Raw genomic sequence first — 72,089 nt, forward strand, 5'->3', positions numbered from 1 at the left:
CATCAATTTGTACATAAATTTGTTATTCCTACGTAAAGAAACGATGCCCTTTCATGTCTCCTGTAACTTTACTTTACCGAAAGCGCAACATAAAAGAGATGTATATGTGGTAAAATTTTACCTCCCAAATTGTCAGCACTGGATGAGTGACAAGCAGGTAACTCTGTATGCACGCTATAGAATGTAGTTCCTGGTGAGCAGACACATGTGATTGTTTCTACTGTCTTTGCAAAATATGTTGCACCATATGTCTTACAAATATCAGATTGGCTTGTTTTAAAGACGACTTTGTCAGGCTCAGATTGCTGTCGTATTATTTCGTAAGGTGGAGCAATTGACTTTTCTAAAAAGGTAAGGTAAGAAACAATAAAAATAATCTTGATTTTGTTTGGTCTTCTGTCTACATGATTTCTTAACTCTTTTTGCATTGTTTATTCCTTTTGGCAAAAGAAGTTTTGTGCCTAGATAGTGTAAATGACAAAAAAAAACTTATGTTCTTATAGTTAAACTTCCGTCATTACATCTTAGCGTTAATGGACATTAATTAATTGACAGTTTTAGTAATTAATTAATGATTAGTTTAATAGCTCAAACGTTACCGGTGTAAAAACAAGGAGGAATTAAGGTAAACAAGTTGGATCTGATCTAGAATAACATTAAAGAGTGAAAAAAAACGTTCTTACGTTTTGTTACACTAGGTGATTTTGCCAAAAAACAGTGCCTTTTCACTCCACAGAACGCAGTAATAAAAAATAGATTTCCACTGTAGCTTGATATAACACTAAAACCGTCGACTTTCCACTAAAATTCAAGGTAAAAATTTGTTGAGAAAATATACTCTCTTCAGAAGTTTTGTTAAATTGTTTTTAAGACGGGGAAGATAACATTTTGAAAAAAGAAAAATATAAATTAGTGTAATGACGGTTAAGATGGCTACATTTTTGCTTTGTTTTCTTACCAACAAAGTAGACGTTTTACATAACAACATGCAATATTTTCTCAACGTTATATTTTACTATAGCTTACTTACTCGAAACCTTAAAACTCCTTTATCATTCTCTACAGAATATGTGATCGACATATCATCAGCTCTTACAAAGTTCTTCCATCCACTATTTGTCCACTTTTTAATTGTATACCTTGGTTTAGTCTGATTACACCACACTACCGGCTTAGGGAATATTCTATTCATTGACAGTTCTGCTGTGATAAGAGACATACATTTTCCAACGCAACCACACCCTGAGAATATAAAATGAATAGTTTTAGCAAAAATGTGACAGGGAATATCTTATGTTTAACCGGAAGAAACAGAGGACATATTTTTACTACTATATACGCTACTACTGATTATATTTTGTATATTATAATCTCAATTCTCATCAGCTGGAAAAATAAAGTAACCTTAAGTTGTAAGAAATGCATTGAATTCGTGGAAAAAATTACTAAGAAAATATGGTAAGAAAAAAGAGCTACCAGTTAACATTGATCAATTTTAACTTGAATTTATGGATGTTACATAATAGTTTTTTACGACTACATTGAACAGTTACAGCTATCTATCCTTTTACAAAAGTAACACTTTCTTAAAGCTAAAACAACTAACAAACGCAGAAGTTATGTAAATTTTACCTAAGTTATTAGCACTGGATGAATGACAAGCAGGTAACTCAGAATGCACGCTATAAAATGTCGTTCCTGGTGAGCAGATGCATGTGGTTGTTTCTTCTGTCTTCGCAAAATATGTTGCACCGTATTTCGTGCAGATACCAGTTTTGTTTGTTTTAAAAATTATCTTATCAGATCCAGATCTAGTTCGTATTACTTCATACTTTAAACCAGCTGATAATTTTAGCATGGTAAACAACAAGAGAAGAACAGCAGCCATGATTAGCTTGGCTATGTGTTCTACATTCATACATAAAATAACAGTTTATGTCCGTGTCCAAAGCTTTCAGGGAAATCCTTATCGCTAGACTTCCTTCGTTGCATCATAGCAACGGGAATTTTTTTAAAATAAATAACGATATTAAAGAACCACAGTAACTAATTTAGTATTTACGATGTAATTCAAACTAATCTACCATCTTTTTTTGACGAAATATTTGTGGACAATGGACAAAATTTCCAAGTATGTCTCCATAAATATTTACACTTTGAATTATTATACACACATTTTAAACTGATTTTTATTATACATAATTTTCTCATCGCTGCCCTAGGAGTTTTTGGTTTCTTTAGATTAATTGTTTTTATCGATTTCGTAACCGAAATCAGCAAAAGCCCGAATTCTAAAAGCTTTTACAGTTTGTAATGAATGAATTTATTTTGTTTATTTGACGCGCCTTTAACATGTGTCCTAGTCTTTTTACCGGTGTATCGTCAATAGAATTAACCCTTCCCCCCCCCCTTAGATTTATATATTATTTGTAGGACATATATTGAGGAAAGAAATATATATTTTGTGTTAGTTATTTTATGACATTCGCTAAGTCCTTTCTAGACCGACTCTACTACAAGTGATAAAGAAGTAGAGATAATAATAAAAATATTTTTAGTATTGTAGCTATTGTTCCAATTCACATAATGCGTTTTAAATGCCATTTACTTTGATTACCTATCGGCAAAGCATTCCACTTACTGTATAATACCTGCTAGTGCATGCTTTCAATTTAATTTTATAATACTTGGTAAAACATGATTGTCAAAGTTCTGGTATTTTTCTGATAAAAAAATAGAGACTTGAAATCTCTAATTTTTCTTAGATATTGCAACATAATAGTAGATACTAAAATTGCGATCTAATAAAGCTACTACCATGTTGTTCCAACACAAGTGGTCTCTTTTACTGGTTACTGAAAGCTTTTCTGTAACAACTGAAAGTTGAAAGAATGAAAGAGCGTTTTTCATTTTCTTGAATTATTGAGGTATTGTGAAAACCAGGTGTTGCAGGGAAGGGGTTGGTGGATATAAATATCAGTTCGACGTTTAGTGTAAAAATTCTCGATTTGTGAAACATCTTTGATAAATGTTTTCAAAATATCGAAAAATCTGTCGCATGGACATTTTATTTCACTCCTTATTAAATTTCAGGTGGTGAAAAGGAAACAAATAGAATCTAAAATAAAATGAAAAATAAATTCACAATTTTCGATTTTTTTTTAAAAACGCATCCATCTAACAGATCTTTCCAAAGATTTATTTAGAAACCAACTTGTAAAAACTATTTTTAAGCAATGAAACCTTTCCCAAATTTCTCCCGTAGAGATCCTAAGAGAGTATTGACGTGCATTGTTTTATTCAACCAATTTATTATTGTTGACATAGCACTTAAAGTCCGTCCGAGAGGTCTATATTTCTTAAAAATATTCCTTAAAAAAAGTAGGACAATCCTATCCTTTATTTGTAACAGTGAAAAAAACATGGCAGAACGAGCTAAGGTTGTTGTCCTTTTTTTCTAGCATTGCTTCAAACTATCTATAAACCGTCAGAAAGATTGACTTTTTTAAAAAATAGGACCAACGTTACTTGGCCACAAATTACTCATCAAGATCTTTCTTTTCGATCTCTGAATTTATTTCAGGAATAGTTAAATAGCAATACACAACTGGAAGTACTGGCTAAGTGCCGGCCATTTTGTTGCAAACAAGATAATTTTGGAGAATCAGTGTTTAGGTATAAATAAACAGTAAAATTTGACCTTCAAACAGTAATGTATTTTTAAATTTTTTGGTTTTTCTAATGTGCGTTTAGCAGGCAGAAACTTTTATCTTGGGTTTATTAGGTCTTTTTCTGATTTTTTTTTTCTGTGGCACTCAACTAGTCTAAATTCCACAGCTCGCGATAGTTTTCTTGTATTTAAAATACTAAAGAGTAGTTCATATCCTGTGTTCTATTTACCAAGAAGCTTCTGCTGTTGGATCAAGCGTGTGGTGCGCAACTTCATCTAAAGGCTTCTTCCTTGCTAATTTAACACAAGCAAATTATATTTCTAACATATTTTCAACGGAAGTCCGATGTCTGATGTCTACAAGAACAGATCAGGTAATAAATAAGTAGCTGAATACCAAACTCAAGTTCGCATGCACATGATCTCCAGGGCATTGCTCGACATATCTGTCCATAAGCGCCGGTGGGAGTTAATAGGGACTGGGCATGCAGTGCAACACTGTTAAAGTTACCAGCATTACAGACATTTTCATGGTTGATGCATTTTCTACGCTCCTAGATGCAACCAAATAGGAAAAGGAAGTAAAATTGAACAAATAAGAACAAGAGCTTTGACGAAAAATCGGGAACATGCAACAAAAAAATTAAAACTAAACTCCTGTTTGTGATTGTAAGAGCGACAATATTTTTTTAACTTAAAATAGAAATAGTTGCAATCGATACAAACGGGGAAATATTAAATTGTTACGATAATTTTTTATTAACTCTTTTTTCGTGAATATATTTCCTTATAAAGAAATTTTTACGGTAAAATATAAAGAACACGCTCAATGTATTCTCGGACTTTGTTTTAAAAGTTGATCCTTTATTTTTTATTACAACAAAATCTTTCATCTTTCATTTATAAATTATAAATAACGAATAAAGAATAATACACAAGGACACATACTTCCATTATCATATTTAGCCTTGTTATCAGAAGTTGTCAGCTACTGCAAAAAACATTATTATACGATAAAAATTATTCAGCTTTGTATAATAAATCTTTCCTATAAGCATGGAGTATAAAAGCATATCTGTGCAATGTAGACGCAGTATAAGCAAAATGAAAATGAAAAAAAATGAAAATTATGTAAGAACTAGTAAAATTTAGAAGACGGTTAAGTAACATTCAAATTCAAATAATACGCCAACCTAAAGAAACTGAAATAAGAAGGGTATAGAATCAATAGCCGAAAAGAGACATCTTCCTGGCTAATGCACTTAATGAAACTTTTCTCATCTTTCATAGAAATCAACAATAATAATATGATGCCAAATGAAATCAAACAATTCTTGCTAGAAACAGTAAAAGTTAAGATTTCTTAAAATTTTACTTCAATTTGCTTCTACATATCTTTTCAATTCCATACAAAACGAAATAATTTAAGTAAAACATTGATAGTACAAATGCTGATCGCAAAAATCAATAACCTCTACCATTTTTGCACATTGCAATTCTGCATAAAAACTCCAAAAACGCCACTTCGAAACACGCTAATTGTCGCAACAGCAAGACTGAATTACTGATCTATCACCAATAACTCGGAATTTCTTAATTTTCCTATGCTAATGAAATGTCTATATCAAAAAAATAAGAAGTTTTGTGTCCTAATAGTGCTCAGCTCCGTCAAATTTGCGATAGCAGGTGGCTGGCGGCTTAATGACGAAAATTTGGCTCACAAATTTCCAGAAATCTGTTTATTGAAAAGTGTTGTGCAAAATGCAGCCCCGGTAAAATTAGTATTAAACATAACTAGTCGTCGGCCCTTATCCTTGGTCACACACGGAAAGTCATGTTTCACAATGTAGATTAAATAGTACAAGAGGTAATTACAAAAATTAAATGTCAAATTGTCATATTTATTTATAATTTCGTCATTGAGTTTTAAATGAGTCCCTCCTCTCAATGTCATACTTTCCCTTCACTTTGTTTGATCTGCTTCTGTCATTTCGTAATCATTGTATGTAAAATTTTGAAATGCAGGCGGATCTTTAACTGTTTCTTTACAGGGAGTATCTTTACGCTTCTTTTTCATCCTATGTAAATAAAAGAATATATAAATAATTTAAAAAAAAATTATTACAGCAACGTACTATAAACAAACATTTTTACACATTTTTGGCAACTGGTTGCTAATCAATAAATTCACAGTAATCTCTAAGAATTAAGAAAAATATTTGATAAGTTCTCACAACCTTAAAACGCTCACAATACATTGCGTATCATAAAATCTACAAAAGAAACTCTAATCGTGCTGGGGTGGGTTTGTTTAATTTTTTCTATGATATTTTATATGGTTATAGTGCTGTTATTTGGTGTTTGTATTTCTTAAAATTCCTGATTTGCTCTTAAGAATTTAGACTCAAAAGTTTCACTAATGATATCATGAACTAGCTTTGAGTGGGTGCTGTATTCAAAAGTTTCGACAAGTCATAAAAACGTTTTTTGGCGTTTTAAACATTTTACATTAATTTCAATATTTAGTTACGATATTTACGCCCAATTATAGCAATGTTTTTTAGTTCATGACGTCATAATGTCGCACAATTAGCGCAGATTTGAAGACAAACATCTCGAGAACCAACAACAAATAACAGAATTCTAGATAACTTTCAAAGATGTTTTATATGAGTCCAAATTGCTTCTTCGCAGGAGGTAAGCTTAGGAACTTTTTCGAATTTTTTTAACGTCTTTTATAAGCTTCAGGGCTCCTTCGTATATATTGCAAGCATTTTCCCCCGCCAATATGATGTCGTTAATAGTAGAGAAGGTTATCAGCAATTTTTTGACCTAGTTGTTGTTAAGGCCTAATTATGTTTTATGTCTATTGAACAACAACTTCAGAATTTACGGAAAAGGAATAGGGTTAACGTATTTGGTTTTTATAATAATACTTTTCCGCCACATTGACATAGAGTTATCCGTTCAAGTTTTTTGCAGTTTTTTTTTCGGATTTTGCGTCATTACATTTCAAGTTCATTTTAATTTTTGTACTCCAATTATTGTACACTCATTATTTCGTTTTATTTTGGTCAACAAATGGTAAACAGATTATATGGAAGGTTGACGAATTTGACATATGAATATATGAGAGTAAAATTGCAATCCCATGCGTATCATGTTAATTTCGGCAAATTTCGCGAGCTGTCAAATTTACTAAAATTGTTACATATAAAAATTATCTCAAATGTCGCTATATGTCGCAAAAACCAATTCTCGCGAAATTATTATTTTTTTTTTTTAAATGCAATTTGCATTAATTTTTCTGGTTGACGTAGCATTCGTAGTAGATATATCAGTCTTTTTATCAGTATTTGTTTTATGTCTTCTGCATATGAAAATAATTTCCTTCAATATACATATTAAAATAGATGATTCCTCCTTCCAAGGTGCAATCTGAAATTTTGATGACAATACAACAAGATCAAAGTATAAAAAGAAAACAATACCAGAAGTAAATTGCCACTGCAATAATTATAATAGCCAGTGGTACCAATGACGCAATCAACGCTATCTTCAATGTATTCGACGACTTGTTTTCGCCACCTATGTTAAAGAAAGTGGAGTAGTAAAGGATTTCATGTCCTAGACAAAAACGTTTTATGCTAATTTAAGAAATATATTTCTTAGTTGACAAACAGACATACTTGCTTTACAATCCTTCTTGCTAGGACTTCCTTCTTCGTCTGTTATTCCACTGTCGTCGCATGGTAAACAATGTTTTGAACCTTGTAAGGGTTGATAGTATCCTCGCATGCATTTCTTGCATTTGCCACCGGAATCACTGTACCAACCAGCTTGACATTGAACTAGATCGAGTGAAATCATTATTTACTAGGATTAATATTACAGATAAAAATACTTACCGTTACGAAACAATCATTAAAATTTGTGTTTTCATGCAACTTTACGAAGGTATTGAAGTTCTTGGATATGGTCATGTTGATGTCATTAAAAACTGGTACAATTTCGTTGTACAAATTCGAACAATAAATAGCCTATGTAACTTCTGGCAGCAAATATCGAAATTAGTTGTCTTGTTTTAATTTTTTTAGTCTAACTTGACATTACCTTATATACAAAGAATTGTAATAATAACGAGTTGCAGTAAAAAAAAAAACAGTAGTCTTACCACAAAGAAAACCATTTTTATGCAACTCATAACCTGATAAGCAAATGTTAAGTTTTATGTTGTATGTCAGACTATTATTGTCAAGCTTTAGAATGGTTTTATTCAGAGTTACTTCTGATTGGTTCTTCAACATCAGAATAACCAAGGATGCAGCTGAATTGGCCAGGTTCTGTCGAGACACAGATGACATCTGCAACAACTTTAAAAAGGAATAATTTTTCATGTCCATGATACTTTGAATTGTAAAGAGTACTTTTAAGTTTTCAATACCATGCTCTAATTTTGCATCAATTTGTTGCATTTCAGACATCCTGAGTTTCTCCATAAGTGGGTTGATATGTTGCATTTTAATATGCTTTAAAGAGTAGGCTACATTCTCAATTGTAGCATTTGTTATTTCAATGCTCATACTGAGAACATGTTTAGCAAAGATTGTTTTTAGCACATCTAGTCTTGCCTTTCGACTTATGGAATCTCCATACGTGTTATTAGCTTTGCAATAATAGTAGCCAGAGCGTGTTTCTGAAAGCTTTTCAACATATAAAGTAGAGCTATTATTTGGTAGAAGAACTTCTGAGCTCGCTGAATCATAACCGTGATAAAACCAATATATGTCAGCTTTAGGTGAACTTGTAACATTGCATATAAAAAATTCATCAGTAGTATTGCTTCGCGGAAGATAGATTACAACATCTTTCATCTCTGATGCAAATGTTGGGGGTTGATAAACATTAAGATGGATTCCTTTAGAGGATATTGAACCAGTCAAAGATGAAACAACACATGTGTAAACACCACTATCTCTCAATGATGTCGTCAGTTGCAAAGTGTTGTTTACTTCACCGTCAATAAATCGACCATGCAACTTCCAGTTATACTTTACAGGTAGAACACTTTTTACATCTTCACATGATAATGTAACAATTTCACCAGACTTTACACTAACTTTATTTTGGATTTTATCCGTGTTAATAAATTCAGGCTCCGGAGTACAGTGTAAACTCATCTTGCGAATAATTGTTAAGCTTTTTAACAAATATTGAGCACATGTTAATAAAGTATTTAAAGAGTTACTTGCATATACATCTGTGAACTTATAATTGAAGATAACCACCTCGTCCTGGTACATTGATCTTGGTGTACTTAAAATTGTAGGCAAAGCCAGCAAAGTTTCAGAAGCACTCTCTACACAGTCTAAAAAGTTAAAGCAGACCGAGAAGTTATTTTGTGAAGTGTAAATTTCGGATGACTCTTTCCATTGGCTAAGAACGTTAAATAAGGTTGTTTTGTTTAAATATGTTTCCACTTCAACTTGAAGAGATGAAAAAAGAGCATCTAACTCTGGGGAGACTCGGTTGGTCGTTTCACTTTTTTGATGAAGATTTGAAAAAGATCTGTTTATGTAAGAATTTAATTCCAAGGCATGCTTTGTTATATTGACTAAACTTTGAGTTGTATGTTCTAAAAACGAAGTTGTTCTTTTAAACGTCATGCAGGCTAGTTGAACTGTTGAGGCATTAAGATTTTCGTCAACATACCACGATTCAAATAAGTGATTTCCCTGTAAAACATGTCTGTCAACAGATCTTCGTCTCCTGTTTGTGTCACATAATGCGGAGTAAACGATTTTTTTTGCAGCAGCTTCGAAAGACAAATCTGGATCGTTAAAGTTGAAGACAAACGGTATAATTTTACTCCTTTTGTTGGAAAGAATGTAAATATTAGAATTGATTTGCACATTGTCAACAAAAGGTACAGTTCCTTCAAAATTCAAACTCTTAATTTGAAAGAAATTCTCAATTTTATTTTCCACATTGTACTTATTTAGTAAACAAATGTCTCTCGAAATAAGATCTTGAACGTTTTTATCGCTTTCGTTAGCAAAAAAAGATTCCTGTTCTGCATTTTTAAACAAGCCATGTATTCGATTGTATTCATGTTGCACAAACTCTTTTCGTTTCTTTAGTCTTTGCATATCTATAAAGGAGTTTGCAACATTTTCTTTTTGTATATTAATAAGTTCATAAAGATCTGTGAAGACTTTAGGTAGTGTTGCCACACTTTTCAAAAACAACGATCTTTTGTTTTGACAGTTAGAATTTTGGACTAAGCAACTTGCATTTTCCGTTTTAGCAGCACATTTATTTAACTTGCAAAGACATTCCTTTGGTTCACTGTATCCACTTTGAACGTTTCGTTCAAGATAGTAGCAGGTCGATACTGGGCGAAGAACTGTTTGTACTTGTAGTCGTTTTCGAGTACATGGGACTTGATGGGTTACTGATTTCTTGATGACTTCGTAGGATTCGTCGCATGATGAAAACAACCCTGCTATTGCTCCAATTATTCCTAGAAAATAAAACCACTTTACCTTTGTATATGTTTAACAGCTAACGTAACCTTCAAAATAAAAAAAAATGTGTTTTAATTGTTGCCGCCAAAGTTTAGAGTAATTTCTTTTTCTGAATATCAAGAATTAACCTAAAGATGTAAATGTAATGAAAGCTGTGTTGCTGTCATACATCTTTAGTAATTTCAGAAACAACCATGACTAAACATAAAAAATTCAAGTTAAAGGTATGCCAGTTTCTGGTCCTCACATTGCCTCGATTCAAAGAAAAAGATACGGAATTTTAAAAAAAGAAGTAAAATAATAACTTTCTTGTTCGTCCGTAAGTTAAAGGTTAGAAAAACAGAATTTAATAAGAAGTTACCTCCCACAAATGATCCAAGTGCTGTACCAATCCCTGGAATAAAGCTTCCAATGAGTGCGCCTACTGTGCTCGCTCTTTGGACAGTCCCCATATATTCTTTCATTTGCTGGCTGCGGTAATTGGTCATGGCTGGATCTTCCTCACAGTCACCAGTGTATACTGGTATAAAGAAATATTTTGTCAGGTCGCACATTGTGTCAAAAGGGACTAATAGGCTTGACTTGATTTCTTCTGTCCTCTGGTCACATTTCAATACCTTTATAGGCAGAGTTACTTCGTCTTGACAAACTTTACATTCTGGCATTGCTATGCAATCCATTTTACACGTTTTTAAGGTGCATACTGTACTTAGATTCTTTTCTATAAATGTTGCTCCCAATTCATAAGACTTCATCCTCATTTGATTGTTATTTAACTCAATAATATTTTGTTTATGTTTTGTTTCAGCTTCGCGAAAGTTGCTGCTAGCATTCTTCATTTCCTTACTGATAATTTGACGCTTCTTAGTCATGTCCTTATACTTCTTCAGCATTTCCTTTTTGTGATAATTCACTCTACTTAATCTAAGTTTTGTATTTGAAGATGTTGAGGTGTAAAAATATTGCATTTTATCACGTAAATTGTTTGAGTTAGCTTTTGAGAACCCACTTATTGTAGATATTAATTCATTCCATGACGTTTTTTTAATTTCTTTTTCGTTTTTAATCGTAAAGTTAAAATTTTTCGTGAGTGTAACTTCCAATTGAAAATAGATCTTGGACTCTGTCATATACATCTTCGTGAAATGCGTTTTGTCAAAAAGGGATATTAAAACATCCAATTCTCCTGAAATTTTATCTTCATTTTTGCTTATTTTCAAATTAAACCTTCCGCCTTTAAAGACATGAATTCTTTTTGAAAGACTATGATTTGTGGTAAATTTACCTTGTATGGTAATGTCATCACCAGATAAATCAGTTGGATAGCTTATGCTCAAATTTAGATTTTTCAAACATAGGGAATAGACACATATATTGCCTGCGTATGTCAACACCCAACCTTTATTATCAATCAAGGTTGATGGTTGCTTCTCTGGTATTACTCGTAACACTTCCTCTTTGTTTAATAATACCTCTAAAAGGCGACAACTACTGACGATACTTAACTCATTTTCATTGTTTTGGAAATATTCCGTCATCGATTGTATAAGAGATCTCATGTCATAAAATGCAAGTTTTAAATCTCTTATAATGATGGTTGCATTTTGAATATCAACAGAAACTTTGCTTAATACTTCCGTCGCCTCATCCATATGCATAAAAAGCTTTGACTGACGTTTACTCACTATTTCTCGCTCTTTTGGATAGCCACTCGCTAGTAAATTTTCAAGGTTACCAAATGCTCTTCTGATAAATGGCTTTGTGCGAAGAAGTAGTCGAATTTGGTTTAGATTTTTTATTCCTTTAAGGACACCTCCATGTGCATTTAATGGGACCTTAAAACGAGTGTTGGTTTTGGGTGTGAATCGAATAGCTGATGTGCTATATACAAAGTGTGTTTCTCTAATTTCCACATCAGAAGCTATTTCGCCAGCTAAAAAAACGCATAATAAAGAAACACTATATTATATTATGAATATATCAAATGTTTAATATAAACGATCAATTTAATATTTCAGCATAAACTAAGGTTTTGTAGTTAAAAACGTTTTTTTGCTAAGAAAAGGATTCTGCAACAGAAATATTTCTGCACCGATGATACAAATAAGATCATCTTACCCGTAAATGACAAATTTGCTTTGCTCCATATATTGTCACATTTGATGATCAAATTATTACTAAGAAACTTTGCATTTACTTCCAAACTGGTGTTACCAACAAACTCTACCTTAGAGCGTGATGAAAAGCCTTTAACCATAATCTAAGAAATACAAAAATTGTTTAGTAAAGCCCAAAATGTTTAACTCAAAGCTCCCAAACTCAAACTTACCTTAGTTGCATCCCCACTGTTATATTCTCCATTCAATGATAGACTTCCAGAGAATGATTTAAAATGATATTCTGTGTTTCCAATAACCTTAACCTGATGTCTTTCACAGGAACCTATATCAGTTGAGCAGTTGGTTAGGTTGAAAACAAATGAGGATATAGAGACTTTTTTTAGACCAATTCCAACAAAGTCTTTTGTGTAATCAATTTCTTCTTTAAATGTGATGTAAGATGCGTTGCTATTAAGGTCAAGCATAAAACAAGGTTTATTTCCATTATTGATGGTGTGCGTTGAGGCCATTATATTCAAATCAAATAATGTCGTAGGCGAATAGGAATAATATACGTGATTGTCAGTTGGTAATAAATCACTTGATACACACAATACGTTTTTGTTGGTTCCTTTGGTAATTTCTGCAAAAAAGTTAGTTTTTTTGTATGCCATGGCGTCTTTGTGAAGGGATGTACCAAACCAAAAAGGCAAAGATGTAGAAAATTGATGGGAAAAAATGATTGGAAAGTGTTTATGCTTTATCATGTAATCAATAGATTTTTTACTATAATCAAAGGAATCGCAATTGTTTGCACATTTTCCAAGCTCACGTGAATTGAAATATGCTGTTGTGATATTCGAGGTGCTAAACAATCCTTTTGCCTTATATCTTCGCAAAAAATCTTTGATTCCGACCATTGAGAAGGGTAATTTTAAATTCCCCCTAATCAATGAAACAAAACCATCCGTGCTGTCTGACTGCCAACTGCACGTCGATGACATCTCGATTGAACTAACCATAAAATTCTTGAAACAATCTCGTGTATATAAATCAATTGGATTATTGACAATTTTTCCTTTTTCTTTTTCAAACACACGTATTGTATTTGCTGGTGGAGTTTCATATTTGGCCGCACTTTCACCTTGGATGATGTATGATATCTTAAATATACCAACTCTAGAAGGCGTAACAATAAATTTGGAAGACGTCTCAGGGTATGTGATTTCTACGATATCTGGTGAGAACTTCAGAGCACCATCATTGTTGATTAATTTAATAGAGATACTTCTAGATGGGCTTGCAAATACGACAAATTCTTTTGATTTGACGTCTTTACTTAGTAAAGGAGATATGGATATCCTAACAACACCTACTGAGCATGTTCTTCCAATATATCCAGTACCAATGCAGTTACAAAAATAAGCTGATTTCGATGTTTCCGTACATAAACCACCATGTAAGCAGGGATTAGGCTGACATGCTGTGGTAGCTATAAAGTACATAATTAAAAATAACTAACTCGTGTGCTTATATAGATACTTGATAATGAATGATAATTGAAGTATCAAAGACAAGTCACACTTACGAGTACATGTAGAATTTGTGTTACTCCATGTCACGTTATCATTTTTTATCACGCATTTTGTTGCACGAGTTCCTTGCATTTGGTAACCTTTTGAACATTTTTGTAAACATACAGAGTCAAATACTTCATTACATGGTAGCAACACTGATCCGTATGTAGGTGGCTGTATTTTTGGACACTGTCTTCCTAAAATAACATTAACAAAAAATATGGCAGTTTTGAAATTTCCTTGACTATATCAGTTGGTACGATTTCTTAATCATTATAGTTTATAAATAAAAGGTTTTAGTATCGTACTTTTACATTCTGGTTGATCACCAGACCATGTGGACGATGATAGACAAGTTCTAGTTTGGGGTCCATTAAGCCTAAAACCAGTGTTGCAAGATATGTTGCATGTTTCATCTGTTACGTATCCAGAACATTTCATTCTTCCAAATGCAGGTGGCGATATTGTTTGGCATGGAAATGCTGTAAAAAAGAGCATAAACTTTCAAAACTGTGAATTTTCTACATAAAATAATCATGATCTCCATTAACGCTGCTAAAACTACCTAAAATATCAGAACGTAAAGTGCTTAAACCGATAGATGTTTTCTTCATTGTAACCAAAATAGAGAACACACTATATTTGCACAACCCACTTTTGATTAAATTCTAATTAGTTGTGTTTGCAGAATGATCTATGCTACAAAACATGCTACAGTACTTCCCAGTATTACCTTTGTGGGAACACATACTATTTATTCAGTCCAACAACATATTGTTAATATATTATTTTTTTCATTACATATAAACATAACTTAGGTGTATACGCAAAAAGCAATAAATAAATCTGTTCCTAATTCGCAGGATCCCTCTATCAACACTCTTAGCACAAGTCAATCTTAATAAACTTTCTCCACCATAGCTTTTTACAAGCATGACCAACTAGCCATAGCTATAAACCACCTCCAAATTTATAATGAAATTAAAACTCATACACATAGCGATGTACACAAACGATTTAACGTCAATTGGTTTGCATAAGAAGGGCGTTTAATCCGGTGATTCGTTCAATTTTCCTGATTGACTACCGCTTGTCCAATAAGATTTAAACAATAGAGGGACAAAACGTTTTGTTATATTTTCTTTGTATGTATGTTTATTTAACCTATAGTAATTTTATCATAAAAGTAGCATTACCATGACATGAAGTGTTGTCATCTTTTAATTTGTAACCAGCTCGACATGAACATGTATATGAACCAATGCTATTGTGACAATTTTGCTGACACTTGCTACTTTTCTCAGTACATTCATCGACATCTATAAAACAAACAATATAGAACATATTGTTCCTTAAGTTCTCCCACGTTTCCAATGCCGTAAAACATAAAGCATATAGATGTGTAGTTGTTACCGTCACATCTATGTTTATCTGCGTGCAACCGAAATCCCGTGACACAGCTACAGAGATAAGAACCATCTGTGTTTGTGCAGTTGTGTTGACACACACCTCCATTTGAACATTCGTTGACATCTAAAGACAATGTATATGTAAACAGTTGCAAATCAATATTTATACCTTTATTATAAGCAATAGAAAGAAAAACAGTGGTTTTGCGAATATTAGATATATTTTGACAATTCCATATCCGCACAACAACATACCTATGCATGTTTTTTTATCTGGCAACAATTTGTACCCGGCTTTGCACGAACATTGATAGCTTCCTGGAATATTCATGCATTTTCCATGCTTGTTATCGCATGGCTTTTGCTCCAAACATTCGTTTATATCAATACATGTTTTCTTATCGCTTGATAAGCGATAACCTCGCTTGCAAGAACATTGGTATGACCCAGGTTGGTTTGCACAAATTTGACTACATCCTCCATTGAGCGTTGCGCATTCATTTATATCTAAAAAGAATAAGCTTTGAGTAAATAATAATTTCGTAGTAATTTTCCAACGAGTTTTAGTTAGTGCAATCAAATCTACATATTCATTTGTATATCTCCTTAATTTTCTAAAATATTGTGTAAAAGTAGTTGTTCTTACCTTTGCAAGATCGTTTGTTTTCCGTCAAAAGATATCCCGGGTTACAAGCACAATTATAGGTTCCAGGTCTATTTATACATTTCTGTTGGCAGTTATTTGTACTTGTAGCGGCACATTCATTGATATCTGAAAATATGTTACTATTAAAATCTCCTCTTTTTTAAAAAAAATATTTTTCGGTAGTTTTTAAGGAACTCTTTTTTTCTAAAGATGCCTAATATGTAAGAGTGAACATTGATAATAAAGGGGGAAACATGTTTCTGGTTGTAAAAAGTATACTTGGACAATTAATCACCGTATTATATTTAAACCTTGATTGATTCGAAATCAGTTAAAATAGTAAATACTTTCTACAAAGTATTTCTTCGCAACAAAACTTTCCTGAAAATGTTAGGTTGTCTCTATACTTTTGCTTAGAAATTCAAAGTGTGTAAAACTTCTCTTACCGACACACAGTCGTGCTGAAGACGTTAATTGGAAACCAGAATTACAAGAACACGAAAAGCTTCCATCAGAATCAGCACAGGACGCTACGCAGCCAGGAGTATTCAACGCACATTTGCATGGAGATGTGTTGCATTCATCAACATCTGAGTAGCGATAATAAAGAAAACCAAGCAAAAATCAATAAAACTTGAAATGAACATTACTTTCTGAAGAAAAGAGTTTAAGCACATAAAAAAAACTAACTTTTACAACTCTTCGACTTGGGATCAGTTGGTACTGTTTTTACATAACCAGGTCTGCACGAACAGGAATATGTTCCAGGAAGGTTGGTACATATTTGATCACAAGGCTTTGAAGTACATTCATTGACATCTACGCAAATTATTAAAGATAAGTATAATATATTATTGACGGGGTAGTGGGGGAGGGAAATGTCAGAATGATTATCTTTTGTTAGCTAGGTAAACCCAATGCTTGTCAAAAGGCTAATACAGTCCTGCCACAGGACAACCCAACCATACAAAAAGATTTGTGAACAATGAAACTGATTTTGCATTTCTGTTACTTATATAACTATTAAGTATTCCGTAGCTAAAAAGATATACCCTTAGACTGTATTGAGATGAAAGACAGTTGTTGAAAGATATTTAAATTTAAACATAAAAAGATAAACATGTTGGTTCAAAAAAACATTTCAATAACTTTCAAAGTAAGCATCTGTACCTGTTTGGCATAAATTTCCAACAAATCCTGCTTTGCAGGAACAAACATTTGGATTTGTACATCTACCATTTTGGCATCCAGGATTGCAGATAGCTACGACAATAGCAAAGCTTAATTACATACGTAAAAGGATAGGATATGCATTTCATAGGATATGCAATTCTAGAAAAACTTTAAAGAAGGAAAGACAACAATGATCTTACGTAGTGGGCATTGATCCCCAGACCTGGCCCAACCTGAACAACAGAAATATTGAAGCCTTTGTTTTTGCACCAATACGCTGTTGGTGTAATGTACAATTTTGCTTCTATAACATAAAGACAATTCCTTCTGTTCATTTTCATTTCGCTGTTCGATGCAAGAAATATTTCCTGCGCTATTCTCAGGAACGCAAAAATTAGTCCGATTAATTGTGTGTTTTTCAAAAATTATTCTTAAATGTGATTAGTCATTTTATCTATAAATGAATACTTAGACGGTTTTACGAAAACATACTTTAGGAGCTAATATATTTTATACAGTTCTTTTTACAGTCTTTTCGGTAAAAACAATATGGCAAATTCAACATTTAGGTTTTTTTTTAATTAAAAACTGGTGCTTAACCCGTGTTGTCGTGCATGCATTTCCCGCGTCAATATTCAGTGCATCCTTGTTTGCCTTGTTAGCATAAAGTATTGAAAGAACTCTGCAAAGGGTTCGAAATACAAATGCATCAAGCTCAATTTAAACAGAAGGACGATTGCTAGTATTATATAGACTAGTCGTTAGCCATTGGGAAATTCACGGAAATTTCCCCGTTGTAGCAAAGTCGATAAAAAATATGGCAGCTGTTCTTTATAATTTGAAGATTTCATGTCTGGTTTAGCATGACTTAGTTTCGTCCGACAAACAGAATACGGGTTTTACTATAGAGATTCGGCACAGTAAATAATTAGAGAATGATAAAAAATAATAGTAGCATGAAAGTTTTTATTTGTTGACACATAACACCATGTCTGTCCTATGTATGTATGCACATGTCTAACAGTAAAGTCTACTTTGTTCGTGACAAATATAAACACAATTTACACAGAAAATGTGAAGCAAACACTACGGCTTTTTTTCTGAGTACATACATAAAATGCGTGAAGACAATAGTACGCACTATTATCAAGGCCTACACAATTTAAAAATTGAGTATGAACAGAATTTTTTGATGAACAAAAGAGTAGAAAATTTCTTATTGACAATGGTAATAAATGTATAAATCCAACCTGCTCCGTGTGCATCGACTCGTGCAAGCTCGCAAAAATCTTTTGCAACATGTACGATAGTTTTCGTATCCAACTCGTGTGAATGGTCTCGATTCGTAAGTATTATACGATACAGTTCTTTGGCAAACATGCAACCTAAAAATTATTTATGTGTAACTTTCTTCATTAAAAATACAATAACCATAATTATAAAAGACATTGCATGTTTTTTAAAATGAATTACCCTCCAGGCTTTAACTGTCCTTTGGATTTGCCTAACAATACTTCAAGTACAACGGCAAACAACAAAAGATGCATTACTGCAGCGATTCCACAATGTTCGACGATTCAAAACTTCTAGGACAGAAGTAATGTAAAACTTATTCAATGTTCTAAATGAGAAACAGTTATTAACCTTACTAGTGAACCATAACTTCCTCGTTAGCTGAAACAATTTTACAAAATTTTCTTTTATTAACCTCAAAAACGCAATAAAAGCGGAACCATAGCAACCAATACTCAAAGAATTCAGTTTTTTCTTAAAATTATTACAAACCAATGCAACAGGCTATTTCTAGAAAGAATGAAGAATTTTATTTTTTACTGAAGCAATGTATCAGCGTTAGCACAGAACATGGGCGCGGTGTTCCAGATTACTTTTACGCGATTTACGTAATAAATAATTTTCATAGGCAAGTTCTTTGTTCTTTATTTAAACAATTAAATACTTCCACAGGTTTTTGAAATTCTTGACCTTGACTTTGCTATTATCATCTAATGGTTTTAATAATAACAATAATCAGCGCAATCTTTATTTAGATACTTTACGATTAAAAAACATAGTATATCAACAAACCCACGTTGATTTGAACGATTCTTCTTTATTAAAAATTTTTTAGAGAAAATTCTTTGTGCGGTATAATGTTTCCGCATACATACCATTAAAATATATTTATCATACGTAAGACACTTCTGTAATAACAAGTGATGTAAAGCGTATGTTTCTGAAACGTCATATGATGTCCTCATGATTAACGTATTTACATTAACAACAGAGTGTTTTATTCACAAATAGAAATTTGATTACATAAACAGTGTCAATATCGGATTATTTATACGTAAATGTTTCTAAAGTTGTCGTGAGATTTTTAATGGATGTCAATTTAAGCATAGGGTGCATGAGCGTGCGGTATAGGGTTAGAGACAACAGGATGTTGTTTTACACATAAGAAAACTGAGATTGTTAAAGACAACTAGAGCAATTAGTGAAAGATTATTCGTGCAAGGGGAGGGTGGCTGTATCCATAACTTTATATGTATCACTTTATAGTTGCACTTATAATTTTTGTTAGATTTCCAAACCTATATTCAAATTTAATTGCCCTGTAAAAATATTGAAATATATGCAGCGCTGCCATACCAACCATTTCTTCAAGTTGGGTGAATATGAGCAAAATTAAGAGGTAAATTAAGGTCCATATTATACGTTTCGCCTAATAAAGATAAAAGGTTAGGAAGTTTAAAGAGGAACAAGTGAGAAGATGATCCTAGGTGGTGGTAATATAAGGTTTGAATAAAAAGAAAATATTTAAAATGTTTTTTGGCATATCACCTATCTCTCTGTATAGATCGGTAGGGTTAAAATTTCCCGGTAATTTGCATCAATACTACTAATTTCGCACTGATATTATTGGCACGTATGGAAAGAACATTGGCTTCATTTCAACCTTGAAAAATATGTTAGGGTAAATGTGACAGGATGGACAAATTCTTAAAGTCTCTTCTTTGCTGGTCCGCCTTTCTGGCAAAGTCAATTGCTGAAGGTTTTGATATGGGTTTTTCAGATGTACTATTTTCATATTCGTTTGTTGATTTTTTTTTAACATGTTTCGACGATAATATCACAATCTTTTTCTCTATCAATAAAAAAAACAAAAAAAGTTACCTGATAAATTTTATTTGTTTCCTTCTTGTGCTTCTACCAATATGCTCGAATAAACATATATTCCCTCGCCTCAAATTCTAGCCTTTCTAAATTATACTCTCCTTCTCGTTGCCTACAGGTTATAAAATGACTAAAAGGGATGCTTGAACGAACCATTTATTGCCAATAAAGAATCAGATATAATAACTTTGATCATCAAATGACTTTGTGAAAGAGGGTGATTTTTGTTAATTGTCAATGTCATTCTAATTATAATATTCATAATGAATGACGATTGACATCAGATTTCGTGTCAGCAGTTTGATATAACAGATTATCAAAAACAAAATAAGATCTTTAGTTTCGTATTTTTAATTTCAAAGCAATGGTTTTCAAAAAATGATGTCAACGGGAAGATTCTGGGAATTTCTGATAGCTAATTAAAAAAATAGATACTTGATTAGTCAACCACGATAAAGCAAAACTTGCGTAACCTAACAGACTCTTACTGAGAGGAACAGAGTTATTTAAAATTTATATAAAAATGAGCTTTGAACATTTAGAAAACATTAAAAGAATATAAAAAACCATGCGTAATTCCTTGTTGACAAAAAAAAATGGCTAAGAAAGGTCGATTTAAAACTTTTCGAGTAACAAATGCGCAAAATTTAGTCTTTTTTTATTGACTAACTGTGGTAGTTTTTCTAGAGTTTATAAATGTCAATGTACACAAGGCAATTTATTGTAAATTCATTTCACATTTGTCTTTTTGAGGCTTTCATAATATATAATGTATACTTTTCAGCAAAAGCAGTCAAAAAAAAACAGGCGGTGGGTAACAGAAGTTTGTTATTAATTTTCCGTTGGTATAAAACTGAGCAATTTGGTCACTTTTTACCAATAATATACATATATGATTGGTCAATTACTACCAAAATCGCTTGTCCAATTTAACGACAATGGTAAATGGATTGACATATATTGATGCGATAGTAGGAGTGCTACTTTATGCTGGTTGTTGGTGCAACCAGTTCCGCCATTTTTGTTAAACTGAAAGTCAGTTTTAAGACACCTAGAAAAAAGTTACAGAAGTTAATCAATCTTAGTCTATATTTCTTGTTTTTGAATTTTTTGTTAATTCGCTACCAGTCTCGTTTATATTCCAAGCTTTACATAATTGCACAAATAGTGACAGTGCTTAAATTTTTAAATTACTGACAATTTAAAAAATACCTGTGACTTTCATGACGATGTGTAATTTTGGAATAGCACACCACCAGGAACCAAAATGACATCAATTGTCAAAAGCTGAGTCAGCCCAGCCGCTTCGGTAGCAATGACGTCATTAAAAAAACCCTTTGTTCCACTTTCGTCAAAAATACACGATACTATGTGTTTTTTAGCCAGTGCTTCAAGGTTTACACAATAGAGTCAGCGGGTAAATAAATTTCTTAAAAAATTTTTTGTATATTAATTCGTGCTAGATGAATTCCCGTGGAAGAATCCACTGAATCTCTCATTAAACCGATTTAAAGGATACCAAACAAAACATACAACACAGTAATTTGAATTTTCAAAACTCACATTTCAACTACGACCCCGGGCTCTTTGTCTCATTTATAACGGGAGGGCAAAAAGAGAAAAAAGCTCTGGGATCGAAGTTGCTCCCAATCTGCATTATTCTATGTTTATAACCGCTGAAAAAAAAACATTCAAAAATATAAGCATGTGCAACAACAATAAAAGAATTGTAAAAAAATATAAAATAAAAATGGAAAATGTCCAAAAAAATCTAAGGCGTCTAACAACCGTTACCTAAAAAACGAAATACGCTAAAACTATGTACTTGTTTTGCAATTCCAGAAGTACAACAGGGAAAAAAAAAATACCAAACATTAAAAAACATTCCAACATTTTTCGTTAGGTCATACAAAATCAGCTATTCAGTCTATTGCATAGGGCAAACCTTCCAAAGTTAGACTCAAAACATAAGAAATTAATAGTTGAGACACACATAAAAAAGAAATACAACAAACTTGAATCATTTGGTATATTTTATATCTACTGAAATATTTCAATCCGAAATATTAAAAGAACAGTTTGCTTTAACAGACCCAAACTTATGATCAAGAAAATCACGCATAAAATCAAAGAAGATAACAATGCAGTGTTTTCGAATTTAAGAATCGAATATATTTCAAAACGATCGTAACGTAACAGATGTGAACATTGATATAACTTTGTTTACATTTAGGTTTATTATAACGACATCAACGCTTTAACAATTTAAGTTTAGGTCTTAGGTTTGTTACACAATGGGTAGTGTTAAAAACAGTAACAACGGAAAAATTACTTTTTACAGTTTTAGTTTCAGCCTCGATGTTCTTAACTTTTCTGACAAATGCTATCCTCATTATTCTCAATATGTTCTTAGTATGACTATGGCCTGAAAATACCTTTTAATGCATTAATAAAATAAAGTATGCTGTAAGTTACTATAGCCAGCTAATGGCAATTTTTACTACATGTAACAGTCCTTTGGATGGACACAAAAAAGTTCAGTTCGTTTGATATACAATAAAAAAAGTAAACTTTTAATTTTGTGCGTCATGCAAATGTTCATGTAAAACCATTCAGCCATTATTCAGAGTATAATCTTTACAAAATAAGTGCTTCAAGAAAATATTTTTCTCATGATGAGTAAACTTTTTTTGAAATAACTTTTTCAGGATTACTTTAAAAAAAGACAACCTTCTTCACTTCGATTTTTTTTGTCAGTTGATAAATAACTTGTTTCCATGAGATACTGCGCGCATATGGCAAACCGGGGGTAAAATTAAATTATTTTAACCGCAACAGCCGAAAACGACGCTGTATCATAAATGACAAATGGCCCCCTGTTTCTTATTTGACGGCTTATTTATTTTTTTAGTAAATTTTAGCGAACGGCCACGTCATAAAAAACTGACCCGTGATTTCCGTGTCGTGGATTCACAGTTTTACTCAAACAATTGAGTCAGCGGGTAAATAAATGTCTTAAAAATTTTTTTTGTATATTAACTCGTATATGGATGGGTCATAGCTGACGTCAACAAAATTCAAATGATTGTTCTTTGCCATTGTTGTTCTGCCTAAATATTTTTCCAAAAAATTAGCTTACTTTTTTGCTGTTTAGTCAGAATTCGTAATTTTCTGTAAAAAAATCTTATCGCCTCCTTTTAAAAAGACTACGTTCCGAAACTCGAAAAGTATAATACAAAATTATGTTAATTACTATTACTATGTTAATTATTTTAAATATGTCTAAGTCGGAGTCTTTTTCTTTACCAGTTATTTCACTTTGGAATTTCTCAAAATGAGCCTAAGAAAGGGAAACCATAGGTAAATAGTTGTCTCGGTTAAAACAATACACGCTTTCCGAATTCATTGTTTTTAATAAGCCGCAAATTGTTTTAAAACATTGAAATCAACACCGGAATTCTGTAACTCTGAACTTTTTAAAAGCATACTTCAAATATAAAGAATTATTTAACTATTATTTAACCACAACAGGACTTTCCTGACGGTCAAATGATTTAGAAATTTAGAATCGTATTAATTTAGGCCCACTGAACTTTTAATTACAACCTTCGAATAGGTGAGTAATGTCTAATGTACAACAAATTTAGGATAGACGATGGCGGGGGGGGGGGATAGAGCGGGGGGGAGTGGGCAGGAAAACCATTCTCCATTCTACTCCAAAATAAATATTTTAAGGTTGTGGCCAAAACATCAGATATGTTAACGAGGTAAAAAATATCATATCAAAATACTATTGATAATTTTTTTTTTCTAAAGTTGAGGATTGAACCTCTTTATATAAGTTTCTCTTTGTCACTTTCTTTATCAGTTTCGCATTTTAATTAATGCTTATCTTTAATTTCAAACAAAAAGCCGCAAAGAAAAAAAACAAATCATGTTTAGCTATTTCGTTTTGGGTAAAGTATCAGCTTTTTTATAAATTCTGATTGGCTAACTAATGAGACAAAAAAAATTGTAGAATTATTTATTTGATGACGTTTATTAGTTTGCCACATAATTAAAGGTAATGTTAAAATTTTGAAAAGGGTACGTACTAACTATAACACTATTAATACTCAAAATTTTATTTAAGGCGTTTGCATATCTGTATTCTATGGGTAAATAATTGTTATGCCAAATTGTGCTCGATCCTATGTCACTACTTCTTGGATTATTATATCGTACCAGTTTTGGCCAGGACGCGGAAAAGAGGCACTTCATTATCTTAGAAATCGTACAGTATTAACTTTATTGAAGGTAGGAGTGTGAAATGAAAATACTTTAAAATGAAAACTAATGAGGAGGCCTATGGTGGAAATTTTTGAAAATATTAGTTTACCTTGTCAATCCAATTCAAATGCGATTTGAGTTTCATTGTCTTAATCTTTCAAAGCAAAACATTCGAAAAACCATGTTTTTGGAACCCAAGTTAACTCTATTCAGTCCGGGGGGGGGGGGGGGGGGGGGGCGGCGGATTTCGCCCCCACTGACGGTTTTTTTAATAACTCCTTATTGCTATTTTATATGGCTATGAAACTTACTGAGTTTCAATATTTATCTATTGGACACCTGCATGCCAAATTTTTAGGTCCCATACCTTTCAGTGGCTTTGATATTGGCCATTACTCGAAACTACCCCTAAAAATCTCCACGAAATCCTTATATTGGGGAAACTTTAATAACTTCTGTTAGGATAATCCTTAGAACTTAAAATTTACAACACAACTTTGTTTTAATAAGAAGAATCATTTCGCATAATTTTGACATGTGATTAATCCGATTTCCCGATTTTGTCGGATTTTACCCGAAAATCGGAAAAAACCGGATTTTCGGGCAATTTTTGGCAATTTTTAATGCGATCTACGTAAAAACCGGAAAATATGTTAAGTAACTTTTATCTAGCTTTTAGAAATTTCAAACAGATAGAATTTTAAGCAGATAGTGACATTTTTAACAAATCTGAAGCTTCTGAAGACGTCACAGAAAATGTGCTGACGCAAGCAAAAATTTATTGCTGCCATTTTGTTCCTTTTATGAGGTACTATAAGCGTGACTAGTTTGATTCAATTTAAACAACCCTATAAAAAGTTATTGAGGGGGGCAGGTCATAATATATTCGAAAAACCCCGGACCGAATAGGGTTAATCTTCGTTAGAAGAAGAGTGTATCACATAAATGTGACGCCATTTTGCTTTTTGCTTATTGTGCAGATGAATGGTTATATTAAACAGGTAGTGAATTTAAAAATATCAACATTTCTTGCCGTTTCCCTTGTGCTATGTTTCGAGATTTTAGATTTATTGTAACTTGATTCTTAAGTCCGTATGTATGTAGCTTTACATTTATAGCTAGCATTTAATGTCGCTAATTTCCCCCTAATTCTATCTGTGCGTTTAGCTTCTTTAATGAAAAAAATATAAATTGTATTTTTGTTTTTGTTTTTTGCACTGTTACTTCACCAGGGAGAAAATTTTTACCGATCACGTCATTGAAATAAAAGTTTCTAGCCCTTTCACCTGCATAAAACAATTTCAACTACTTTTTCATTGGATATACAAAAAAGTAACATTACACTAAGTGACCACGAATACCCACTTCTCGTCAAGTGTAAACAATGACTCTCTGCGGCTGAGAGAAAAAACAAAGACGCGTGTGGAGTGATAATGTAGAAACAATTTCGAAACATGAGCCAAAGTAATGCGAAAAAAACAACACGCCAGTTTAAAGTCTTTGAGAATCTGATTTAAATTTTATTACCTTGAGACCAAAGCGAATCTAGAAATTAGTCTTCGTTTAATATGAAAAAAACTATTTGCATGGAAATTACATGGAAACAACAGAATTACTGTGTTTCCCTTGGTTTCTCTTTAATTTTTACAATTTTCTTTGGATAGAGTTATTTTAGAGTTATTTTATTTGGCACAGAAACATCTGCATCATTAAAAAAACCATAGAATAGTATTTCACAATGATGTGAAAAAAATAATTTAAGTATGATATTGAGGAACAACAATTTCATCATCGGTTTATAAACTAGGATATTTAATCTTCTTCATGCACCGCTAATGACATAAGTTCTTCCTAATTAGTTATTACGACATGCGTTATGGATATATATTATCGAGCAAGTCATTACATATACTGTTATTATTTTACAAATTTTGCTATCTACCGATAGCTCAGTTGGTAGAGCGGAGGACTGTAGTAGAAAGAGTAACAGATATCCTTAGGTCGCTGGTTCAGATCCGGCTCAGTTGAGACAGACCTTTTAAGACTTTAAAACCATTTTCCCTATCCAGTTTTTTTTTTTTTACATGTTACTTTTTTTCAATATATCTTAACTTTTATTATCATTTATATTTTTTGATGGTATAAGAAGAAAAAAATCATTTATTGCGATGTAATTCAGCTTCACAGTTAAAGCGCGAATATGGAGAACTTTTGCTACGCGTTAAGTATACCATGGAACTTAAATATTTCTACACCCCCTACCAAACCTTCGACGCCGATTCTGTAGCTACATGAAATAAATGCATGTGACCGTTTAATTAAACAAAAATAAATCGTGTATTTTCCAGACTTATTTCTGCAAATATATAACCCAATATTTTTCTCAACAATACCGCAAACTATGATAAAACCTTTTGTTTAGTGTTCAAGCAAGTGAGCTTATTGATTCCAATACAAAATAGCTTTTATGAGATAATGATAGTTATGTTACGCAATCAGTTCTTTTACCTTCTGTGCGCCGTTAACGGTTTGTTGTTATTGGTGGTAACGGTGTATTTCCGTTAAAGGTCCCTCCTTCTTGACAGACTCCCGCGAAAAGGAATATATGCGAACCTACGTATAGGTATAGACTCGAAAAAACCGTTGGTGTCCAAAACTTTAGACCACCATCGAAAATGTCGTTGCTTTTTTAACTAACATTTACTATATAGTTATTTTTTTCCCTCTTCACTAATACTAATGTTGTTGCCCGACGCAAAAAAAAAAAGAAACTGCTGACGATGCAAAATCACACGTACTGAAAATTTCCTTGAACGTCAGTCGTGCTTTCATGAAATCGCTTTTAACGAAAAAGGATACAAAAAACAAAATATTTTTAAACAAACAATATATTTGAAACAACAATATATATTTATAAAAAAATTAAAACTTTAAACTTTAATGTGCAATTTTTTCAGTTAAACACAAGAAATGCCACGGTAAACAAACAAAGAAGTATATTAACAAATTGGCTAACTATAAGGGGACCTCTCTAAAATCTAACCCTAGTAAAGTAAGAACTCAGTTAATGCTAAACTGAACTAAAACATGGCATCCTCTCCCGGATGCACAGATAAGCTAATTGTATTGTTATTATTAACCAATTTTTTAAAAAAAATTTAGAAAGTGCAATAACATCAACTTTCGGTTTAGGATAAGCTACCGCTAAAAAGTAAAGAATTTCGAATCCAGTGAAAAATAAAATTTTAAGAAAATTGAATCCAGTGCGATAAAAACGTTCCAAACAGCGTCGCTGAGATCATGAGGTAAACCAACTTATCTACTCCGTACGTATGATTTAATTAGAATTCATGTTCTTCTTTTAAGAAAACCAAAATTGCATTGTCTTCCAATTTAAATTCCAGTCACAATTATTTATTTTTGCTTTCAATTTTCTCTCGAATTTGGAACACGGTCTTACTCTCTTACGAAAAAAAGAATTGCAACGAAAGAAAGTATTGTAGAGTTGAAAATCAATACAACTAACAAAAATCCATTTTTTTCTTGTCTTTGCCGCAGTTTTTTCACACACAAACAGCTGCTTCACACTTTATCGTTGTGTCAGCACTTATTTATTGGTTCAATATTCAAACAAACGCTCCACGCCCTGCCTCTATATTTGTCGCGCTGTAACTTAGTGGTTAAAACCCTCGTGACATTAGCATTCTAAGTCTTCATTCGTATCCAACTGTGCACTATTTAGCAGCTGTATGACTTTCATTTTAAATCCACAATTTAGTTGGTGCCATCGTTTCTGATGCGTAAAAACGATACTTATTTTTACTTTAATACTTATTTTTAATTTATACAAGTTTATAACAGTCATGTTTAGAACTAACTGTACCGCACCATATATAATTTCTTAATGACAGGGCGTAACTCTCTTAACGTCTAGACAAATCTTCTCATCTATGCAATAAATCTTGTCTTGACTCTATATGTTATTACAATCAAACGTTTTCTCATTCGTCGTGTGCGTTGTCGCATGCTTTAAAGTTGTTTGTTTATTTTTGATACTTGGAGAATGTTCTAGAAAAACATATAATAGGTTTAGATTTAAGAATCCTTGAATTTGAGAAACAAAATTTTTAAAGTTAAACATCGATAAAAAGCGAATAAAGAAAGTGTGAATATTTTTTAAATTTTTAAGGGAAAAAGTAATTTCGTAAAAATCAATTGCCACTTTGCGGTTTTTAAATTTTAAAGTTTATTCCCACAAAAATTAAGACCCGTCGTCAGCCGCAAAATGTTTCAATTGGAAATTATCTCAGAAAAAAGTTTGTAGAACCGCAAAATGATTTTGCGACTTTTTTTGTGTTTTTCCAGTAAAAAGGAAATTTTTAAAGTAGGGATGAACGGCAAAAGTTTTTTCCACACACACTTACTTCCTTTAAAGTACAGTGTATTCTTTTCTTTCAACAATGTTTTCGTTAACCATGTGAAAATAGTATACCTTTTGTCAAATTGCGTATGTGAAATTTGAAACTGTATTTTAGTTGTTAATCAAGCACTGTTATATAAGTGGACTGGTACTTATCGAGAAAGACAATACAAGTTCGATTGGTCGCTTCTTGGCCAATTAAAAATCAACAACGCTATGACAATGTTTTGACCATTCACTAAGCTATTTTTAAAGAAATTTGCAAACAATGTCTGTTCTATGGCTATTGTCCGGTATTTCAAATCGATAAAATGAAAAACAAAAGCCAAAAACACAAAGCCTTTCAACTTTTTAAACGAAACATATTTGAGCATTGCATGCTGGTAAAAGTCGTAACCAGTCATGTGTTAAACCACACCGTAGTTCATCAATTAAAGAACGACTTAAACTTTGTTATTTTGATTTGAAGATAGCCTTTGGAGACCGTGACATCTTTAAATAAAAGTATGGAAGGAAAATTGGTTGTGCTATGCTTTATTCTTGCATTTAGTCAGATAAGTAAGTACTCTAGAAGATCATTATTCTTCGTTATTCTATTGCGAGTTAGCATAAGTTAATAATTTAGCCTTCCATACGATAATTAAGTAGTTTTAGTCCTTTAGAAAACCTGCAAACTTAATTTTGAGAGTGGGAAGAAGATTTACAAACATTAATCCTTTTCTTCCGCAATATTTTTCTGCATTTAGTTTTTCCTTAAAGAATTTTACACATATATTTTTTATATATTGTTTTGTAAAATGAATTTAACTATGGTATTCCTTCAGTAATCTCACAGGCACCATTGACTTTCGGGCAGATCCTATTACACCGGTCAAATTATAGTCATAGTTGCATATAATTATTTTTAGGACGAAAACATTTTATAGTGGCCAGATCTTTTTGGCATCAATTCTAATTATTAGAGACTTCTGTAGTTGGTTATTTACTCACGACTTTGCTTTGTTTACTTTTCTTTGACATTGAAAAATATTCATGCAAGCTATGTATATTTGTTTTGTTGTTTTTATTCTTGAATGCATCAGCCTTTATTGGAATAAAAAAATGTAAAAAGACAGAATGGGAAGATTAGAATTTTTAGGTCGATAAACAAGCCTTCTTAAGATTCATTTATTTTAAATCATAATCCAACTTTAATTGGGAATATTGGATTATAAAACAAAAATGCTCATTTTAACATTACTGTTTTTGCCATATTTTAACGGTTGAAAATTGCCCAAAATACCCTTATAAAGCAGGGTTAAAATGAAAACATATATTTTTTTTCTGAAATTGCACCATAGCAAGTAATACCATAATTTTTAATTGTTTTTGTATCTATGTACTTGTGTATGTATTCTCACAGGCTATGCATTGGAATGCTATCAAAAGGGGAGTACCAACAAAACAGTTGGTGCTTGCCCTACAGGTACAAATAGATGTCTGGGAGCAAAGGTTGACGTTGTTGTAAAACAAGGCGGAAAGGAACAGGCTGTTGCAGATGAAAGATTTCAATGCACTGATAGTAAAACCTGTGCATCCTTCTGCGAACAAGCAAAAGAATATGTAAAAAAGCAAGCTAATGTGGAATTTAAGAGTTGTAAGGTAAGACATTATTTATGTTCACGATGCCACTAATCTTATATTTTATGACCTCACTAATACAAAAATCGGTTAGTATAAGTATTCCGACGATTTGATTTACCGTTTATTAAAAGTAGGCTTTGTATGGAGTTATGGTAACCGGTAAACAAATTCTCATGTTACACAAAAAATATAAAAGTCGCTCACCTATTAAACTATCTCAGTGCACGTATAATTCGAACTAGGGAATTTACACGAATTTGGAATAGAAAGATATTGAATTTAAAAAAATTATAAAACCGAACATGTGTTTGTTCTTTCGTACTTCACGAAATTATTTTTCAAGTGAGGTACAGCCAGTTAGTTAAACAGCTACTGATCGATGTTGATACAACGCCTTCGTGCGAGGACACATACCTTGCAAGTTCGGTCAGTACCCTTTACGCGTTATAATCTATGTTTCATCAGTAGATACTAAATCAGGTGTCAGAAAATCACAATGTCGGTAAAACTTTAGTCAATCTTGTGAAAATATATCAAACTGTTGTATTTTGTGGAAAAGTTATAGAAGAAGCGTTTGATAATTTTTTGCTTATTCTATTTTATTGTCAATTTACTCTTAATTTTAGAGCTACTGTTGTGCAACCGATAAATGCAACAAATCTGCAGAACAGAACCACGCAAGGTTTTTTGTTGCTAATGTAAAGATTGTTGGATTTGTCTGTTTTCTTTCATCAATTTTGTTAAAGTACTTTTAAAGAAACTTTTTCTTAATGTTAGTTTAGTTTTATGACATTGACCTAAATAAAGCTGAATGTACTTTGAAACTTATACACTTCTTATACACAGAAAGAATCTTTTTTTAAACGGACCTTGTTGTTGCAAAATATGCTATTTTAAAGAGAAACAGCATTTCACAAACAATAACTCAAAATTTGTATAGGCTACAAAATGTAAGCTGCGTTTGCAAAATTGGGTGGAGAAAAATAAAAAAAAACAACAACAAAGGAATGAAGTATAAACATGCCAGATATGCAACTCTTTGTGAAGTATTTTCTGTTGATACGGTGTATGTTAAGTTTTTGTTACGTAAATGTAATATTTTACAGAACCAAGGCCTGTGCCCCACTTATAACATAACCGATCGTGTAAACTTTCATAAAAGAGAAAAAGTTCGTGTTTCAAAATAAAAGTTAAAACATGTTTGAACTTTCATTTCAAATGAATTTTTTTCTCTTGTGAATCTAATTGTTTTTCTCACTTAAAGTCACGCGTACTAAAATACAGGATCATATTAATTTATTGTTTAAAAGATGGCTACTTGGCTACTATAAACAAAAATTCTCTATTCGACATGTTCAACATTTCCTGCACATTTATCACAGATTACTCTTTAAATCGCTGCATTTACCACTTGGTCGTTCGCCATAACACTCACTAAAATAAAATAACTTTTAAAATAATGGAAAGCCAACAAACAAAATATTTATAAAAAAAATAAAAAATTAGGTCTACATATAGACGAAATAAAGTTGATTAGCCTACAAAAGAAAAAACATGTAATTATGATAGAGGTTTAAAAACACAGAAATCATCTTTTCAGTAAGAAAATACAGTGGAGATCTCTAAAGCGGACATGGTCTAAAGCTCTATATAACGGACACTATTCCTTGGAACGGATTGATTTCAGGTCAAGCTCTATAACAAGGACAATTATAGGGCGGAAACTTTATAAAACGGACACTTTTTCGCACCAAATGAAATTTTCCTTTAAAAAAGCTCTGTGTAAAGCGGACACATAAAAAAAAAAATTTGTAGCAGCCCTATTATTGACGAGGAAACTCAAGACATGCTGTCATCAGTTACGAAAAAAGTGGAGCATTTCCAACTATCAAAAATAAAGCGAACTTTAATCCGAGATTTTTTCGTGTAGATTATAAAATACAATGTATTTGTAAGTGGATATTTTTTTTGTTTGTATAACAGTAAGAATAATACATGTTCACATTCATCAAATTATGTGTCTCATTTCGTTGATTTGAAGGGAATAGAACAAAGAAAAAACGTATATAAACAAAAAAACTCTGTCTTTAATCCGTTTTATATCGTGGTCACACTAGCCACACAATGTTTAATATTACATTCTCAACAATTTTTCAGGTGAGATTGGTTAAATTAAGTTTTTCCGTTCAATCGCATGCCGTTTACTTATGTATCTTCTTCGAAGAGAGTGACTTTTAAAACTAAAATCTTTTATCTCTCAGCATTTATTTTTTACTTTAACAATTAAAGTCACGACGCGAAGGTTTTCTGAGGTTTTTTGTAACAAATTTTCGTAACAAGAAGGCAACCTTGCGGCAACATCAAATCTTAGTCGTGCAGCAACGTTGCAAAAATTACAGTAAAACAACACTAGAGGAGTGTCGTTCTCGGATTGCGAATGCAATGTTGTATGTCGGACGCTATTGGAACGTTTCTTTTTGAGAACCCTGCGCCCTGACTTAAAAGCATCTTAAAAACGTCGTTGAAACACATGCTTTTATAACAGATAGGTAAAAATATAAACAAACAGAAAAAATTCTTGAAAAGTAATTTTAAAAGAAACTACAATCTTGTCGGAACACAAATAGTGTTCCTTGAAGCATCGCAAAACAAAAAATTAAAGCAAATAGTTAAGAAAATTTCCTACCTCCGTCACTGAAGTGCTTCGATCTTCTTGCAAAATTTAGGACTGCTTATGGGGGAGCGTAAAAAGTGTTGCAAATAACTCTAAAGAGCTTTAGTTTCTGATTGGTCATTTATCTAGAAATTTGTTTCTCATTGGTTCTTTTTTTTAGCGGAAATTCGTACCTGCCCTTCTTGGGCCCCAACAGGATTCTCGATCCTGTGCTAGTGGATTAGTATTTCGTGCGTTATTATTAAAGAAACTAGTTGGGGGACCGGCGTTTCGACGCCGGGTGAAGCCACAAGTAACTATGAGACCCGGGTTGAAAAACCGGAGGAGTACTGAGTAATAGCCTAAACTGTGCCACATATCCAGGTGGGGCGCTTTAGTACAGATATGCAGCATTTCATAAATGTGTTTCAGGTCTAATATTTGTTTCAGGTCTAATATTGTTTTAAAACAATTACTTTCCTTAAAACTTTGTATAGGAACTCGTATTAGCAAAAACAGGCGGGTAACATTTCTTCATTTGCGAAATATATTTCTGAGAAAGTTCAAAAGTAGATCGTGTCACCAGGCTGACTGGTTAGTAAGGTAAACCGTGTTGCACATGCGCATAGGCGTGACAGCCTTTTCCAAAATACTTTATCGTAAATTTTTAGTAGAAAGTTAGGAAACAGCCATTTGTTAACACAGGGTTGAGCGTTTAGTACAGGTACACCCCGTCGCACATGCGTGTAGGCGTAATATACTTTTTTTAAAAATCTTTAAATAAAAACACAGGAAACAGCCTGTTGTTACCTCTATCCAGCTAGAATGATCATTTAGCAACTTTATTTTGCGGAATAAGTTCCCATGAAGGCTAAAAAGAAGAAAGGAAAATTGTACAAAGGGCTTTATTACAGGTATGCTGGTGTTTGGAATGTAATGCATTCTTTAAAAACTAACTTTACTGCAACTTTAGCGTAAACAAAAACAGTTTACAACCCATTGTTATCCTGTCATAGTAAAGACAATCAGTCACTATTTAATTTTGCTGAATAAGTTTCCGTGAAAGTTTTAAAATCAAGCATAAAACCAGTCTGGGAACTTATTAACGGGTATATATATATACACCGTGTCGCATATTCGTATAGGCGTATCGCAACTTCGGTTAAATAAAAACACGGGAAGCAGCCCTTGTACTTTGTCTAGCAAAAAAAAAAATCAGCAATTTCATTTTGCGAGATAAGTTTTTATGACGGTAATAAAAGATGCAGCTAGCTAACTGCATTTAGCATAAGGATTATTAATTAAAAGTTTTGTTGCAAGCTAAACTGCATATGGCTAATTTCACTTTTTAGCCAGAGCTAGCTAGCTAGATAGCCACATTCAACATTAAAAATAAATAATAATATAACAAACTGAATAAATAAGGATGGCTTTATGCCTCGAAAGTTTATGTTCATAACTAAAATCTTAAAATTGGTTGTTTAAGATTTAAACATAATATATTCATCTGGACATGTGAAAGCATACAGGAAATAAATATTCTTATAGATACACTGTATATGTTGTGTTATTATTTATCAAGTGTAGTGAGATTTTCCTCAACTTTCATCTTTAAACTTTTTTATCTCTATTTTTTTCCACTGTTGTTTTTTTTCTAACGATAGGATACACAAACTTACTCTTCTCTATAATAATAGCCGTATTCCGTCTGTCTGTCTCTGCGCGGACCCCCCGCTGAGTTAGAAAATGATGTTACGGTAACACGAATATCAAATGCGATATATTTTTATCCACTTTGTTGCGTCGGGTAAATATAAAGGACGGGCGAACCCGTGGATTTTTCCACGGGCAACGACTAGTTCCTTTATATTCGCATAGTGCACGGGTCCCTTTAATTAGGCTCTCAAAGAAGATGTTTTCTTCCGCTTATTTTTATAGTATAAGTGCCTTAGCGGCATCTTCTTTAACAAATGTAACACTATTAGCATCCTCACATATATACACTAGATTTTATTTTAGTTTTATTAAAGATAATACGTTACAGCTTGGGACAATCTTAAGGTATAACGGGTCTTAGGCGGATGGGAACGACCTGTACGGCTTAGATAGAGGTGTGCACTTGCTAGGCATTTAAGTTATAGGACCCAGTCTGGGATGTCTCATATTTTAATGATCGACTTCTATACAACCCGGTTCTATGTGCTGGATAATTGCTTGCTTACAAAATCTAAGTTATGGTCTCCCATTCTTCCATTCTTGGGAAATCAGCTGTACTTTAAAACTTCAACAGGTACTTTGCACATTCTGTTCAGCTGGAATAGGTAGGGACTGATTTACGTACTCGTAACTATATCTTAAATGTCTATTTGTTATTCACCGACTTATTTAATTTCTTTCTCCCAGATACATCGCAGTCTTTATTTTAAGCCTTGTTCGGTGTAATTGATTTTTCGCTAGCTTACCATACTTTTAATTGGCAATGGATTTTTTTATTGTAAAAATTCTGTACATAACCATTTTTAATTGTTTATATGTTAAAATATCGGTAATTTTAACTATAGAGATATTCACATACTGCCCTTTTAGCTATTAATACCCACAGGAATAAAACTTTTATTGTTATTCTGTACGTATTTATATAGCAATGCTTTAACTTTTAATCGCTCAAGCGTATATTGTTTGCCCAATTTTACATAAAAGATGTAATTTGTTTTTATTCTTTTACAACTGATAGCCTTCGTAGCATCAGCTTGAGGGGCTTAAGCAAAGACGGTAAAAATATGTGGCACTTGTTTTTTATGATTCGTGAGCGGAATCTACGATTAAAATCACGGGGGTTCACAGTAAAATGGCGTATTACAATCATAATCACACGATGGCCTATTCTTTCTTGTTTCGCGCTTCTTCTACAGTGCAAATTATATCGTAATTGCACTGTGCGGAGTGCAATTATTTCTCAATTGCACTCTAGAATCTTAACTACACTCTTTAAGGAGCGCCAATATTTTAAATATTTATTTTCTCACGTTTTATGATAAGTCAAAAAAAGATATCTTTACAATGAATCGAACTGATTATAAATGGGGTAATAAAAAAATCACAACATTAAAATTGACATTCTGTGCTACTCTTACAAAAATAGTTCATTGTGTGATTAGCTCGTAATCGAACGTTTACTTGTGCCAATGGAAATAATCTCGACTTGCTGCAAGCGTCTACCATTTTTGAAAGGAGTGACGAAGATCGACGGAGTTAATTAACTCCATAAAAGGAAGCATTATATCCATCAACTCATGCGTACGCTTGGTCGCGAAATGTAAAATAAGACTTTATTCGCAAAAATTTGTAACCGCAAAAGTTGCAACTTGTCTAATGCAGTTTCGTGGAAAAAATTTTCGCGAGTTTCGGGGGTTTGAATATTACGCACTCAAAAAATCTTGCCTATCATAAATGCATACATTCAGAATATTGTGTACAGTCCGCTGGAGGTCGCCTAACCACGTGTTTTACACGGCACTAGTTTATTAATTCTTTGCCGACGTTGGTTGCGTGGAACGTGGGTTGGTGGTTATTGCCAAGTAACAAATGATGACACATTTTTTTGCTTAGCTCTTATATAATCGCATACTACTTTTATTATTATGTTAATTTGGTTCAAGTACAGTTGCATTTGTTAAAATTTAGAACCTGGTGCAAGAATATCTAAAACCTTGACGTGAATAACGAAAATCGTTATTTTGCAGTTTTACTGGGCTCTTTAATCAGATTTGTGAGATCAGATTTAACATATTAAGTGTGTTTAACAAAATAAATTATTTAAATTGATTTTATTAATTAATTTTTACTATTGAATAGAAGATAGTGCTTCGCACTTCTTGTAAAAAGGAAAGATTGATTATATTCTCTTGGTTTTTGTCGCCTATATTGCGCAGCTCTTTGATGATGGTGAATTTATTTTTTGCGAAATCATTTTTGGTGAAAACTTAAATATCACAATAATGGGAATATATCAGATAGCTTTCACGTTCTTTTTTTTACTTTATCTGTTCATATAAGGCGATTTCTCACTTCCAGAACAAAACGGAAGATACCAATACTAAAAACAGTGATTTCAACAATCTGATTAGTTGATAAACGTTCCTGTTTTTGCCGATTTGATTGATACGGATAATGAAAGATCCTTGGAGTAATTAACTTTTTCTGCTATGTTCTGGTTTGTTCTGCAAAATATATTTTTGAATTGGATAGTTATTAACACAGTGTACGCTTCACGTAATAATTGTGAAAAGGCAACTTTGATTTTGTTTATCAGCATTGATACTTAGCTACGGATTCCAAACGTTTAATCTACTATGGTTGCGCATTGAGAAACCTTATACTTATAATTGTTACATGGAGATGGAATTGCTTTAAGAATATCATACCTACATCATTTTAATTTACCTATGAAATCAATATGCTTTCATGCATCAAGACCGTTTTCCATTGCAGCGTTTATAATCAAATCTCTTAGCGTTTTGATGTCGGCGTTCACTATGTTCAATTTCCAATAAAAATGAGAGCACATTCAAAAAAATTATTGCCTGTTAAAAAAATATTCGTGTGCATAAGCTTAAAAGTTGACTAGCCTCAACTTTCGAAGCTGTCCAAATAATAGTGTTTACCTGGTCACCTGTTAGCTAGTTAGCGCTTGGAGCTGGGGCGAAGATTGACTTAATGGAAAGCAGCCTCAGTACTTTCTAGGAAAAGAAATAATTACAGCTTTTGATTTCATCTTACCGGGGTGTAAACCACTAGCTTTATCTTCATAACTGTTTACATCCTAAGTGCAATATTTATTTATGTTAATATAAAAATAATTTCACTAGCTCTCACCATTAAATCAATCTGTTTCGCGCTGTTTCTTTTTGTTTGTTTTTTTTTCCGCTTTTTTTAGAAAATTTTAGTTAAAATAAATTCAAAATTCAAAATATAATCAGCAATAACAGAGGTAAAAGAAATGTTCTTAAACAGTTCCATTGAAGTAAGCTTGAAACTGAATACAACTGAAGACTACAGTTTAAACATATTTGAATCTGAAGTTGTCAACATACTGTTGAAAGTATTGTACTCGCTGGTCATTCTGTCAGCAGTAACAGCGAACGGATTGGTTTTGTACTTATTAAGAACTAGAAGAATCAAGTCTTCAAATTTCACATATTTATTACATCACTTGCTGATTGCTGATATCTGTTCATGTATATCTGTACTCCCTTACGTTTTTATTGATGTTCACAGATTACACATCACTGGAAAAATCACAGGCAACGTCATTTGTTGGAGCACATTGGGATTATCCATGTTTTACGCTACAGCAGGAAACCAGATATTTTTGGTTTGTTTTATAAGTGTCTTTAGACTGTTTAAAATGAAATGGAAAACCATCGCCGATCAGTATCTCAAGAAATCTAACATAAAAAAACTAGCAGCTTTTGCTTGGATTGGTAACCTGTTATTAACGATACCGAATATGATTTCATGGAAATTTATGACAAAGTATGGATATTGCAAACGAAATTGGAGTAGGCCTATATTTGGTACTTTATACACATGTTCGTTCTTTGTGATTGGTTTACTAATACCGTCTGTATTATTTATAGTATGTTATTTTCTAATCAGCCAAGTCTTAAAGCAGCACCGAAACGAAACGAATATTAAACATTCCCGAACACTTCAATCGACAAGTAAAATTATATACTTACTTCGCGTTCTCTTCATATCTTTCTTAATATGTTGGGCACCATTGCTAACTTATTTTGTACTATCTACAGCAACTTCTTTATTTCCAGAAGGAGTAAAAGGCGACCGCATCAAGTTGAAGGTTATCAGAGTAGCTGTGCTTCTGGCTGTTGTTAATGCACTTTTAGATCCTGTGTGTTTATTTTTTCACTTAAAAGAACATCGAAGTGCTGTTAAAAAACTTTGGACTGAGTGTCGGAGACATACGAAGTGAATTATCAGTTTCTTATATTACAGTACTAATTATACTTTGATTTAAACATAAAAGGATATGATCATATAGCTTCACCCAATACGCAAATAACCGACAAATCCATTTAAAAAAATAATCGATGTCATACACACTTACTAACTCATTATATGGATGTAAAATTTGTTTGGAAATTTTCGAAACAGACATAGGAATACAATGATGAAGAATCATCGCGCTAGTAAATTGACAACAAAAAAAAACTACATTATTCGTGACGTTTCGGATGTTCACACACCCATTTTCAAGCAATCAAAAACGTATAATGTTCTCATAAATATATACAAGTTTAACAGGAACCATAAATTTGACATTAAAAAAGTTAATGCAACTTCTTTTGATTGACATCATCATTTTTGTCTTTTGTTTTTTACCAAAAATTTCGGATAGAGAAGAATAACAGATGTAGAACTACATCTAAAAAGTCTTTTAACATTATTATTATTGTTGTAATAAAATTCGCCATTTAAATGTATTTTAATACATATATTTTATTAAAAATAAAATGTCAAAGCTTTTCGGCCTACGCCATCATCAGTATATCGGCGTATGCCGAAAAGCTTTTGCATTTTATTTTTAATAAAATATGTATCTTAACCCTATACGGTCCGGGGTTTTTCGAACATGCTATGACCAGGGTTGCGATTCCCCCCCCCCCCCCCCCCCTCATTAACTTTTCATAGCATTGTTCAAATTGAATCAAACTTGGCACACTTACTTCATAAAAAGTACGTCAAAAAAAGAACAAAATGGCGGCAATAAATTTTTGTTTGCGTCAGCACATTTTCAGTGCCGTCATCAGAAGCTTGAAAATAGTTAAAAATGCCACTATCTGCTTAAAATTTAATTACTTTTGTTCTAGAGCGAATTTTTACATTCTGTTTGAAGTTTCTGAAAGCTACATAAAATTTATTTAACATATCTTCTGGTTTTTACATGGATCGGATAAAAAATTGCCAAAAATTGCCCGAAATTCCGCTTTTTTCCGATTTTCGGGTAAAGTCCAACAAAATCGGGAAATCGGATTAGTCACGTGTCCAAATTATTCAAAAGGATTGTTCTTGATAAAAAAAATTTGTGTTGCGAGTGTCAAGTTCTAAAGATAATCCTAACAGGAGTTATTATATTTTCCCCATTATAAGGATTTCATAGAGATTTTTAGGGGTAGTTTCCAGCAATGGCCAATATCAAAGCCTCTAAAAGGTATGGGACCTAAAAATATAGCATGCAGGTGTCTAATAGATAAATATTGAAACTCAGTAAGCATCATAGCCATATAACAAAGCAATCAGGAGTTATTAAGAAAAACCGACAGGGGGGGCGGAATCCGCCCCCGCGGACCGAATAGGGTTAAAATACATTATTATTATTATTATTATCGCTATTATTATTGTAATTGTTTATCCAGGATAATCTCTTCAGTTCCTATTGGTGCTACTACTAACGTGGATCCTGCAAAGGAATCCTAGTGCATTAAAAGCTACCATTTCAGCTACGAAAGTCGTGCAAGCACAGCAATCACTCAACTAGACAACCGCCTAAGATATTATTCTTATGCTGAGCGCTAAACAGAAGGGATAGATTCACACTTTTATATTCTGGCATGACCCGGGCGGGGTTTAAACCCAGGATCTCCCGCACGAGAACCGAACGCTATACCACAAGGCTACCAGTCGGTACATCTGGAAAAAAATTCATGCCAGGATAAGTGTTAGTCATAATAAAAAAAAATTGTAATAACCTCAACAAAACGGAAATGAAAAGTTCTGCAAATAAAATTCCCAAAGTGGGCTCGACTCTATCTAGAAAAGGTTATAGAAAATAAAAGGATGGGGTGGTGGCTTAAGTTACGTAACTAACTTAATCAGGTTTGAAATTAGGAAAAAGATAATTCCTTCCTTCTTAAAGGGTTGTCAATATGAACAGGGAAAATTCTCTTAAAACGGTGAATGTATTACGGCATATAAAGAATATCAAATCCTGTCAACAATCTATATTATCTTTGTGTGAGAAACGGAAAAGATTAGTACAGTTTGTGTCTTTTTTTTTTTTAATTTTATAATCTATTAATAAATGTATGTTGTATTTCAATGCGCTTTCCCTCAATCAAGAGGTCTAATTTTTAAAAAATTTCAACAAAAGATCAAAGTCCCCCTATCCCTTAACAACAAGAATGCCTACTGCACTGCAATCGAGAGCACAAACGATTCGTCAAAATTTCGACTACCAGGAGCTTTCATCTGTAGTGAAAAGCACAAAGGAGTTGCAAATCAGGAAAGTAACAATTCTTACTGTCAGTAACTTTACTCTGCATTGGTATTTTTCTGCCACGCCAGGTCACTTCTTGGTTCCGTAATAGGGGCTCAAAATTTTCAGGTTTGCATCTCTGAAAGAATTCTGAACTGCGGGTAAATATACAGTGAACTTTCTAAACTTTTCAATGTCTTAGTCTGGGTACCATTAACCTACCGCATCCAGACTATTGGTGGTCTATTTCTAATTTGATGATTTTTGCTCACTTCTAGTCCACACGCGATAACACACTAATGTCATAAAAACTTTTTTTGATATTGTTGCTAATTAAGTCCACTGTGCAATTTCAACTGTACAGAACGGTGGTAGGCCTTGAGATGGTGTCACTTGCTATATTAAAAACGTTTTCCAACTCTTTAAAATTATAATACAGCCTTAATTACCTTAAATTTTGAATATCAATACTTGTTGATAAGTAAGGGATAATACAATTGTAATGAATAAAAAAAATTAATTATATTTTAAATTTTATTTTAGGATTTATACACTTGAATTTTCATACGTTTTTAGTACTCAATTTAAAGGGCATACAGATAAGGTAAATTGAAGCATACAAATATTAAAATATATTTTACAAAACAGTAACCCATACAGCACAATAAGCTTTCGTGTGTATAAACCTAAAACAAGTCACAAATACAGGAGTTTCAGCGAACTGCTCTTAAAATAAAAATAGTTGTGCATACTGCAATCCGCCATTAAATATATAGAAGGGAGGCTACAAAATTCCCAACGTGGAATTACGTAAGCCATTTTAATGAAGCTTGTGCATTGTCAATGTTTGCAGCGAACATAGGTATTAAGCTAGTTCGTTTACCACAAAGGAACTGATTTTCGCTCGTACTTCTGGTCAAAAAATATTACATTTTGTGAGTTTTTAATTTTCGCAAGTGAGGTAAAAATGATCTATAATAGTTTTGAATAAAAAACGTTTTTCTCAATGCACATTCACAGAAGTGCACATTTAATCATTTTGTTATAGTTTAACAAACTCATTTCGATAGTTTTTCTAACTGAATAAAATGACCTGTTTTTTTCATTGTGTTATAAAATCATGAATTTTTACTTTTCGTAATTCATTCCTCGTGTTTATTTCTCGCGAATGTTATTTCCAAGAATATATTTGGACACTTAATTTCACAAATTTAGCCAGAAACCTTAAAAAGCGCAGAAACTATTACCCTGGAAAATTAGTACCTCTGTTATCAACGTGAGCATGATACGTTTCACGAATTTTAGGACTTTTACTGTAGTTTCGCCATGCTGATTATGAGTAGTATTAGCAAAGAAAGTCCTGTATGACCAGTTAAATCGTTTCCATATACTTAGTGAGTGTTTGTAGATTTAGAATTTAAGTTGGTGTGCAAGTAAACAAAAATTAGCTAATTTACCTTAAAACACATAAAATATGAAATACATAACAGTAAATATCTTCCTTATGTGAAGTTGCAACTTCCTCCCTTTACTTAAAAAGACTTATTTGAAATGCTTTAATATAAAAATCTACATACATAACTACACACATAACTAGAAACAACGTCACAACAAGGTAAAGTTAGTTCATGTTTTTGTTGCATAGAAAAAAAAATGGTTTGGGTGATATCACTTCAGGAGACTAAAATTTCCACAGGAATTAAGTGCAGTAACTTTGTGAATTGCTTACAAATTCGAGATTGTTATTTGCGAATTCACGTTTTTGTAAATTTTTATCGTTTTTGCAATTCGTGAAATAAAATTAGCAAAATGAAATTTTGAATCCATGTTTTTATGAATTTTTGTACTTTCATATGGAAACGCATACATTCTATGCTAATTCCACGCTTGGCTATGAGATATTTATAAGAACTTTCTGTTGTTTAATTGCTCAATTAAAATATCAACAAGAAATTGTGTAATAAGTATTTCAGATAAATGTAACATACACCTTACCCGTAAAAAAGGTCGATAAAAGTAACAAAGTATTGGCTGAATGACAAGATCTTTTACATTTTTTTGTTACCGGCCAGTCATTTTGAGGAACGAAATTTTTGCTAAGAATCCTCCCTTACTAAGCGAAGCTGATTTTTCGACAGTGTTATCGAATTTCTTGTCGTTTTGTGTTGATGAAGCATGAGTGGACTGAAAGTAAGAACTTCCATTCTTTATTTCGTCATCAATGTTCTTGATAGCGTTGAGAATGGTAGCCTCGTAATTGCTTACATTCGCAGTTAGAGTGTTGGGGTTTTCTCGTACGTGTTGCAAGGTTTCAGCCATATTTTTAAAGTGATGTAGCTGCTCAAGTCGTATTTTCTTGTTTGGTCGACTGCTTGATTCTTCTGATGTGATTAACCTTTCAATATATGTCACATTCGTCAAAAAACTTTGACGAAGCGCTATTTCTTCGAGAGATTTAGCTGCACATGAAGCAGAGTGAATGTCGTCAAAAACATTCTGTCTGTACACACGGTATTCATCCAGCATTCCTGACAAAAGCTTTTTCTTGCCATCTTTATCAGTCACTGCAATTTGGTATCTCTTCATCATGTCCTCAACAGTGTTTTCCACTTCGATCTCGTCATAAACGTAAATTCTATAATACAATGTTTAATTTTACTCTTTAAAATTCTTAGACATAATTCTTATGGTAAATACAGTAACGTAGCTATACCTTTTATTACTGTCATGAAAACTTATTTTGGAAATAAAATTGTTGAGTTGTTGTTTGCTGGATGAGGTAACAGCAGGCTTTTTTTTGTACTTTTATTTAAACCAAAGTTTTTTAGAAAAGGGCATTACGCCTGTACGCATATGCAAGATTGTTTCAACAAGGTGGTTTACTTGTATTAAGCGCTCGGCCCGGTGTTACGATTAATGTTTGAACTTTAACGGGAACAATCCCTGCAAAATAAAACAATGTTGCACGATTTTTTTTGCTTTAACAGGGTAAAACAGGCTGTAAAAAAAAGTTTTAATTTTTAAATTTTACAAAACTTTTCCACAAAATATAATTTCTGAGTGATTTTTTTAGCTGCACACTAGGTTTTTATTCAACGTAAAGTTAGGATATAGTTTTTTGAAACAGGGTAAGATGCCTATACAAATCAAATGTGCACATTCGATATTACGCTCTTAGCTCAGTGTTCGACGGGCTGTTTCCTGTCTTTATAGTTAATCGAAGTTGCAATAAAGTGTTTTTGAAAAAGGGTATTACACCTATATGGATGTGCAACATTGTTTACCTGTACTATACGCCTAGCCCGGAGCAACACTCATTTTTGAACTTTCTGAAAAATAAAAAAGTTTGGCCAGCTGTTTTTGCTATAACGGGTAACAGCGGGTTGTAAAATGTGTATTCAATTCAGGTAATTGTGGAGGAAAGTTTTTGTTTGAAAAATTTATTATACCCGAAGCACCATGTTTTCTGCGCTTTACTCCATTTACGGCATACTGCGCACCTGTATTAGAGCGCTCCACCTGAATATGTGGCACGGTTTACGGTTCTTATTAATTGCTACACTAGGTGTTCAACAATGGGCAACACATTAATTTGTGGCTTAACTCGGCGTTTCGACTAGTATTTATTTGGTAGTATTTATATAGTACAACAACAACAACAGATAGTTGTTTTACGTACAACCAGTTTCACGTAGTTCCACAAATGATTGCTATAGTAACGTGTTTATGTCCCAAATAAAGTGAAATGTTAATTGTAAATTGATTTACTTATTGAACGTCAATGACGTCATTTTGATCCAGATCTTGGCAACCCGGGGTCATCCGTATTTGTATAATTGATTCTTATGCTTCTACCCCTCTAATCTCTAAAATAACAGTCGTCATCTGTTTGTGTTTCCAAAAGGGGTACCGATATTCCCTTATTCTTTCTGCGAAGGTTTTGAAACTAGAGGGAAGGGGGGGGGGATGCGAGAGAAGAAAACCGAAGCGAAGAAGGTTGTCTCTTTTTCAAAGTAATCCTGAAAATTGTCATTTCAAACGATGTTTACTCATCATGAGCATAGATTAAAGCTTATTTGTTTCTTCTAGATTTTTCATTTTTGTGTTCTGGGATGATATAAAGTAAAGTTAGAAGTAGGAAACAAAGGCTAGAGTTTAAAGTGGATTTGAAATCACAAATAGTAAGAACTTTGATATTTTTAGACGTTTGGTTTTTTTATGTCGGTGGAGCAAGCATTTCCCAGGAAAAGCCACAGTTTTATATTTTACCGCGTATGTAGCCATATTTGTTTTCGTTTTGTTGCATAATTCATGTGCATAATTCATGTGCCCTGGCGCGTAACTAATGTATTGTCCTAAAATTCAAAATGCTACATAAAGCTGTTGGCTGACTAAAAAACAGAAAACTTTGGTTTGTTGAACTGTAGTGTCATTAATTTTACATTACTATTGCTTCTCTTTATATGTGTTTTACTAAACATAAATAGCTAGCTTTAGTTTTAGGTAAGTGTTCCCAGTTTAAGTATATTTAACTAGGTGTCTTAGCTACTGTTAGCTAGCTAATGTTAGCCTCCTAGTCCAGCTCCCCATCCTTGGCAAGCTCTAACCTATGACTTCTGTTGTCATTCCTCTTTTTTAATTATCTATAGCTAACTACTTTAGTTTCCAAATTTCTCTTCTTTTATGAGCACGAATTATGATGTAACAAGCTAAAATCGTGGACATAATATATCGAGACATTTTTGGATAAAAATTTCTTCAAAAATCCCCTCCCCCTTTCTCAATGTTGTGGACAGCCTAGACTTGCATTTGACAGATGTTTTGACTTCACAACAATGAGATTGGGGGAGGGGGAGTGACAAACTCCAATTTTATATGAATTTCTGATTTTTCTCATAATTTATGTCCACGACTGTCTCAATTTTTTTGAGACTTAGAATTTTTTTGAGTTCTTTTTTCAACTTTGTGTTTGTTTTATTTTAATTGGTTGAATTACATCAGTGTGAATAAGAGTATATATAAGATAAGATACATAATTTGCATAAGAAATGAAGTTGACCTCGTTTCCAGGCCCTTTTTGCTTTGACGCAAATATTACATAAAAGAGAATTTGTTTCTTATTAATTTTTGGTCTTTAGTTTCGCCTTCGTGTTGTCTTTGTCTTCAAGTTAAGCTTGAAATGTAAAAAGTAATGAAATGTTAACCTTGTGTATTTCTCACCGTAGTAAACAAACTAAAAATGTCTTCTATACTAGTCGATAAGGCCCGTGGAAAAATCCACTCACCCAGGATAAAATTTTGATGACGTCAGCAACCCATCCACTAAAACAAATTTAGAAGAAGTGCAAGAAAATTCAGATTCTGGTTCTTTCTTATTTTCTAACACAATTCAGACATCAGTTGTAAGTTGTAAAAACAGTTTTGTTTCTATTCCTCAGAAAAGTATTTGGGTCCTGTCCTTATACAGTTGTTCTTACAAAAAAGCACGTAGTCCTGTCACATTTTCTAAAAATTCCTAAAATATCTACTAGAGCAGGTTATTTGAAAGGCTCAATTAGTTCTTTTAAGTTTCCCAAATGTGCATGGGTCCTCGAAATTAAATTCTAGTGCAGCAAAATATATTTCGGCAAAATAAAAATTATTCTAGAGAATCAGTACGCCGTTTTCGCACAACTGAGTGTCAAATGATCTTATGTTTTGTCCCATCTTGACTACAGCAGGGAGGGGGGGGGGGGGGGTGGGTGCTAACAGCTTCAAGGCTATTATCCCCACGAACATTGCTGCCTCTGGTTTTTAATAAACAAATTTTGCTTGCAACTTGCGAGAATGCTTCGCAACCTTTTTTTAATTTCTAGCTCCCAATACAAAATTATAGTACGATATAAGAAAGACATCATCTTACACAACAGCTTACAATGAAGTGTAATTCTACAAAAAAATTGTTCTTTCAGTATATTGCATGTGGTCTATTTCCAAAAAAGTTTACACAAAATTTCAAATAACATCACTTTGCAACACAAACAATATCAACGGACAACCATACCATCCTTTCAAAATTTTTTTTTAACCCAAAGTCATAAACCCACGTAAATTTCCAATCTAATGTTAATAACCCCTGAAAAAATAACTTGGCATTTAAAACGTAGGTTGACAAATGTTTAACAGGATGTCAGAAACAAAACAATAGTAAACAACTTAACACACACACTTTAAATTCTACAAATTTGTTTCACTTGTCATATTGCATGTGTTCCCCTTAAAAAATTTAAAGGAAATGTGAAAAAAAAATTTTTATAGGTATAACAATGAGTCACACTATCCTAAAAGTTCAAGAAAGATTCTGTAGCTAGCTTGTTATATCATAATTCGTGTTTAAAAAAGAAGAGAAGTTTGTCTACTAACGGCATCTATAAATACCTAAAAAAGAGGGATAACACCATAACTCATAGGTTAGACATAACTATGGGATGGAGCCCTAAAGCAAACATTACATTTGCTAGCTAAAAGTAGTTAGGACACCTAGTTTAATATACTTAAGCTGGGGAGACTTAGCTACTTCTATATCTAGCTATTCATGCTTAGTACAACACATATAAAGAAAAACAATAGCAATGTAGAAAATATGACATTTGCAGTTAGTTCAACAAACCAAAAATTTCTATTTCGCTGGCACATTTGTTTGGTAGCCAGCTACCAAACTTAATGTAGCAGTTTGAATTTTGGGACAAATACATTAGTTACGCACCAGGGGACACATTAATTATGAAAAAAAATGCTAGCCTTTTTATAAAAAACACGGTAAAATATAAGACTTAACCCTATTCGGTCCGGGGTTTTTCGAACATACTATGACCGGGGGGGGCGGATTCCGCCCCCCCTCAATAACTTTTCATAGGGTTGTTCAAATTGAATCAAACTTGGCACACTTATAGTACGTCATTAAAGGAACAAATTGGCGCCAAAAATAATTTGCTTGCGTCAGCACATTTTCTGTGACGTCATCAAAAGCTTGAAAATTGTTAAAAATGCCACTATCTGCTTAAAATATAATTACTTTTGTTCTAGAGCGAATTTTTACATTCTGTTTGAAGTTTCTGAAAGCTAAATAAAAGTTATTTAACATATCTTCCGGTTTTTACATGGATCGGATGAAAAATTGCCAAAAATTGCCCGAAAATCCGTTTTTTTCCGATTTTCGGGTAAAATCCGACAAAATCGGGAAATCGGATTAGTCACGTGTTCAAATTGTTCAAAATGATTCTTCTTGATGAAACAAAGTTGTGTTGCAAGTTTCAAGTTCTAAGGATAATCCTAACAGGAGTTATTATATTTTCCCCATTATAAGGATTTCATAGAGATTTTTAGGGGTAGTTTCGAGTAATGGCCAATATCAAAGCCTCTGAAAGGTATGGGACCTAAAAAATTAGCATGCAGGTGTCTAATAGATAAATGTTGAAACTCAGTAAGTATCATAGCCATATAACAAAGCAATCAGGAGTTATTAAAAAAAAACTGTCAGGGGGGGCGGAATCCGCCCCCCCCGGACCGAATAGGGTTAAGGAATCTGAAGCTCCAGTGGACTTTTTTGAGAATACGATTCTCCTTCACAATTTAAGTGCATATAAAAACGGAACGTCACTTGAACTAGAAACTTCTAACTTTACTACTTCTAGCTCCACTCTACACTTTCGAAGTAACTTATTGTGGCTTCAAACTTTACTTTTCTACTTTCACTTTTACTTTTACTTCTCCTTCTTCACTTGCACTTTTCTTTCTTTTTCATATATTCTTACACAAAATGTTAAATGTAAAATCTTACACAAAATAAAAGAGAACACCTTGCAAGGTGCAAAATCTAGTTGATAAAAGGTTACAACAACGACACTGACAACATCGACACTCACAACACCAATACTTACAAAACCGACAGTAAGAACACCAACAACAGTCACAACACGGATAATAACAATGTCAGAAATACTGCATCTCAAATATGTACATCTTATAAGTGATCATGTTGAAAACCCTCAGTATTTTATTCTGAAATGTCAAAAAGTTGGCCTGCAAGAGTCAGTTGCATACCATTCTATCCCACAAAAATTTATATACACAAAATGTAAAAATCAACCAGTTAAGAAAAATTTTTTTTTCTTTTTTAGTATGATGATCCGTACTGCCCTTTACCAACAATTCTGAACCTAAATGTCAAAAACTCAATAAGCAAAGAATAAACTTGAATTAAAAAAGATCATTATTTTATAAACATTGTATACGGTTCGTAAACAAAAGATCGGTTTTTGAGAAACACATCTAAATCAATAAAAATAATTTCATTCAGCATGTCGTATATTGCCATTACCCATCAATCTTCCACAAAAAGGTTATGAAACACATCACAATTTAGAAAAATCAGTCATTTCACTACATACAGACATCGCCCGTTACAAAATCAGAAACAAAACAATAATAAATAACTTAACACACACACTTTAAATTCTATAAAATTCGTTCCACTTGTCATATTGCATGTTGTCCCTCTTGTAAAGTGCACAGGTAATGTGAAAAAAATTGTAGATGAATTTGTTTACTTTTTAGCGGTAAGCCCCTTGGCTCTGGCTTCTGTGTGGCAGAAAAAAAGATGCTAGGCTTTGGTGAAGAAAGCTCTTTTACTGTAGATTTCTTCTAACGGGGACATCGTTGGGGTTATTAACTATTATCGAGTGTAGGTTGATGCCCTCTGATTTATTTGAATTCATAAAAAAAGTCATAAGAATGCCTTCGTTTGCAGAAATGAACTGATAATTACTTTGCTTCACCTAGCACCCCAATCTTTTTCCCTGCCACGCAAATGCCAAAGCTGAAAGAGCTTACAACTGAAAATGTGAACAACGGAATTCATTTATACTCTATGGGCATAAAAATATATCCTACTATCCTGCAAAAGTTCAAGTCTTTGAAAGATTTTGAAGGTAGCTAGCTAGCTTGTTACATCATAATTCGTTCTCATAAAAGAAGAGAAATTTGGAAACTATAGTAGCTAGCTATGGATAATTAAAAAAGAGGAATAACAACAGAAGTCATAGGTTAGAGCTAGCCATGGGATGGGGAGCTGGACTTGAAGGCTAACCTTACCTAGCTAACAGTACCTAAGACACTCGGTTAAATATGCTTAAACTTGGAACACTTACCTAAAACTAAAGCTCGCTAATTATGCTTAGGAAAACACATATAAAGAGAAGCATTAGTAATGTAAAATTAATAACATTACAATTCAACAAACCAAAGTTTTCCGTTTTTTAGTCAGCCAACAGCTTTATGTAGCATTCTGAATGTTAGGACAATACATTAGTTACGCGCCAGGGCACATGAATATGCAACAAAACGTAAACAAATATTTTCTCTTTTTAACTTTACTTTACATCTACCTCCAATTCTCACTTCAATTTTTTACTTCTTCACTTGGTCTCTTTTCTTTTTAAATATACAGCTATGCTTCTTTAAAGCACTTTTTTCAAGGAAAAAGGATCGTTTTTCTGTGCTTATTTTTGGTGGCCTTTACTTTCTACTGCTAAATTTACTTTACTTCTAGCTATTGTTGTCTCACTATTGTTGTCACTATATTCTAAACAAAAAAAACTGTAAACAAACTTAAATCGATGTTTACATCTGTTACGTCACGATCGTTAGAAATATATTCGATTTTAAAATTCAAAAACTCTGCATTATTATCATGCACGGCACGTTTGTGCTGTTTTCAAGATAAATTAAATCAAAATAATTGATTTTCTTGATTATACGTTTGGGTCAGTTAGGCAAACTGTTCCTTTAATTTTGGATTGAAATATTGTGGTAGATATACAATATACGGAAATGATTTAAGTTGATAACTGTTTATTTCTTATATTTTGTGTAAAACTTTGAAAGGGTAGCTGTATACAAAAGACTGAATATCTGATGTTGGTATGACGTATTACAAACTGTACAGTGTGGAAATTTTGTAATAACCTTTTTTGTATGAATTTGTATCTCGGCAAAATATGTTGGATTTTTTCTATGTCTAATACACTTTTTTTCCCTGGTGTACTACTGGCATGGCAGAGCAAGTATAAATTTCAGCAGATTTCGCTTTTTACGTAACCGTTGTTAGACGCCTTTGATTTTGTTGGACATTTTTCATTTTCATTTTTTTATTTTATTTTGTTGCATCTGCTTATATTTCCAAACGTTTTGATTTTAACGGGTATATTTCTAATACACTTTTTTTCCCTGGTGGAAATGGAGGCCATTTTAATTTTGAAAGTGGTGAAATGTACAAATCTTAAACGCACCAAATTTAAAGATTTTGGCTACGAAAGAAGATTTTGAGAGAGCATTTTTAAGCCTGCTGTCTAACTAGCTAGCCTTAGTAAATACTGATCAGTTAGTATAAGAATTTTTTATCCTAGTCAACAATATTTATTTTTATGTTGGATTTGTCCCTATCTAGCTAGCTTCTTAGCTACTTCTGGCTAAAAAGTGAAAGTAGTCAAATGCAGTTTGGCGATATCTACGACAAATTATAAATCAATAATTCTTATGCTAAATGCAATTAGATAGCTACACCTTTTACTACTGTCAAAAATGACTGTGCGCTTTACTTTATTTACGAAATACTGCATTTCTGCACCACCAGAATGTGTGGCACAGTTTACAGTTCTTATTATTGTTGTTTTTGTACTTGAAAAGCTAGTTGCACATTGAAATGTCAATGCAACAGCAGCCTTGATAGCCTCTTTAATATTAAAGTACGACTAGGTGTTAAAATTAATGTTTCAGCACCATTAATTGCTAGAATTACAGGAGCTACTATTTTTTGCTTTTACACAATACCAACACGCTGTACCCTGATTTATTTAAATCGAAGTTGTCGTAGAACTGGCAAAGCTCCTCCCCATTATAACTTTCCGGCTTTGTTTCTTTGAAAATGTTCAATCAGTTGCAAAGTAATGCCCAATGCAAACCATTTTTTAGGTTGGTTTAGGCTTTTTTAATAAAGCTGACACAATAACCACAGATTAGTTGGGGTCATTGTGGGTCGTATTTTACATATTCCTCATCATATAGAACTCAAGAATGTAACCTAAGTGGAATGCCACATGTATCAACGATAAATTGCAAAAAAGTTAATAATAGACGCTATAAATTTGAAAGGCATGTTGCTGCATGTCAATTGAGAAAAATGTACAAATGAGCTAACGATGCTGAAGGCTGGTATTTGTGGACGGAGAAATGTACAATTTTATATTGCAAGTCAAATCGTTTTGCCAGATTTTAGATGTTAAATGATGAAGTTGCATTAAATAATTTATCTCTTCACCAAAATGAGCTATAACATTAATAAATAATGATAGAGTTAAAACGGAAACTATTAATCCCATATACATGAATATAACAGTGCTGTTTCATTTAGAGAAAATCCTCGTTCCCACTTTTTCCTGTCAATAGGTCACTCTGTTTTCGTATTGTGATCAAATATGTTATCCTGTAAAAGGCCTTCACTCTTTTGAGGGTTGGTCTCCTGTTTTTTGTCATTTTTGTACTTATGAGGCAAATAGAGCTGTCAATGAGAGAATGGCACATCCCAAAAACTATCGCTTGAGGGATAATGTTATTCAAACTGCCTAAGATGTCATGAACAGAGTACATTTGCGGCTGCCTATGTTTCACGGCGAAGGATGAAGCTAAAGCATTAAAGCCGGAAAGCGTTTACTTTTTAATGACATTTACTTTTACTTGTAATAGTATAGTTCAGTACAATATTGCATGATAACCCCCTTTTAAAAATAAGAGAAATAAATTGGGTTAAAAATAAAACGATAAATCTAACCTGTCTCCATTTGAGTGGCTATCCGAAGGACATTTCCCAGGACAATAAACACACTTCCCCTCTCTCATTGATGCAGCAATGTAACATGGATCGTGACATGGATCGTAAACATGCAGGCTTTACAATTTGTAATATTGTGGCCTACCACTTTTGTTGTTTGAGGGTATCGTTTTGAGTTATTTTGTAATCCTTGTTTGCTCTCATGGTTCCTTTTAGTGTAAGAATATCATTAGTGATATTCTCAATACTCTGAAGCATGTCCATTCCAATGTCGATTTTGTTTTGTAAGGATTCCAACGATTTTAAACCGTCTCTTTTTTAAGAACTTCTTTTGTAAGATTTAGGCTTGTTGAAGTAACCATATTAAGGTAGTCAAAAAGCTTCTTCAGACAGACATAACTAAAAATCAAAAAAGTGATCGCTAGTTACATCATTATTTAAAGCATACAGTGCTGAATTGTTGAACTTGAAAGTCGCATTTCCGTTAAATGGAATTTTGTTGTTCTTTACAACTTCTAAAGCAGGTGGTGCTTCAGCATCAGCAAATGTAAACAACAAAAATATATTTTCTGTCATATCTTTGCCAAAGATGTTTAAAACTTGATCAAATACGTATTTTTGTTCTTCCGTGATCTCTGCTTGTATGACAAACCCAATGCAAGTTCTTTAACCGGACCTACATTTTCACTATCAAAAAATTTACGCAGTTAATCGATTATCATTTCATCGTGGTTTATACCACGTGTGTCACCAAAGCCAGGTCTGTGAACTACTGTTAAGCTATGATTAATTCGAAACTCCTCATGATAATGTAGAACAAAACTGCTAACCCAACTTGTCATGCTTTCTCCTTTGCTCCTTAGGTCATCCAGTCCACGTTCTTTTAACTCTTCTTCTTCGTCAACAATTAACTGTATGGCATAAGAGAACTTTATCGTAGCAAATTTATTTTTATGTTGAGGATGTAGCCATTTAGCTAGCTATTTGGCTAAAAAGTGAGAGTATATATAAAAATGCAGTTTGGCTACAACAATATTCTCAAGCAATAATTCTTATGCAAAATGCTGTTAGCTAGATAGGTAACTACATCTTTTATTATTTTCCTGAAAACTTTTTCTGCGCATAAAATGGATGAGCAATTGTTTTAGCTGGAGGTGTAAAGACAGACTGTTCCCTGTGTTTTCATTTTAACCGAAGTTGCAATGAAGTTTTTTTGGAAAAGGGTATTACAGCTGTTCAACACTGTTTAACTGTACTAAGCGGTTAGTCCAGCGTTAACAACAGACTGTTTTTTGAAAAAGGTTGTTATGCATATGCGCATGTCCAAGCGGTTTATTTTTACCAAGGGATCAGCGAACTGACAATTAATTTTTAAACTTTCTCGGGAATCACGGCTGTACAAATGTGCAACACTGTTTACCTGGACTAACCGCTCAGCCTGGTGTTAGCAATGAACTTTTTCTTGTGTTTTTATTTAAACAGAGTCTGCGAGAAAGTTTTTTTTAAAAGTGTATTATCCCTATACGCCTGTGCAACACCGTTTAACTGTACTAAGCGCTCAGCTCGGTGTCATGATTCATTTTTTTAACTTTCACAAAAACTTTTTTCGCAAAATAAAATAATATTGACTGATTGTTTTGCTATGGTGGAGTATCAACAGTTTGTAAACTCTGTTTTTATTTTAGCTATCGTTGCGGGAAAGTTATTTTTTAAAAAATACGTTTCAGTCGCAACACTATAATGGTGTATGCGCTTTACTTGATTTATAACATACTGCATACCTGTACTAAAGCGCTCCACCTTATCGTGTGGCGCAGTTTACGGCGCCCCACAGAGTGTTCGCTGCCGGCTCACGCCTTGACTTGTGGCTTACCCCGGCGTTTCTACGCCGGGTTTACCGGGCTATTTATATATAATTTTATTGTCATACGTATATTGAAGTTTTAAGTCATAATTTATGTTTGTTTTTTAATTACAATAAGTGTGTTAACAATAAAAAATAAGTTAAAAAGGAATACATTTTTAACCATGTTAACAAAAACGTGCTCTAGGTAGCACCCCTAAATAATTACTTTGGTTTCTATTGACCTTATTCAGTACGGGTGGAATGGGTGGAATAATATGGGTGGATTCGGTCAGCCAACAACGTTTTTTTCTTACTAATTTTTTTGCACAGCAATTAATCTTTACAAGCAAAGTAAGATTGTGCAGCATGTTTTCTACGCGAACTATATGAACTGAATTATTGATATTTGATTTTTGGTAGACAATAACTATAAACCAGGTTTAATCCATTTACACGAAGTAAGTATCTAGCTATCTTTTTAAATTGTTTTGCTAAACGCTGCAGTTGGTGACGCAAATGGCTGCTAAGTCATAATAGTCACAGCTACTGTTTTACTGAGTCAAGGGCGTGCAGTATGCAACGATCGATTTTATGTTTTTGTCAGAGTAATGTGCAGAAATTTGTGATACAAGACTGGATTTCGTTCCCTTAACGACTGCTCCTACTACTAGGAAAGTTATGTTTAGGTCATGGAGTTGACATGCTATTTTTCTCTGACTTTAAGTTCCGATAAAGCTTCTAGATACAATATTGGTGATTTACTATGACTAAAAATATGTTTTTAAGATTTTAAAATGGATTCGACATTTTCAGATAAAAACTTGCATTATAAAAACACTTGAGAATGCCAGCACTTTTACGCCGTGTGCAGCTTATCGGCACCCGCATACAATTTTCAAAAAACAGCATTTATTTATGTTTTTTCATTTCTTGGTATGTTTCACTTTTCTAAAGATAAAGTTTTAGTGATATTTAATCTGCTTATGTTCGTTGCATTTATTTTTATAACATTTTGCGACGTAATTAAACGAACAGTATTTACTCCACTAAACCGGTCGCAGGAAAATCAGAAAGGCGGTATTATTTCTTTTAATGCGTAAAAACTCAATTAGAAATCAAAACGTTTTAAGGTAAGAAATTCAAGGAAGTCACAGAATTATGATGCATAAAAGCCAAAAATTAAAAAGATATGTAGCCACAAATCTGTTCTATATAATAGCGACACTTGTGCAACTTTTGCTTGATAGTCTAATGTGTGATCGTGTCTGACAACATCTACAATCAAGACATTATCAGTGATTTCGTTGTGCTTTTGATTATGCGATCGCAATCCCTCATACAAGATTATTGTGGAGTTAAACTTAAGTTGAGCTAAAGAGATGAGAATATGCGGGATGTGGGAATGAAGAAGTAAATACGGTATACTAATTAATTAAACAAATTTTCTCTTAATTTAAAAAAGTTAGCAAGGTACTGCCATGGCTTAAGAGGCTTTTAGATGGTTTTAACAGGTAAATTAATCGATGTTGATCATTTTTGTTTCGTAAAAGGCTGTTGTGGAGCATTTAAATTGGACATTCCAATATGGGAGCATTAATAAAGTACGTACGCATTAAATTGCTCATTTTCCAACCCCTTTTACACCCATCAACGTACGCTTTTACCCTGATCTCCCTGATGATGATTGACATAAAAAAAGAAATTTCTATTACAAAATAAGATTTTCTCGAACACTTTAGGAAATTTCACAATAAGTGAAATAATAAGACTTGTTTCGATAGAATTAATAGAAACGACGTTGATGTTTAGTTTCGCGCAAGTTTTCCCGCGATTTCTGAAGTGAAATATTTCACACACATCAACTTTTCGCGTAGCCAAATTCAAAAAATATTAGTATTTTTGCGCAATCAATTGTTCATTGAGCGTTCATTTTAAAGCAACCTTCGTCAAAAGAAGATGTGTTTTATCATTTCTTATTGTTTGAAAAAAAAAATTAGACGTGAAGAAATTTATCTTTTACTTACTCTTACGGACAACCAGAAGTATCAGGTCAGTTTTTCCTTTAAAGGACAAAGAGAAATACACTTCTTGTGCAATTTACGAGGGCGTATGCTCTTGTGGAATTAAGTACATCGGAGAATACGTTAGAAATGTCGAGTCTCGATGGAAGGAGCATGAAAAGATGAATGAAAAGTCAGAGCCAGTCACGCATTTTGTATAAAATGCAGGTCATTCCTTTACATGGAGCTTTATTAAAATTCATTTAAACGAAAAATATTAGAGACATTTTATATACCCTCATTAACTGTATTTATACCTTCTTGGTCGTTTAAAATCCTTTGAAATCTCAAAAGAGCAAAAAAACAGTTCGTTAATTTTTGATTTAAGTGATCACAAACGTTAGGGGCGCAGAATGTTTATGTTCACTAAATTATTAAAACAATATATAACTTAAATTTAACTGAACATATAACTAAACAATAGATATATTTGATAACCATAAATCATTCTATAAAAACACTTACCTTGCTTGTTAGTCAAGGCTTCGGATGAAAGAAACTGTAAACTCTTCTGAAGTAATTGCCTATTTATTCTTATCATTTTTCATAGAAACTTGGCACAGAAAGCCAGTCAAGGCAACAACAATGATCTTTTTTTAGACTTTTTAATAGTAGTAGTAAGGAGTGAACATATACAGATTTCGCTCCTTTCACACCTTTACTCCCAAAAACCTCGCTTCCACCACTTCCACCACCACCCCTCCCAAAAACAAGTAAAAAACTTCGCGAATATCCTAAGATCATCGAATATGTTCCGGATCGTTTCAGAGCCATGGTTACAAGAAATAAAGCATGACGATTGAGTATTGTGACGAATGTGGAATTGATCAATATGATAGATGCAAGTGTGGAAGGAGGTTAATCATAAAAGGAGGGATGTTGTGCTGGCAGCACTATATTATGTGTATCACCTACAATGGTGGGTGGTGTACTTGTGAAAATTCCTAGTTGGGGCTTCAATTTCCATAAATAAAGGGATGTTTAAATTTGCTAACGAGAATGTTAACTCAAGAGACTTTTATGCCAAAGCGACTCCACTAAATATCGAAGATGTAAACATTGAAAATATTGTGCTAAGCGATCCTATTCCAGCAAAGAAGGGCAAAGATGAACGTTTCGTCATTGGTTATAAAAATAGTGACAACAAGTTATCCCCTCTATTGATCAAAACACCCAAAAAGCTCTATTCCAATGGTGCCTCGCGTTATGATGAGGGCTGCTCTCTTACCATGTCATTCGATATATATAACCATCCCGAGTGGCTAGAGAAGTATGAGACTATCCTGACCAAGGTAGAGTCCTTGGAGGGTCATTGCTTCACCACCCCACCTGTGAAAAAAGGTAAATACTTAACTACTAAAGTGAAGGAGTGGGAGGGTAAAGTCAGAACCGATTTTCATTCCAAAAAAGTACCACTAACACAAAGCTGCGAGTGCAGCGCCATAATCAAGCTATCTGGCATGTACAGGCAAGGTTCAAATTACTACATGCAATGGAGGAGTGCAAGTATAAGGTTGTCGAGTTTTATGGCACCAGACATATTATCGATTCAGATGATGACGATGAAGAACCATTCATTGTGGTATAGTAAAAACTCGATAGATTTTGTATGCAATGTTGTATACAAAATAAACATGAACGAGCTTAAAAAAGAGGCAAAGAAACTAGGTATACGTGGATATTCAACTATGAAAAAGGGTGAAATTATAGCCGCGATTCATAAGGTAAAATATAAAGATATTGCAACACAAACACTTGGGCCTTATTGCAAGCCATGCTCGGATATCGCGGCTATAAAAATACTCGATGAGTACACCAGAGGCCTGAAGGCGAGACAGAAACGAAATATCATCTATGACGGTGATTTTATGATCGATAAAGATACCGGTGAAGTGCTTGGTGTGGTATAGTATGTCCAAAATTTTGTGAGATGTATCTCAAAGCAAATCTCAGAGCAAATCAAGAAATGTTCACAATGCAAAAGGTCTTTATCTTTTGAATATTTCAGAATTAACAAGCGCAATGGGCAATGGACCAAAAAATGTATCAAATGCCTTGATATTGTAAAGGCGTCGATGGAGCGAAACAAATGCCATCATAAAAAATATCAGGGTCTTTGTAAAGAATGTGATTTCCCTGGATATATGCATAATCTTATTCTAAGTAGGATTCACCAGGCCCTAAACAATGACACCGAGATAGCATCCACAGAGTACCTAGGGTGCGGCATCTGTACATTTATTGGGCATATCCAGGACCAATTTAGAGATGGGATGTGCTGGAGCAATAGAGGTCAGTGGGAATTTGATCATAAGGTGCCGGTTAAATATAAAGAAAATGTTGTCCCACCCAGTATGGATATACAGCTCGCGCGGTTACATTATACCAACATGCAGCCATTGTGGGCAATAGAAAATCAATCGAAAGGCTATCGATTCATCACTGAATAGAGTGGCTTCATTAAAGATGAATGATTTAAAAAAAAATTAATGTTTTGTACAAAACATTAAAATTATGAATATTCAGGTGGTGCCTCCAGGTATTTCTTACATATTGTGCAGACTGCAAGTTTTTTAACAATTCTACTCTCGCCTCATCGCGGCCTTTGGCGACAAGTGCTTGTCTCTCTTGGTTATTGATCTCGCTAACGATCTTCTTCGTAAGTTGTCTTATTTGTTCCTTGAGCAAAAGGTATTTTTGTTTCTCTTGCATGATCATTTTTTTCATCATATTTTAATGAAAATTCATGGAGTAGGTGGATAATTGAAAATAGTCAGGGCCTTACACGTATTGGCATTGAAAAGTTATCGCAAACTGTACGATGCTACGCGTATTTGATTTTGCAGTCCCAAGCCTATGCGCGATCAGGAATTATCGGCAATCAAGGCAGTTCTATCGATGCCTAACGGCTTTACTTGACGACCTTTAAACAGCTGATGATTAGACCTACAAATACAGGTAGAGAAATTAGTGAATTCGAGAACGTACTCAGATATCCACGAAGCAAGGTCGAAATATAGTGTTGCCCATGGCGTCTACATGATCCCAAGCGATATGTCACTGAGGATCGGAAATGTGTCTGGATTTAACAACAAGATCCTGATCAGTCAGGACCATTTCAAGATTGGTATCAATCCCGATATTAACGCTCCGCATGCTGTTGCCAATCCTATAGCAAGGAAGCAGGTACATGATATACCCCTCCCTCCACCATCGTCCAAGGAAGCTGCAGTTCACGAGGATACCAAAGTCACGCTGGTTATGGTAGGAGTCGGAATAATACTCGCTTTCATCTGGATGAAGAGATAGGTCTAATGTGTTGAACAACATACTAGACTCTTCATCAATTCTTACTCTTCCTGTCACTTACATACGCAACAACAATACCCACGACGGCAGCCAACGCCATATACAAGTGATTTGCTGCGAATTCGACAACTCTCGCTGCAACTCTGAAAAAAAAGGACACCACGCTGCCAATGATCCCTGGTAATGCGGCTCCAGCCTTGCCTACTAGATACTTCAGGAATTTCCCGAATCTCTCCAGCTGCTTTCTCATAAACCCTTTGCTACCACCACCTCCTCCTGTACTTCCTACGGCGCCTGCACTTCCTCCAGTGACGGCGAGCACGATGGTAGAGACCAGTAGACCAACAGCTGAGACGATGCTCACGATATTGAGCCCCTGCTATTTAAACAAAATGGTCAGTTTCTCCCTTAGGGATATGTCATCTCCAGCTATTTTCATGAGGGTCTCCTTAATCGCTTTAAGCTGATTGTGTATATCCTTATTCCAAATCGATAAATTGAGTCTGAAGATCGCGTTTAAACCCCCTTCTTTCACGTTCGTCTAAGGCTTCGGTAAAGGAAGTATCCTCCATAAGGCTCTTCGTTTCATCTAGAACATTCTCTAGTAGCGGCAGCATCTCGATGTCACCAGGGTTGTTATCGACTGTATCAATATCATTCAGGAGTTTTTGAGCCATTGCTTTGCCTTTGTTTGGTGTAACATAGTTGGTAAAACCTAAGGCCTTCAGACGCGTAGGTCCTAAGGCCGTCTCTATAGATGTAATAGCTCTTAACTCACCGGTCGTAGTCGTAAGCAATATCTCTTTATAGTCTTTACTCCCCAGCGTAACCGCCCTAAAAACAAGCTTTTTACCTTCATCGACCCTAAAATAATGATAATTTTTATCGGTTGACAGCCTTAATCCTAAATGCTCGCTAAGTTTAGAATAAAGATCGTCGACGGTTTCCTCTAAATTCTGCTCCCGCAACCCTACATCTAATCGCCTACGCGCACCTCCCTGCTGTTGTCCTGGCGCTATGCCGACATCAGGCACTGGTCGAAGGATCTCACTCTCGATACTAAATTCGGGTTCGTCTTTTATATCTTCCTCCGGCGTGAAGCCTTCATTATCGTATCCCGGATTATCTGTCATTTATTTCACTCCCATAACGCTACTAATAAATGTACGGAACTATCTTAGATCCGCATAAGGAATAGAAAATCATGTATGGGATGAATGGCAAAAGGCAGAGAGTAAAGGTATCTCACGTGTCATCCACAATCAATCAAAATGAAGATCTCTACGTGGACATACCCAACCTTGGGAAGAACGATATGATTTTCCCCGGCTCAATCAAACTCCTCTTTGATTAGGAGCTTACGGGTACCAATACCAAGCGTACAATTGTCAGCAATATAGGCAAGGCCCTGGTACGGGGCTTAAAGGTTACGCTGAATGGTAATGAAATACAAAACATACAAGATTACAACGTGCTTGCGACGTATAGGGATTTGTGGCTGCCAAAATTTGATAGAGACAATACCGTATTTCCTCCAATAAGCGCCGCCCTCTATTAAGCGCCGCCCTCTAATAAGCGCCGCACCTAAAATTCGAATTTCGAAATAAGCGCCGCCCTCTAATAAGCGCCGCACCCTCAAATGCGGCGCTTATTAGAAAATCAAGAGAAAATGAGATTTCAATGCTTTTATTCGAACTCTATAGTCTTCTTATTGCAATATTCATTTACATTAAGTTCTAAATAGCTAAATTTACATTTCTTCTTATTAAGTTCCTCATAAAGAATGTTTGCAATTTTACTGTTGGTTGAACAGCAAAGAAACTTGGCAGGGACGACCAAGCCAAGCTCTCGTTTCCTTTTTCCCGTTACTTTTGCGATCATCGTGTTGTTTTTATCAGATTTCAAAAATTGTTTCGTTAGTTTGGATAGTTCAATGGGTAAATGTCCGACTAAAAACTCATCATCCTTTTCTCCCAGATCGTCTGAATCTATTTCGACAACTTCTTTATTGACCTCTTTAGATACTGGTTCGATCGCGACCTCAGTTTCTTTGACTGCTTCAGTTTCCTTTGCTGCTTTACTTCCTTTGGTTGATTTTCTTCCTTTGGCTTTGGTTACTTTGTTCGTTTTGTTTGTTTCGCTTGGTTCACTTTTCTCGTTTTCAACCGCTGGTGTAGTACTTGATTCTGATTCTGTCTTTTTATTTTCTTCTGTAGGTTTTTTGTCGGATTCATCTTCACCTTTTACTGTAACCTGTGGCTTTAGTTTGTATACACCTATGGCGTTTTGATCATATTCTTTGGCCTCTTCTCTTTCGTCTGGTTTGCAGTTAAGTTTCTCTCCCAGAGTTGGAGTCCAAACATCTTTGTAGACATGGTGGCCTCGTATGTTTGTTTCAAACTTCACAATAAAGGCAAATGAAAAGTTTCTTGGAATAGTTCTAGCCATGTTTCGCCCTCTCTTGAATGTACAGCGAAGTCATTGCATTGTTTGTTTACCTTTTGAAAAAATGGAATGCGGGAAGCTATTGTAATGCTTGATTTTGGTACGAAAAATGAAGTCGTTCTAGTGTATAATAAACAAAATATTTCTAGCGAGCGAGGTGTGTGTGTGTGCAAAATAACATGGCTCCAACCGAGAATTCACACAAAGGAGAAAAAATCAAATCCTATTCCTTGGATCTGAAGAAGGAAGTCGTGGAATATGCAATCAATTATTCAAATCGCCAAGCAGGAAGGCGATACAATGTTGACGAGAGGAGAGTTCGTGAATGGAGAGCAAAAATGGAAGACATCAAAGCCAGGGTTGCTGATAAAGGTGGACTGAAAAGAAGAAGACTTGATGGTGGGGGAAGAAAGCTCACGAACGACGACTTAGAAGAAGAAGTACTCATCTGGATAATGGATCGTAGATCAGCAATGCTTAGAGTTTCTCGAAAATTAATAATGAAGAAAGCAAAGATTATCCATGACAAAAGCACCGATGACCCTGCTGTAAAAGAGAGCTTTGTAGCCAGTCGTGGATGGTTGGAAAAATTTATGAAAAGAAACGGACTTTCTTTAAGGAGAAGAACAACTACCGCTCAAAAGAATCCTAGTTGTATGGTCGACAAACTTGTCATGTATGTTTTACAGTGCCGACGATTACAAAGAAAATTTAAATACTCCGCTGGTTCAATCATTGCGATGGATGAAACTGCAATTTGGTCTGACATGCTCTCAGGGACAACTGTAGAAAGCAAAGGAAAGAAAGACATTCCTTTAAAGACCACTGGCCATGAGAAAGTCAGAGTTTCTGTGTGCCTTACAGCAAAGGCTGATGGAACACGGCTCAAACCATTCATCGTTTTTGGGGGTGCAAAGCGGGAATGTAATGCTCTAAACGAAGAATACAAATCTAAATGTATTATCGCTTCATCTTCAAATGCTTGGATGAATGAGGAATTGACATTAGAATACATTAAAACAGTTATTGGTAAATTTTCTTTTCAAAAGCGATTGTTAGCTTGGGATTCCTTTGAATGCCACATGATGCAAACAATCAAGCAACGTTTGAAAAGTTTCAATGTTGATTCAGTTATCGTCCCCGGTGGTTGTACTCCGTATATTCAAGCCCCCGATGTTTCGTGGAATAAGCCATTCAAAGCTCATGTTACCGAAGCTTACGATACATGGCTTAGTGAAGGGATCCACGAATATACAAAAGCAGGTAATATGAAGCCACCTCCGCGAAGGAAAGTAATCGAGTGGATCTTAGAAGGTTGGAAAAAGCTGTCAAGTGAGCTCATCGTGAAATCTTTTAAAACATGCGGTTTAAGCCTTCCAGTCGATGGTAGTGAAGATGACAAGATCCACTGTTTTAAAAAGGAGGGAGCTTGTCCTGATGGGGCATCACGGCTAAGAGAATCCTTGAATATCTTGCAAGAAGAAGAGAGTCAAATAAATCCTTTTGAGAACATAACAGATTCGGATGTTGAGGATGCATGCGGGCCGTTTCATTTGATTGACTCTGATCAAGAAAGCGACGAAGAAATTGATGTTTGAAATTATCTTTGTTATATTTGATAGAAAGAGAACAGGAAAAGACACGATAATTCACCCGTTATTTCTTTCTCGTACGTTACTTACCCCTCTATAGAACCCCAAATCTATCAAAAAAACTTTTACTAAGGATAGCATTCAACCAACGGATTGAATTTGAAGAATAGGCAAAAACTTCAGAAACTTGAAATCTGAAATTTCGAAATAAGCGCCGCCCTCTATTAAGCGCCGCCCTCTAATAAGCGCCGCACCTAAAATCACAAAAATTAAATAAGCGCCGCGGCGCTTATTAGAGGAAATACGGTAACCTAATTTTAGAAGGCATCAATCCAAACAATGGGACCATTCGGAGTTTACAGGTCAAACCACCGACCATGTTGGTAATAACGAAGAAAAGGCGATCGCTGAGGCCTACGGCAGCACATTTTGTATTCCTATCGGCAAGATGTTCGAGTTGACGAGGGATCTCCCCTTCTACCAGGCTGGAATCCATGATCGATTAACTTTTGTCTTGCATTTTGCGAGATACGATCAGGTCATCAAAGATGCTGGGGTACCGACATCTGGAAGCACTGCGGCCAAGGCAGCCGATGTTGCCTATAACATTAGCAATATCTCGCTAGAATTTGACAAGGTTGTGAATGCGGAGCTTGCAAGTGCAATGATGTCAAGGTTGCTCTACCATATGAGCGTATACTCAGAAATAAGGTCGTTACCATAAAAAACTCCCATACGAGTTATAACTTGCAAATTGATACTCCGGCCAAGAGCCTAGGGGGCGTGTTACTCTTATTTCAGGATCCTACCGTTGTCAAGGCATTTGCTGGTAACAATGAAAACCTCTACAACCCGAAGATCGAGAAAATCTCTATTACTATTGAAGGTTCACCTAATGAATTGTATAGCCACGCGATGATGCCAAAAGACCACCTAGAGCAAGTAGCGGGGTTCTTCGGATCCCATAACTCTACCGTGACTGTTGGACAGTTCTTTACTGAGAGGTAAGGAGTCTTTGTCGACAGTACTATATCGCGACGATCGAAAAAGCTCCCAAACACTCCGACTACTATATACCCAGCAAACAGCAACAAGACGGCGAGCTGACGTTCGTCCTTAGCACTTATGGGTTTTGCGGTGTACAAGTATATGTAAGGAATATTTTGACATCTAATAAACATGTCAAAATCAAAGCGTATTGTTACAACCGAAGAAGCTGAAAAATTAAGCAGCATCTATTACCAACCCGAAAATCTATGGATCGGGAGAAAGGCCATTAAACTACTCTCCGAGCAGAGTGGCCTCTCAAAAAAGAAAATTATACATTGGTTATCTCGTCAGCTCTTGCGGCTTAGACATATCAAAAGCCCCAAGTGTATCAATTACCCTCATTTCACCATAACTAGACCCAATGAGATGCACCAGTTTGATCTCTTGTACATGCCCCATGATAAGCTGTATGGTAATACATACAAATATATACTTACGGGCATCGATGTGGCTTCGCGCTACAAAGTAGCTAGACCCTTGAGAACAAAAAAGGCTAGCGAGGTCGTTGACATGCTCAAGGATATATATAAAGCCTGACCCCTCAAATATCCAAGTATATTCCAATGTGACAACGGTAGTGAGTTTAAATCAGATGTGACGAAGCTGTTGGAAGGCGATTGTGTGTCAAGATCAAGCGGGCAACTACCAAATACCATCATACATTCACGGCGTTTGTGGAGTCCTACAACAAGGTGCTTGCAGAGAGATTGTTCAAATTTCAGGACGCACAAGAGCTGCTCACTGACGAAACTAGCAGTATATGGGTCAAGAATCTGTATACTATCGTCAAGAGTTTGAACAACACCAAAACCGCTATGATTAGTATGAAACCTTCAAAGGCCATTAAGCGCGATGACGTACCACTTGCAAAAAGCGAACTTGATCGGCTGCGGCTCCGTCCTGATGGGCAGGAAAAGCCTTTACCTGATGACGGTTTATATCAATACTTGCTGCAACCCGGCGAGGAACATGGTGATCAAAAAAGAAGTGCAACGGATGCCTATTGGTCGAAGCGTACATACAGGCTGGACCGTATAGTGACTGGTACACGCCTCCTATATTATTTGGCAGATGGATCGCCTAGCGGCTCCGCAGGAGCGCCTGATCGAAGCTTTGTGGCAGAAGAGCTCATGCTAGTACCCGAGGGTGCCTCGGCACCCCCAGAGCATGTGAAATATTGGTGAAAAATTCTCGATTTTGTGTGTTATGAACACACAAAAACTTATGCCTAATCTTCTAATGCTGGATCACCCAGGTCGTATAAGTCGTCGCGAGTAAGATCAATAAGCCTGAAGTGGCATATGTATCGCTCCATATGACCCTCTTCCTCGAACCTATTAAACGCATGCATGCCATTGGCGTTATCAATAACAACGATCTTTTCAGACTCTGGAAATTGAAGCCTGATCCACCTCCTTTTTTTTAAAATACCAGGTCTTTATACGCGGGCGCAGTAATAGGGAAGATTATGGTATTTATCATCTTCAGGTGTTGTATGTTTACGAAAAATCATAATAACATTATCCTTCCCGGACATGTGGTACATATCTCTGACGGAGTCCCGTCTAATGTTCTGATATATGACATTTATTCTAGAACACTCCAGGCTCTAGGGTGTTCCAATCTAATATACAAACAGGCATGTTTAGATTTTTTCAACTGGATTTTGATAGGCGTCCAATCCTCGATAAGGTTCGTTTCTTCATCAATCATTTTAATATCAGAACGCCTCGAGGGATACCATGTAAATAGCATTTTCTTCTGGCGGCGGAGATTTTTTGGTAAAGCCGTATAACTCTGAGTTAACAACCATAAGCTATGCTTCCTGTGTCTACCGCTGATCGCGAGCGAAATATGCGATCATCTTCATCACATCAATCGTGTCGAGTTTTTTGCTGGGGCTCGAGATTCCTAAAAATCGTTTACGGAGCCGCGATGGTGAAACCGAGGTCGACCACGGTCTTATAAATCATATCAATGATTTCCTTTTGCTGAGGGGTAACATTCGAACTCATTCTTTAATTTAGGGCTCAGCGCATCTTAAAAGTATCAATATCTGCCTTTGAAGGTTTTTGCTGAACCGCTGGTGCAGGCTGCTGGGTACCCGCGGATTTTTTCCATAAATAATAATTTACACCTCCAATACAGGCGATTATTGCAATAAGGCCTCCAGCGCCATAGACATATCCACTGTTTGACTTTATAGAAGTGTCCCCAGAAGAGGTTTTGACTGGAGGTTGTACAGCAACCTCTTGTTGTTTCAGATCATAATTTTCTTCATTTCTCATGGAGGTCGCGTTCAACAAACTCAGCATGTATTTTCTCAATAGCCTCGGGTGATGCTTTGTCCAGAAATACATCGGTACATTTTTTTCCTAAGAGGTGTTGCTTTGTTTTGCGAGCATAAGGGCTTGACGTTTGTCTATAGGCTTTTGATCAAGCGCTTCTGCTGGTATATCTACAGCATCAAAAATATCAGCTAATTCAGACATACTATTTATTATAAGGCGGCATCTATAGATGAATGTAAGTATCAATATATACGGAAGAATTATCGCGATTAATAGCAATAACTCCATTTTTATTTGCAGCTTTGTGTAAAGGTGGTGTCTCACAACACCTTTACTGCTTATTAGCGCGGATAGGTCGTAATACTTCTATCCCAGGCCTCGTGACATGTGGTGTCTCCCGCTGTACAAAACCAGCAGCCTGCATTACTGGTTTTTTATTTCTGCACTGTCGGGGTTACTGGATGGTTTAACCCATACCCAGCGCCTTGGGTGATCACAGCTACCCATACAAATGAATCGCGCGCAATCTTCTTTCCAATGCATTTTTTGTTATAAAACTTTAATGGCCGATAACAAAATATTGGACGCTAACTACTCTAAAGGCTTTGTGTGTATAAGTTCCTCTAGCACTACCCTCTTATCGTAGAACGCTGATAGACCCAGCTTGTTTTGTTGATATGTGACCATACCCTGGTTATGTACAAGGAAGCCCACACTTTTAGCGGTATCTAGCTTGCTTTTCAGTGCTTCCGTGTACCTTGACCATGTCGCCTCATTTTGCCTTCTCGACATTCCTTTGCAGGAAAGTTTCGTGCCGTCCTTTCCTTCGACGAAATAACACTTTGCGGTCAATGCAATCATCCTCGCACCGATGAATTCTTCTTTGAACAGCCCTCCTGCGCGGCTTGAATATTTATCGGTGACTAGCCAGTTTTTAACATCCTCATCGTACTGCTTGATTAATTCAGGACGAACAACATCACGTAAGTTATCTCCAGAGATTGCAAATAAGCACTATCGGTATCCATATACACATATTCAAAATTTCGTCGATCTACGTACTTATCCAGGAAGTCATAGTAAAATTCGAGCATCCGCAGCTTGGCCTATTGATATACATATATCCCGCATTGGTACGCTCTATTAATGGAAACGCCTTGTTTACGCCGTCTTACTTCGTACGCGTCTCAAATATCTTCAAGATCCTGCAGGTATGGGCTCCTCATTACCGCATCTTCTACCTTTCCATACTTTGTAAATGTGGTATTGTTATGTCTCGCCAGATCCTCGATCATTTTTCCATAGAACGAGTTCCCCTTCAGCTTTGCAGTATCGCCAGCGATGCGCTTATCAGGATCTTTATCTGCTTTGCGACGCGCGTCAGCTATTTCTTCTGGGAACCATGCGAATGGTTTACCACGTGAGTACTTGAGTATTTGATAACAAGCCGTAATTTTTAATCCATGATTCAGGTACCATTTAAGCAGGTCAGTACAAAGCAGGATCTTCTCAGCTTTCATCACTCCCAACAGCTTCCTGGTACCCGGGATTCGTTTTCGCCCGGTCTTGTTTAAATAATCGTGCATATGCTGAGGAATTTGATTGTCAGCGATCTCTCTAACCACAAATAACGGGGACATTTCACTGAATTTTTCGTACAACTCAGTAGGAACTTCAATGTCAACTTGGGCAAACCCGAAGAGCGATCCATCAAGAATGTCTCGCACCAGATCATCTAATTCTTCAGCAGGGTCTGCCCTTTTTATCAACTTCTCCTTACCACAAGGAAAAACTTGTAGCAGAGTGCTTGCATAGAGCATGTTCGCATCATAGCCCAGTATAGTCTTGCACTTTTTCGGTTCGTTATAAATATGCGATCTGATACCCGTCACATTACTCTCATGGTACCTACAAAATACGATAGCTGGGCCACCTACCATGCCTGTTTGGAGGAGTTCATAGGCCTCGTTCTTTGTACATATTGTACAAGCGTTTTGAACCTGTTTGCAATCCTCGCATGGGGCTTCGGTGCAACGAGCCTCACATTTATGTTTACAGGTATCACCCGGGGCATAAAGCTTTGTATCTGGGTTCAGCCAGAGAGAATTGTTCAGAACGTAGCGCATTGACACACCCGGGATGCTCACGGCATCCTTCAAAATGTCAATCCATCCCTGTAGTATGTATTGCGGGTCTTTTTGACGGACTCGATAAATGGTATTACGTGCGCCATATTGTATTCGGCTAACCTATCCAGCATCGTGACGCATTCTCCTTTATAGAACTCATTTCTAAACGTCTGGTAATCATCGGGTGATAGGGTGTTTTTACTACTGAAAGTGCTATAAAACGCCTCATGATCGACTGGGCCTCGATGTTTCAACTTTCCGTAGCATGTTATCCACTCGTATGGAAACACGAGCTTCTCGAGATTGCAATTCAATGATTTGCACCATCTTTCATAACTCAAGCCTGGCGTCAGAAAATTTTTTATATCGATGAATTCGAAGTTCGAGGTGGTTAGAAACATGTAATCATTATCCTTTTTCGCTACTTTGATATTATCATTATCATCATCATCCGAAATTCGTTCGACAAAATATTGCTTTATGATGTTGATATCGTACTTGCCACTGTTAAAGCCTATTACTGTCACTTGATTTATCCATTCATGCCAAGCCCTTTGAGTTTGTTTCGGGAGCATATCGAAATAATCCGGCTTGGGATATATCAGTTCGACTTCTTGGACAATCTTCATTTGTCTCTGCTCCAGTTGCTCAATGAATTTTTGCACAAGCACCTTTGGGTCTTCATTCATGATGAATGTTGGATATTCTTGCAGACTATCGTGGATGGCTACACTTACAGGTATATGCTCGGAGATATATGTTAAATCAGCGTTTGCTGCTGATTCAATGGTGCCAGGAGGCCTCGAAATCAAATGTTATAAGATGGGGATATCGACGAGTTTTTTTCTTGAATACCCTCTTAACTTTAGGAGGCTTTTTGCACTCCCATGCAGTGACAAGATTGTAGCCGAGTTTCCGAATGTGATCCTCTTTAAATTTGGTACGATTGAAATTATCTTCGTTGGTTCTATTAGGCTGACATGGGCATCCATGCCATTTGCAGCCGTGGTATTCGTATACTGTTTTTGTCTGAGGATCATACCCATCAATCTTGTATACAGCTCCACTGCCGTCGCGTATCACACGTTTTCCCCCATGCCCACAATGAGCATGATGTATATGCCTACCTGTTTTCTTTGACATGGCCTCAATCCATCGGCATGCCGCGTAACTGAAACCCTTATCGGGATAAAATGCCTTTTCAAAGCTACTCTGCATGCGCTCGATCTTTTCACCTTTGCAAATGATCCTGGTTTTGATACCCCGCATTCATTTTGTTTGTGTCGTGTGAGGTTCTCCGATCTGTTGAATCTTTATGTACAAATCTCGCATTCCCAATGCTGCGTTAGGACCTCCATCTTTTTGATATAAAAACAATGACCTTTCAACATACCAATATTAATCGTGTCTAGCCCCTTTTTGTACTGGCCTTGTCCATATACGAGTCGCCATGGGGCCTTATCGGTGTTTGTCTTCGGCTCAAATACCCTGATGTTAATGTTGAATTTTTTTGGCGATACCCTCCGAATCAACGAGCCTCGTGGCACGTACCTCTGCCCTCTTTAATTTAGGTTCCTCGTAGTATTCACAAGCTACTTTGAGGGCCGTCTTTGTAAGGAACTCTGTACCTCTTTTTACATCCGCTCTCTCCCTTTCAGCTAGACACCTCCAGAAGCATAGATTGTCCGTTCTAGCATCTTCACCGTCCATGGCATAGATACATCTTTTTCTGCGCAGCCAATCTGGTAATGGTCCACATCCAAGTAGGGGTTCCCTCGTAGAAATTATCTTGATCTGAACGTGCTTGATTATTATTTTACCTTCATATGCTCCTGGTGTCTCGATAGTTCTTTCTAGTGGCAAATAGGCTTTCGTCCAAAATTCTGCATCCTCAAGATCCAGGCGTCTCATCTCGCATTCATCGATGAAAGCCTCGATTTCAACCATGCTTGAGAGTGACCCGGAGCTCTTTGTTTTGTGATAATT

The 72,089-nt window shown here is 34.6% G+C and overlaps 4 protein-coding genes across 6 annotated transcripts in view; 2 read left to right on the forward strand and 2 right to left on the reverse strand.

Annotated features, from left to right (window-relative positions):
* LOC130613596 (uncharacterized) overlaps window positions 1-1,888 on the reverse strand; it is a 2,737-nt gene extending 849 nt beyond the window's left edge. Inside the window, exons 1-4 of the mRNA XM_057434918.1 lie at window positions 1,633-1,888; window positions 1,140-1,242; window positions 1,031-1,047; window positions 122-343 (exon numbers count right to left, since the gene is read on the reverse strand). Of these exons, the coding sequence (XP_057290901.1) occupies window positions 122-343; window positions 1,031-1,047; window positions 1,140-1,242; window positions 1,633-1,888 (598 nt within the window). The remainder of the gene's footprint in view (window positions 1-121; window positions 344-1,030; window positions 1,048-1,139; window positions 1,243-1,632) is intronic.
* A 2,596-nt stretch (window positions 1,889-4,484) lies between these two features.
* LOC130613896 (uncharacterized) lies at window positions 4,485-20,554 on the reverse strand. 3 transcript variants are annotated; one of them, XM_057435253.1, is made up of 20 exons: window positions 20,276-20,554; window positions 18,575-18,684; window positions 18,352-18,486; window positions 17,302-17,405; window positions 17,099-17,191; window positions 16,619-16,747; window positions 16,375-16,518; window positions 15,929-16,054; window positions 15,538-15,789; window positions 15,287-15,406; window positions 15,070-15,192; window positions 14,182-14,355; window positions 13,885-14,070; window positions 12,527-13,788; window positions 12,316-12,457; window positions 10,559-12,130; window positions 7,845-10,193; window positions 7,360-7,521; window positions 7,162-7,258; window positions 4,485-5,748 (listed from the first exon to the last, which is right to left on the reverse strand). In XM_057435253.1, the coding sequence occupies exons 2-20, from the start codon at window positions 18,646-18,648 to the stop codon at window positions 5,634-5,636; spliced, it is 7,359 nt and encodes a 2,452-aa protein (XP_057291236.1). In that variant the 5' UTR covers window positions 18,649-18,684; window positions 20,276-20,554; the 3' UTR covers window positions 4,485-5,633. The 3 variants fall into 3 exon arrangements, with proteins under 3 accessions (XP_057291236.1, XP_057291235.1, XP_057291234.1); XM_057435252.1 differs by having other exon boundaries at window positions 18,575-18,687; XM_057435251.1 differs by having other exon boundaries at window positions 18,575-18,722.
* Window positions 20,555-29,375: 8,821 nt separating this feature from the next.
* LOC130614286 (uncharacterized) lies at window positions 29,376-31,411 on the forward strand. The gene is made up of 3 exons (XM_057435712.1): window positions 29,376-29,522; window positions 30,367-30,605; window positions 31,214-31,411. Exons 1-3 carry the CDS (start codon window positions 29,471-29,473, stop codon window positions 31,340-31,342), a joined length of 420 nt encoding a protein of 139 aa, XP_057291695.1. The 5' UTR covers window positions 29,376-29,470; the 3' UTR covers window positions 31,343-31,411.
* Window positions 31,412-38,239: 6,828 nt separating this feature from the next.
* LOC130613598 (somatostatin receptor type 5-like) lies at window positions 38,240-40,737 on the forward strand. The gene is made up of 3 exons (XM_057434919.1): window positions 38,240-39,228; window positions 39,415-39,528; window positions 40,677-40,737. Exons 1-3 carry the CDS (start codon window positions 38,240-38,242, stop codon window positions 40,735-40,737), a joined length of 1,164 nt encoding a protein of 387 aa, XP_057290902.1.
* Window positions 40,738-72,089: the final 31,352 nt, after the last annotated feature.

This window comes from Hydractinia symbiolongicarpus, chromosome 11 (assembly GCF_029227915.1).
Source record: "Hydractinia symbiolongicarpus strain clone_291-10 chromosome 11, HSymV2.1, whole genome shotgun sequence".
NCBI classification, from domain to species: Eukaryota; Metazoa; Cnidaria; class Hydrozoa; order Anthoathecata; family Hydractiniidae; genus Hydractinia; species Hydractinia symbiolongicarpus.

Bases quoted from the DNA above. Each gene is read 5' to 3' on its own strand.
- LOC130613598 (XM_057434919.1), top strand. From the start codon at position 38,240: ATGTTCTTAAACAGTTCCATTGAAGTAAGCTTGAAACTGAATACAACT. The intron at 39,229-39,414 runs GTGAATTATCAG...TTTTCGAAACAG, and splicing joins GAGTGTCGGAGACATACGAA to ACATAGGAATACAATGATGA. The intron at 39,529-40,676 runs GTATAATGTTCT...TTGTTTATCCAG, and splicing joins ATTTTCAAGCAATCAAAAAC to GATAATCTCTTCAGTTCCTA.
- LOC130613896 (XM_057435253.1), bottom strand. From the start codon at position 18,648: ATGCATCTTTTGTTGTTTGCCGTTGTACTTGAAGTATTGTTAGGCAAA. The intron at 16,055-16,374 runs GTAAGAGAAGTT...ACATATTTTCAG, and splicing joins TTCAGCACGACTGTGTGTCG to ATATCAATGAATGTGCCGCT. The intron at 12,458-12,526 runs GTAAGTTTGAGT...TGTATTTCTTAG, and splicing joins ACAGTGGGGATGCAACTAAG to ATTATGGTTAAAGGCTTTTC.
- LOC130614286 (XM_057435712.1), top strand. From the start codon at position 29,471: ATGGAAGGAAAATTGGTTGTGCTATGCTTTATTCTTGCATTTAGTCAG. The intron at 29,523-30,366 runs GTAAGTACTCTA...GTATTCTCACAG, and splicing joins TCTTGCATTTAGTCAGATAA to GCTATGCATTGGAATGCTAT. The intron at 30,606-31,213 runs GTAAGACATTAT...TCTTAATTTTAG, and splicing joins TGGAATTTAAGAGTTGTAAG to AGCTACTGTTGTGCAACCGA.